Here is a 68,423-nt window from a genome sequence, read left to right as displayed (position 1 = left end):
GCATTGTACAAATCGGGCTGGACTAACCTCCTCTATCATGGCCCAATAATGGACAAGCATTGAGCAGATTGGGCTGGACTAACTCCTCTATAACGACCCAATAATGGTGCTTTTGTCCAAGGCCCACCAGTTTCCGCGAGAATCGACTCTCCTACCGTGCGGTAGTCGGGACTACTTTCTATCGCACATTCATAAAACAAAATTGCTATTTATACCTTATACAATAAACAAGAAATTAATTTTATATTTACCTAAAATTTTGAGTTGGATTTTTAAGACAATAATATTGTATTAAAAAATTATAATTATACTACAATATTGTAAATTAGAGACGTTCATTCAAGGTAAATTAAAGCATAAGTAAAATAAATATAATTGTTAGCAACCCTATGTCATTTAAATTTTAAGTTCTCTCTCTACTCAACAATGTACTTAATTATCATCATCAAGCCAAGTATTTTCTTCTCCATCTAAAAATTTATCTGAGTTGAATTACTTAGGAAGCAAGTATATTTAATTAAAAAAAAGTACAAAATAAAATATATTTAAACAAAAATAGCAAAATCAATGTACTTCCAACCTCCATCTTATACCTCTACATTATGTTAAAGCAAATTTATGTACCTCTTAGACGTGCAAGTTATTCCCAACTCAAAAACTACTTGCTCAAACCTTCTCTTTGCTCAAAATATTGAGTCCACAAGCTACCGGTTCAATAAAATTTCAGTACTATCGTTAGAACTACTCCCTATAATAAAACGAACAATTAAGAAAATTCAGCTTTGTAATAATTTGTAGGTAAAATTAATAAATACTCAATTTTTAAACGTGAAAATATAAAGAAATGAATAAAAAAAATAGCACTGGGTAAAAGTCCTCCTCCTTGACAATAAAAAAAATGTAATTTTTTTATTTAAATTACATTAATTTTGTTATTAATTTTAAATCTGCATTATTTTATAATTTGTTTTTAAAACTACGTTATTGTTATTCTTAAAATTAGAATACATCAGCAGGTATATTGGTATTTGGTTGAGGATAAATTAGACGTTTTGCTAATTGTATATGGGTTGGGCTACAAAATTTGCTACTTTACCAAAATTAGATATTGTAGTTGCGAACTTTGTTATTTTCTATTATTTTGTTTTGTTAGGACTGCAACAGCCCTAATATTTTTAACATTTCAAATTAGAAAAGTTAAAAGGGAGAAAAATATGATATTTATTGGGCTCGAACTTGAACCTGGCAGGAGTTCACAGAATACACAATTGGTAAATTACTTGTCCCAACCCATTTGATGGATTGATGAGCTTTTCGCGGGTACGTTTTTTTTTTTTAATTTAATTTTTTAGAGTTAAATATAATTTTGGCCTCTAAAATTTATCTCTATTTTAAATTTAAGGATTAAATTTAAAGGTTTTATACTGGTCCCTCAGGTTTTAGTAAATTTTAAATTCAGTTTTTCCCGTTAAGATAGGAGTTAGGCTTAAAAAAGATGGACGTGATAGAATTAATATATTTATAACATGGGATGATAGTACAAAGATTTAATAAATTACTCGTATTAGAAGTTTAGAAAATATAAAGGTTTTTTTTTAATAAAAAAAGATAGACAGTTAAAACGAGTCCAATAAGCTTAAAAAAAAGGTTGGAAGCCAATGGTAATTAACATATACCTAAAACCATGAGGTTGTAAGTTGGAGGGGTAAAAAAAAACTAGTCTGTCACCTGGGTAAAATTTTATTAAATTTAATTTTTTTTTTTTGATACTCAACATTTTTTTTTCATAATTCTCTTAAACAAATTACTTTCTGGTTCTGAAATTTTTTTCTTCCTCAATTTTTTCTTCCTCAATTTCTCTATACAAAATTTATTTTTCTCCCTCAAACTTTCACATTTTAGATATTTATTATTATTTCTCTATCTCCATAATTTTAATTTTTTTATGTATTTTAATTTTTATTCTTTTTATTCCAACAAACCACCCACATTTCTCCCTAAAAATTTAATAATTTCTCAAATTTAATATTTAATATTTTCTCAAATTTTTATTAAATTCATTTAGGAGAAATGAGAGAATGAATTAAATGATGAATTACCCTCTATATTTTCTTTTTTTCGCCCTAAAACTTGGACCATATGATTTTAAGTCAAATGTCATTTGACATAATCTAACGAAGTTGGACCAATTTATGTCACACATGGCGCAATCCTCTGGTGGACCAATTTATGTATATGACACAATTTGATTGATCCCAAAGATAGACATGTGAAATTATTTAATTAGTTTTTCCTTTTTCTTTTTTTGTGTATTTTAATCTAAATATATTTGTGAAATTCTAATTGGTTTTAATTGAATGACAATTTAAATACCTCTTTGAGATTCATGCACAATATGTGTGGGTGAATGTCGAAAAATAGTTTGAAATCAAATTGTATGATATTACTTAGGGTTTCGATTCTCTCTAGTGTGCCAAATCATCCAAACTTAAATTTTCTTTTATTTGGGATAAAGGTTGAAGTATGCCCAAATTTAAATTGTATTTTTAGTTATACTCGAATAAATACAAAAGGATGGTCCAAATAGCTATAAATTTAATACAAGAAAAAAAAAAAAAAAGGTTTCATAGCACCACAAAAAGCACGTAGCTACTGAATTAAGATTAATGTTGTATATATATGTATATGAAGAAGGAAAATAGTTGTTTGTTTAATTAGCAACGGGTAAGTATAGAATGGATAGGCATTGAGAGTTGAGAAAATAAGAATCAAGTTGTGGTGTTGTTGGTAGAAGAAGACCTTTTGTTGTGTGAGAGCAATTTGGCGAACCTGACCAAAGCTTGGCGATTGGTTTCAGAGGGGTAACCCTTGTGCACTGCATCCTTCATATAAAATATCCCCTCCTTGGAGACAGGCTTGTCCAACAACTGTTCGCCGAATTTTACGAGTCGCTTAAGATTCTTGGTAGTGGCCATGTCTACCGATGCTGATGCTAGGATTTCACTGGGCACTTCTTCGTGAATACGAAGATAGTAGGCTTCGGATTCAGTACCTCGAAAAAGGATGCCCAGATTTACATCCCCATTTTGTGAAGGATGACAAAACATATCTTCAATATCTTGAGTGGAGGAGCAGGGTATTCTCAGGCCGTGTTGCTGTTTGGGGAATCCACTTCCGAGAGATATCATCAGAAATTTTCTCCTATGCACTACTGATCGGAAACCCTTGAGCCTCTCGAATGTCCCCAGCACGGCCTGTAAGTAATTCATTCATTCATTAATTCATCATAGAAACACAGCTAAATAAATTTCCTACCAGACTATTTGCACAAGTTCCAGTATCAACGAGATCGAACTCTTCCGTCTTCCCCTGATGGTGAGTCTGGAAGCGATGGGAAGGTAATTGAGGAGGCCGAGATGCAGATGTCAGACAGAAAAGCATTAAGTAGGGAATTTTTCTGCAAAATTAAACAAACCCCCCTACATTAATTACTTGTTAAATTCAAATTATTGATCAATCACACCCGAACCGAACAAACACATCTAGAACCAACCTCAAAACTGGAAAATACAGTGCCACACTCGCGCTCAAGGTCGTATGTTGGTACTACAAGGTTAGTGATGGTCTGATTTAGTTTGGTGTTTCCGAAAGTTTTCTGAAGCAGAGATCGGAGATAATCGTTACCGTACTTTCGACCCACCAAATTCCTAAACCACGGCCATCTACCATGCCAGAAAAGAAGGTTATATTAAACCAAAAAAAAAGCGATCAACAGACCAACGGACAACGAAAAAGTGAAAGGAAAATTTATCCTTTCTGAGAGAATATTAGAGGAAAGTGTTGGAGGAAGAACCCTTTCAGCTGGTCGGCAGAGAACAAAGGGCAGTTGTTCTCGTTGGGCGCCGCTAGCATGGCCGCCAATATACCTCCGGTATTACTTCCAGCGACAACATCAAAATAGTCTGCGATTCTGGCTTCATCTCCGTCCAGTTTTTTCATCCATTCATTCAAAAATCAAAAGCAGTAGATTAAGTGGGAAGAGAAAGAAAGAAAGAAAGGAGTAGAGAGACTACCTGCAACTCAGACTCGAGGAAGGCGAGCATGATGGCTGGAATAAGGCCTCTGATCCCGCCGCCGTCGATGTTGAGAACCGTGATGAGGTTCTCGGAAGTGAGGTCGGCGCCGTCCGGTTGGTTGTTGATTTCCATCGAGAAGTACTGGAAGTGAAGGAAGGCTACGTTCTCCATCGGCTAAGGCAGGGACTGGGAGAGAAATCGGAACAAGGGGGAAACGAAATCTGCTTTTCAGTCTTCACACTCATTACCTGTCACCCTAACCTCTGCAGCCATGATCCGAGCACGTTGATATTTTAGAAAAAGGTGGGCTTTGGCACAAGCTCAACTTCTTCGATTAGGCTATCACCCGGGACTTGGTTTAGCTGAGGATGGGATTTGCTACCCGATGAGTCTCCCTACGCTATTAGGCCCGAAGTTACGTTCGAGACCGTATAGCAGTAGTCTCTATTTATTCACCCCAAGAATGAACGAGACTTTGTTTCAGATTCAACCTCTTTTTCAATTTTCAAAACCAAACTAAATGAAAAATAAATAAAAATGGATCTGCCGCGTGTGTACCAACCTCCCAATACTCCATACTCTATACTCTGTCATTATAACTTTCTTTCTATGAACGCAACACCAACCACATTAATTTACATGAAAAGAGAAAAAAAAAATCACATATTACATATTACATTTTAATTTCATAGCTCCACATTTACTAATTTAAATAAATATTAAATAGATCGGTCTCAAAGAAAATACCTTCAAATGTTAGAGTGTCTCACTATTGTCAAATTGTATCTTCTACTGTGGTTCGGTTGCTTTTTGTATAGTGTCATACGAGATTTGACATTAAATTTAAAATTTTAATTAAATGATTTTTCACCACGATTCTATTAGTTTTATTATTCCAGCGTTCAATTTTATTTATAATTACGCATGTATCCTGTTATTATTACTTTTTATTTAAGATTTACTTTTATTGCTTAGTTAGTTTATTGTTGGGTCTTATTTTGCAGCATGAAGTCTTAAATTAAATTACATATTTAGTCAAGGTTGTGTTTAGATTCAATTTATTCCTTATAATTTTAAACGTTAACTTAATGGTTATGACCTATTTACCTTCAATTTAATCCCTATAATTTATATCTCGTTTAGTCCAATCAATATAATTTTACAAGTTTCATTTCGGTCTTCGTAATTTAAAATTTTGGTCGAATATATTTGTTGTTTGTTGTCTTTGTCAGATAGAAGAGGAGGCTCAAGCTAAATGCAACAACATTATATAATTTGAATTATTTTATCCTATAAATTAAAAGTATTAAAAGTTTAGGGATGGGTGCCCCTCTGGCCCACAACTCAACTTTTCAATCCACACGATGTATCTTATTTGCAATTAAAAATCTGAGAGTAATAACGGTTCCATTATAATTCAGGATTATTTTTCTACTTTTTTGTGTTTAGAATTTAACCTTTATTATTGGTAATTGATTTTGTACCTAGGAGGCTTCCAAGAAATTATGATGAGAGGACCAATTATCTGCCCTAATTTGGCTACATTGAAAATGGGAGATATAAGAGCCAATCTTGAAGACAAATTAAACTAAATTATTCAAATTTTGAACTACCAAACTTACACAATTCAAAAATCATGTTCCTTGTTTAATTTGTATTTTTCAAAATATCTTTCAAATTTAGTTTCAAATAAAAATTTAAATTTCTTTATCTTAAAATTAACTCAAAATTTCAATTTTCATATATGACTTTTTATCAACTATTCGGCCTTGATTATTGATCATCATAGCTTCTATTTTCTATTTAACCAGCTATAATAGAATTTAATAAAAAAAATAATTTAACAAGCAGCTAAAACAGAATCTATTAGGGTACAGAAATATAAAAATTGATTAAAAAAAACATAATATATATAACAGAATCAAAATTTGTAGAGAAAAGGATGAGAATAATTATTTAGGGTCGAGCATTAGAAAAGAAAGATCGTATGTGTTAAAGAGAGTTAAAATATATGGATGTAATAATCTAGTTTTAAAATTATTCGAATAGGATTTAAACAATAAGTTTTACTTCCCTATATTCTAAAAAAAGTGGTCAAAATTAGTATGATTCAACGGTAATTGACACTAAGGGTGAACATGATACCCCGACAAACCGCCGATCAAAATAGGTATGCAAAATGAGTCCTAAAAAAATGGGAAAAATACATTTTTGTCGCGGTTTAAGGGAGGTATAACTAATATTCACTTGAATTTTTAATAATTAACGACAATGAAATCAATTTGCCGTTGCAGAGGGAAAAAGTTAGGACTAAAATTTAATGGGTAGAAATATAAAATCAGATTTGGATAAATCCATTAAATGTTGGAAAAGTAGGTTGGTTCGGAAAAAAAAAAAAAAACCTATAAGGGCAAAGTTGAAAAGTCTAACAATTTTTTAAATCTACTTAGTTTGGCTGGTCTTGCAAAATACTATACTATTAGACATTTTTTCAAACGGGTGTCCAAATTTGGCCGCCGCCCATGTAAAATACATAGGTGTAACATGGGCTTCAAAACAGGCCCAAAAAACAATAAACTGTGCCCAAATCAAATAATTTAACACATAATGTCTTGGATGAGCTATTTTGAAAACTTATTTTTACAAATGTTGCATATTTACAAATTTTACAGTTTTAGATTTCTTGATTTAAAACTTTTTTCAAATATCAAATTTGTCCTCATTTATGACATTTATATTTATTATAATTAATATTCCAAATTTGATTTTGTAACATTAAATTATTATAGGGCCTAAATCAATCATTCTCATAATCCCCTAATTCACTCGTTAATATATTATACCAAAGAATGAAATTTATTACAAAATATTCAATTATTCTGATAATCACTAAATTTACTTTTTAATATATTCTACTAAATAATGAAATTTATTACAAAATATTTTTTCATTTCATTACAATTTTGGCCAAATTTCAATAATATAGTCATTATAACATACACTTGGATGGAGATATATATTAATTTATATTGAGATATAAACTATATCCGACAACCTTTTCATTTATATGGAAATATAAACTATATCCGGCTATAAACTTAAGCAACATATACTTAACAATGGTGATATAAACTATAGCTATTATAACATACACTTAACAGTGGTGATATAAACTATAGTCATTATAACGTACACTTATATGGAGATATAATATAAATTTGGCTATAAAGTATATACGACTATATCCCTCTACAATTAACAAACAAAGCGAATAACCTACAAACCTTCCGGTCAGCGACTAAACAATGATCGGATAAACGGAGGGCTCGGATGGTCGACGGGCGGTCGGCGACAAAAAAAGAAACCTTGGAAACGGACGGAAACAATGGACGGGAGGCTAGAGACGAAAGAGAAGCTAAATGGACTGTTCCGACGATGAAAAAGAACCGAGACGGCGGCCGGAGACGAAGGAACGCAGAGGAAGAAGAGGAAAAATTCATACACCTTTGGTAAGCGAGAATATACAGACAAAGGAATGGACGGAAACATAACGACAGAGGAAGAAGAAAAGCCGGAGGAAGGAGGTTTTCGAATTTTGGGATTTGATATGTTTTACTTTTGGAAAGTCTAGTTAGGTAAAATTTAAGGGATTTAAAATTTAATTAATACTAAGGTGAGATATAAAATGATATATTAGTAAATTGGGTGATGGGTACCATCTTAAATGGTTGTTTCTTGACAAAATGTAAATTTTATACAATTCAATCATTTTGTGTAATTATATAGTCTCTAAATTTAAAATTTCAATTATTAATAATATGGAATCAGGAAGGCATGCCTTAGCTATTAATGAAATTCAAAGCTTAAATCATATAAAATTAAATGAATCATCCTGCCAGCAAAAATCTTTAGATTTAAATTTCGAATTCAATACAAAACCTAGATTCCCTCGATGACACTATATAAAGAGCATTTTAGCCACAATAGAGGACCTAATTTTGAAAGACGAAACATTTTAATATATATTCTCGCTTACCAAAGGTGTAAGAATTTTTCAATATACAATTTCAATTGTTTTTTTTTTCTTTTTTTAATTCAAATTTCAATTGTGTTGGAACTTAAGAGATTGAAAGGTAATATTTGTCTCATCACTACGTTCCATTGACTCAATTTAATGTTTTACATAAGCTCTATTTCTATTGCTATAAATATGTATTTAGATTTTAATTTTTTAACGTAAAGTAATTTTGTTGTTTCTTTAGAATAATAAAAGCATACATTTAAGAAAAATTATCTAAATTTTTTTTTTTTTGATTCCATGAATGAAAGAATACAATTTGGATTATTATTATACAATGTGCATATACTGATGGAAGGATTTCCTGAGTCTGAATAAATTATTCCACAGTCACCATGGCCATGGAGGACGAAACTTCAATTTGTGACCGAAAGCTCACCACCGTTTTGAGCATCGACGGCTGCGGCGATGGTGGCGGAATCAGAGGCCTCATTCCAGCCACCATCCTCACCTTCCTCGAGTCTGAGCTTCAAGTAATTAACGACTTAATTCATTAATTTGCCTTGTTTCATATGCATGTATAACTAATATTTACTTGAATTAATTTTTGATATGTTTGCAGAAACTCGACGACGAAGATGCAAGGATGGTAGATTACTTTGATGTGATTGTCGGAACGGGCACGGGTGGACTGGTGACCGCTATGTTGACGGTGCCAGATGAGAACAGGCGCCCATTGTTCTCCGCCAAAGACATCAGAGATTTCTACCTCGAACACGGTCTCAAAATCTTTTATGAGATAATATTAACGATGAATTAGTCATTTCTATCCACAATTCTTTTATGAGATAATAAACCTTATGTTAACGATGAATTTTTAAAAAATGAGAAATAATACTTTTGGATACAAAATAATATAAATATAATTTTATTATACAAAGTTGAAATATTATATTTAATAAAAATTGAGTTATTTGACTTCAATACGAATTGACAAAAATATTTTCAAAAAATGAAGATACTTTGAGAAAAATTAAAACTTTTAGAAAATTTCTAAATTGATCAAAATAAGTGGCTGTACTTTTTAGAGTCAAGATTATTAGGTCTAATCTTTCAAAAAAACAAAGAAAAAATTCGAACTAACCATCTAATCATGCAAAAATCATTGTATGCTAAGCTGAAAGCCGTTTCCAAAACAAATCAAAATCTCATAACAATATTTTTTGCTTTTTTTTTTGGAAAAAAAATCTTATTCTTTTAAATATACTTGACAAATGACATTTTTCCTTAAGTATTTATCTAATATCTAAGATGAAACTATGTATAGCAATTTTTTTAATTTATTTTTTTTATAGGATATAATTAAGTCTCCACGTGCTGGAATAAGTTTTGATAAAATCCGGGCATAATCGTGAATTTGAATTCAAATATTTTTATGCCAACTATTATCAAGAGGCTCTATAAATATTTGTAAGTAAAGGTGAGAAGGTGTCCGAACTTTGTGATTTTTTTAGCACATGGAACATTTCCGTACCAACAAAACTATCGGAGTGCTAACTTCCGAGAGATCCCGTCTTACTTAATATTTCCGGTAAAAACAGAATATTTAAAAATAAATATAGAAAATCATTATTGTTAATTTATTATTATTATTATTATTGTTATTATTTGATAAAATATAGAAAATTGCAGATTTTAAAATCTAAACAGAAGTGCATTACATCTGGACTGCGATTCTAATTTGAAATTCACAAAATTCGACTCCCAAATCTCATTGGTGTTGCTGTACCCGACTGTTGCGGAATGGATTGTGACCGTCCAATAACAACGCGTCATATAACCCACCGCCACGTCACCACGTGGAAGGAGGACGAGGACGGCGAGGCAAGTGACGGTGAACTCGGAGCAACAATACCCAGATCTTGTTCGTACGCGTGGACACCTGTACGGAATAAAATATTAATAGATCGCAGATTTTAATTAATTAACTATTAACTATTTAATTTAAAAAGGCAGTTACTTAGTTAGTCTAAGTGCTAAGTAGTAGTAGGTAAGTAACAAATCGACGGGGCCGTTAAGAAACGGAAAAAATGCGGGATTGAGATTAATTTCAAGGGCTTTCTAAAATAGTAAATTTTGAGTTAATTACAATCATGCCACTATCACCTCTTCAAACCTCACACTGTCTCACACTCTAATCTAATATGTTTATTTAATTGTTTACTTTGTTTCCTACCAAACTTTGACTAATGACAGATTTTGCCACTGTCATCTTTCTCCCGTTAATATTTTTATTTAGTTGTTTATTTCCAGTTAAATTTATAAAAATCATTTTTATGGCCCTTCCGCCCTATATCTCTAGATTTTAAAATCTCCTTATCGTCCATTTAATTAAACTTATTTTTTCTTCTCCATACAAAGTCCTCTACAACATTCGATACTGAAAACATATAAGAATTAATTTCTAAGACATGTGGTCATTGTGAGGTCTGAACACACACTCTCTCAATTTATCTTACACCAATGAACCGCCATGACCGTTAAATTATATATATAATTGGATACTAAACAGAAAATAGTAATTGATTATATTTTCTTGAGTCAAGTTTTCTCTATTTTGTAACCTGTTTTAAAAAACTCATGACCCTACTATCTAGTGAGTTTTCACTATTAAATCTTCGCTATTTCATCTTTTTTTTTGAAATCCAAATTATGCAATTGATAATTGAAAAAAAAATCACACTTAATAACTATTTCATTTAAAAATATATGTTCTTGATACTCTTATGTTATTTTATAATCCACTCCTTAAAGATACACTTGTTTTCAAATAATTCAAACTCATATAAAATTTTAGATAAAAATAATAAGGAAATACTTGAGTTGATAATGGTAATTGTAATTTGATTAGTACATTTATTATTCCAAAAACAAATTATCATCCCGAAATTATTCTATTTTTAAATCTCAATAGTCATTATGATAGATTAAAAATCATTAACAAGATCCCCGGAGGGAATATCTAGAATTATCCGATAGTTCTGGGATCATTTTATATATTTTCGAAAACATACGATATCGACACGTGTCCTCAAAAGAACAAGTTTTCCGTGTACAACACGATTCGCGTGCTGGGCGCAGTGTCACTGTACAAATATTCTCCAAAGGCGCAACGTATTTGACGGTAGTGGCAATTTCGTAATTAAAAGCCAGATTATGGGTTATTAAGTAAATTAAAATACAAGATTAGTATAATTTTATATTTATATATTTTTTTAAAGTTGAAGTGGATTTGGCGATTTTCGTGTCCCCAAATCCGTATGAAACAAACGTCCTCGTCCACTCGATGAACTCGTAAGACCCCTACCCACTCTCTCTCTAGTTTCTCTCTCTATCACGGACTTCACTTCTCACTCCTCTAGCCCACTCTCTCTCTCTCTAGAATCGTCTTCTTCATTCTTGAGAAACCAGGAATTGAGGGGAATTTGAGTTTTGTGTGTGCGTGGTGTGATCCGCCATGGCTGATGTGACCAAGTACCAGCCCATCAATGGCGGAAATCTGGTTTCAGACGTGAAGAGCCTCTTCTCCATTCTCAAGACCAGGAGAACCATGGCTTTTGCATATGGGTTCATGTTTGCTTTCGTTGTTTTCACTGCTTTTTTGGCGTTTAATCCTTCTACTACCACCACTTTTTCTCCTTCTTTCTCCAGTATTTTCGGCGGCGGCAACTCTGTTACCGGTAATTCTTCTGATGGGGCTTCTGGATCTCGGTACTCTTCTTTTTTTTCTTATTTTTTCCCCAATGGTTCGTTCGAGCAGAGCAATCGGGTGGTTCCTCCGCCGGCGCCGGAGGCTAATTTGTCTAGATCTAGTAATGCCACGGTTCAGCCTCCCGTCGTGGACACAGAGCCGCCGCGTGTGAAAAATCGTACGGAAGTTAATGGTGATCAAACGAAACGAACGGTGGTGCCGGAAAATCCACCGGCTGGAAATCAGACGCTAGGTTTGCCAGTTTCTCCTCCGACTGCAATTCAACCGCCGACCGACGCGGCGAAAAACGATGCTCAATCTACGCAAGTTTCCGAAGTTCCGAACTCAAATCAAACTAAATCGCTGCCGGCCAAAGCCCCTCCAGTGGCGGACGATCAGGTTAAGAGTTCGGGGCTGAAATCGATTCCGTCGCAGAATAGCAGTTCTAAGACAGAAGAGAAACAAGTTGCGGAGGGAACTTCGCCGGCGAATTACACGGCTCCATTGTCGAAGAAACAGAAAGGCGAGATGAGTCCTGATTCTGGCGAATCGGCAAAACAGAATGATTTAGAGTCTTTGAAGAATTGTGATTTTTTCGATGGAGAGTGGGTGCCGGATGATTCGTATCCACTTTACAAACCTGGTTCCTGTGGCCTTATTGATGAACAGTTCAATTGCCATCTGAATGGCCGACCTGATAAAAACCATCAGAAACTCAAATGGAAACCCAAGGGCTGTGATCTCCCAAGGTATGAACCAAAATTTTCAGTGAGTTCTGTTGATAGTTGAATTTTTTCTTTCCAGGTCTTGAGTAACTTTTACTGAATTGAATTTTGTAGTCTGGAATTTCTTGCTCCCTTTTTCTCTTTTAACTTTTCTTTCTGTATGTCGTGTATAGAAAACATGAAAAAGGAAAAAGAATATGTTTGTTCTTTTAGTCAGTTTGGAGGATTTGATGAATCCAAAGCAACCATTTGAAGCCTTCTGGGTTTTTGCTCTCTTAGCTATTCCTTCATCTTTATGTATCATTGCTAATCTAGTTTACTCTATCAAAATTGTGTCAAACATTGTTTGTAGCTCATTGTTAAGGGGCCAATAGTATTCATATGTACTCGGAACGATTGGTTTCCATAATTTAGCTCTCTAATTATGTGGCAATGTAGGTTGGATGGAGGTCGAATGTTGGATATGTTGAAGGGGAAGAGATTGGTTTTCGTGGGCGATTCACTGAATCGAAACATGTGGGAATCGCTTGTTTGTATATTAAGAAACTCGGTTAAAGATCAAAGCAAGGTGTTTGAGGCTCATGGAAGACAGGTATTCAGAGGGGAAGCAGCCTACTCTTTCATATTTAAGGTTGGTTATAGTGTCCTACTTGTTCTTGCAAAAGTATTGCTCTATATTTGTTGAATGTTTATTCATTTGATGTGTTTCCCTTTTGGTTTGGTTTGTATCGATCAATAGGATTATAACTGCACTGTAGAGTTCTTTGTGTCTCCTTTCTTAGTCCGTGAATCGGAGGTGCCGGACAAGAATGGTAAAAAGAAGGAAACATTGCGTCTTGATTTGGTCGGGAAATCCTCTGATCAATACAAAGGAGCTGATATAATCGTCTTCAACACCGGTCACTGGTGGACTCATGACAAAACTGCAAGAGGGTAAGTGTGAATTTGATTTGTTTTTCGAGTGAAATCCTGTTTTCCAAACCTTGGAGACGAAAGCAATAAGTATCATTTGGCAATGTTGAACGAACTGCAGGAAGGATTATTACCAAGAAGGAAGCCATGTTTATGAAGTATTGAACGTTCTTGAAGCGTTTCGGAAAGCTATAACAACGTGGGCGAGATGGGTCGATAGGAACATAAATCCAATGAAGTCCATTGTTTTTTTCCGGGGCTACTCTGCATCGCATTTCAGGTAAGCAAACGAACAAAAGACAGAGTAACTAAATGACAATCTATTTGCACATTGAAACAATCAAACTTCAGGTCATTGTTGAATGATGAATCAATTTTGTGTTTAACAGCGGAGGACAGTGGAACTCCGGTGGGCAATGCAGCAGCGAGACCGAGCCGATCAAGAACGAGACATTTCTGAAACGGTACCCGCCGAAGATGGTTGTACTGGAGAGGGTATTGAAAGGGATGAAAACCCATGTCACCTACCTCAACATTACGAAGATGACAGATTTTCGGAAGGACGGGCACCCTTCGATCTACCGAAAGCAAAACCTAACAGAAGAAGAGAGGAAATCGCCATTGAGATTCCAGGACTGCAGCCATTGGTGTCTTCCTGGTGTTCCTGATGCATGGAATGAGATTTTATTTGCAGAACTATTGCTGAAACAGCAACAGCAAACGAGAACATAGAGGTAAAAAGAAAGAAAAAGTGAAAGTACATAATTATTTATTGGGTTGAGCTCATATAAGTTTTAGAAGATTAGCCCTTTTTTTTCTTTCTTTTTGGGATTATAGAGAGAATCAAACAGCAAAGAAGTCAGATCCAAAGAATTTATATGTTTTTTTTTTCCTTCTATAATAATTTATGAGAGTAGGAAATAGAAAGGAAGTTTGTGTTCTTGAGGAAATCTGCTTGTGGTGAGATGAAATTAATCAGATTATGTTCATGTGAGAGAGAGGATGATTAAAGGATGCTTCCTGGTCAATTCCACAGTTGAAGTTACCATTTGTAAATTTTAAAATTATTTGTCATTTTTTATGTTATTTTTCCTTGAAATAATGCAATCCCTTATTCTGTGCTATTTTTCATCATGAAATTCCTTCTCTGTATTGAGTACGGTCCCTCTCTTTGTCTTTTTGTTAAAATATAATTTTAAAAGCTTAGAGACTAAATTTATAACTTAACCCAAAAAAAAAATTGTAGAATCTTTGGAGATCAAATTAAATATAAAGTAAATTGTGGGGACTATAATTATATTATAGCATTTTGGGTCTCAATTCTTTTACTAATTTTCAAACAGTCTTAACTCCCAAGTGTGACATTGTCAGTCATAGTCCTAATAAGTATGACAATGACTAAGAACTGCATGTGAAGATTAATTTAGAGAATTAATTATAGTGGTGGTGTTAATTACCCTTTTGACCTTTTCTCACATGGGACTTTCTTTTGAGCAACAAAGTACATATTGTTACAACACAAACTCAAGTTACACAAGCTAACTAAAAAACATCTCATACAATTAACTGAACTAACACTCATAAAAATCCCAATAGCTAATATCAAACTTTCATAAGAAAAGAAAACTCAATGGACTAATTAATGACGATATAAAAAAATAATATCGACTCCTTGCTTTGCTTGTTGGGGAATTGATCCATAAGTTGATAATTCCAAATCAAAAACCTACCAAACATCCCTCCATTTAAATTGATAGACACTAATAAGGGGGTGGGGTGGCCGTAGGCGTGGAGGGCATTAAAGAAATAGGCTTAGGATTTGGACCAATCAATTACAAGATTATTGCATTGAAAAATGTGTCCCCTAACATTTTTGTGTTTTGTAATTGACGCGGCTGTCGGCGATCGCTTTTAGGGCGGTCACCGTCACGCATCTTGTCGGCGAGTGCTCCTTTAATTATTCCATCTAATTATTATTTTATATTCCCATTCATTATTCACCCCTCCCTTTTTCGTCCAAATATATTACTTTGGAGTTAAAAGCTTCTATTTCATTTTCATGACATTCTCCATTTTTCAATTTCTTCTACTTTAATCAAATCCAATTCCAATTCAGTTGATTAAGGTACATCTCTCCATCATGGAGTGACTACAAAAAAAAAAAAAAAAAAAAAAAAAAAAATTGTTTGTGTATTGTAAACTTTTCTTTAAAGAAAAATAGTTTCCGCCATAAAATTTAGAAATATATTACATGGTGTCTTTAATTTTGTCAAATCAGATCATTAGACGACAATGAAGATTAATCTTGAGAATTATTGAAAGTATATAGTACTAAATTTGGACACTTAAAAATGCTTTTGAGTCATGGACCCAAACAATATTTTAAGCTAAAATTTTTGTTAATGGTGATAGTTTTCTTGTTTGACGTGTTTTTAGAGATAAATTGGAGTCTGAAGAGAATTAACGTGTGGTATAAAGTTAATTCAAAAGTATTTTAAGATTATTTAATCAAACAATTGGGATCAAATTGATAATATGGATGGTATTTGTATTAGATTATATGACTTAGCTTTTATGGACTTTTTCTTTTTATGACCAATCTTTAGGATTTTGATTTGAAAAATTTGTGAATGACCTTGTTGGTGTGATCCTCTGAGCATGTTGTCACATATTTATTTTTAAAAAAAATGGCTTTTCAATCAATCATTAGGTTGCTTAAGTTAAATAAAGGCAATATTTATGTAACAACCTTAGTAAATATGTGATTATGAAAATTTGAAACTATTTTTAACATATAATTACAAAGAAATATAGAAGCCTATAAATAAGATTTAGCCTCTTAGACTTAAAAATAAGGTAAGATAGTCAAATCTTATAACATGTAAATTAAAAAATCTAGTTTAAGGGAGATGAGACCACTTGCCTCAAAAGTCCACTTTAGGAAAACTAGACAGTGGCTAGTTCACAACTGGGCCTAAGGACTAAATTTCAATTGAAAATAGAAATATTTTTAATACATATAATTACAGAAATGCCCTTAGGCCATTTTGGTGAAAAGTTATGTTTAATAATATCAGGGTGCTTAGAATAAAGATGGACTTGAATTGTGCCTTTTCAAGCATGTTGGCATTTAATGAGAGTATTTACTTTATTTAAAACTCCAATCTTCCTTAATTATAGAATTTATTGAATTTTATGATGGATTAAAAGTTGAAAAACATTTGTCTTAATTTGTGGAGGTCATTAAATATTTTTTTTTTTACCTTGGATAATGATACATGATATATATATAGATTTCAAAATTAAAATGACTCGAATAACCTAAACGACTATTTCAGGGTTGGGTGCATTTAGCTAGGGTTGTTTGGATTGTCCGAATTTGCAACTCCAACAATTAGATTGGATTTAAAAAGTATTTGATCCACATATAACTCAAATATTACATAATTGAATTGGACTAGGCCCATCATGTGGTGCTAAGTCCAACACACTCTTATATTTAAGTCGAACAAATGAGTTAATTTGAATACAATAAGAGATAGAGTTGTGTAACATACCTCCTACACGAAATCTATCCTCCTATTTATAGAAAGAGAGAGTTTCGTCTTTAGGTCTTAGGCCATTTGAATTGTCAATCATTTGATTTCTAGCTATTATCTCAATCATTCTCCAAAATTCATGGATGATTGATGATGTGTAAGCTCCTTGGATAGGGTGTTAGCACGTCAAGCCTCTTAGTTGTGGGGTTGAGTTTGCCAATTTGGCATTTAGGACCTTGATGGTCAGCTCACCATCTCGGCCTCGTGGACTTGGTATCAATTAAGCTCAGCCTACTCGACTTCAGGGCCTTGATGGTTGGCAGACTCAACCACCTCGACCTCTTGACTTTGGTTGTCAGTGCAACTCAAGCACCTCGGCCTCGAGGCCTTAAGCTCAAGCTCAATTGGATTATTTTGATCCACTGTAATACTTTAATTTTGAATATAAAAACATTTTGTTCTATTTAGGATAAATAACTTGTCGAAAATTAATTTTAAAGTTAAAGATAAAATAAAGTTTTATGCAATATTTATGGGCTAAAATTAAATATTTTAAAGGTAGAATCCAAAGTAGGTATTAGAACTTAGGAACTCATTTAAATATTATATATAGATATATATATATATATATATATATTTGAAACGTTTAAATATTAAAAATTGATAACAGTAAAGGAAGAAAAAAAAAGAAAGAGAAAATAAATTAAAGATGGGCCTTTGAAAGTAAAAGTATTAAAGTTGGGCCTTGGATCATCTTTACGGGCTTACCAACATCTCTGCCCCATCAGGAGATAATATTACGATATTAAGTTTAATCTTCTAACTACACTTTTATAAACCTTGTTCAATAAATATCAAATCAATTTTTTTTTTTAGACTGAAACCGACACAATACAAATTAAAATTTACACAATTTGAATTGATAGTAAATTTTAATTGACACAATTCAAATTTACTATTAATTCAAAAAGTAGCCATTTTTTTTATCTAACATAAAATTACATACGAAGGTAACAATTTTTTTTTTAATCTTATTAGTTTTCAAGCCATTTGATTTTTCAGTTGAAGGTAATAACTCTAGTATAAAGCTAGCAAATAGAACAAGGGTTGACTTGTTTTGTTTTTCTTCTTTTTTTTTTCTTTAATGATTTGAAGCGAGCTGTGAGACTTTTTTTATAAAGTCTTGGAGAAGGACATGAGTTGACATAATTGTAAATTAAAATAGTTTGAGAACTCAAACTCAAATCAAACTTTGCAACTAAAAAGTGAATTATCCACTAATTACATCTTCCACTTAGTGCATATCATAAATGCCTAGATTCTAATCTTAGAGAAAATGTTAGGTAAAAGGGCAATTCAATTAGATCAGGGTGAAATTGTAAGTTGTATGTTGATTGATTCTCTCCTATCCGTCGATTATTGTAGATTTGTTTCATCTGCTAACGTAAGAATAATTCAATTGGTCAAAAAATTACTTACGTCTTCATCAAATCCTTCCACTATGCTCTATTTTTCATAATCGTCAAAAGCTTCCTCAAGCTCCACACGTCATCAATTTCGACCTCAAATCAATTTACCCAATTTCTCCACTTCAAAAAAGGAGGTTGACCTAATTATGTTTTGACCTCTTTAATTGATCAAATTGCCCCTATATGGAAAAACGGTTGAAAAGATAACGTTTCATGAAAAATTGTATTGAGAATCATAAAGCCATATGAATCAGAAAAGAAGCAATTGAATCTCTCTAAATCCAAATAATTAGCCCCCAATTAATGATTTAAAATGGGGTTTTGACTTTCAAGTTGGATTGAAGATATATATTTGATCGTATATGATGCGATGGGATTTGCAAAGAAACCTTCTCATAATAACATCTAATCCAATTCTGATTTCGCTTAATAATTTTCAAAGTGAAATGATTGCATTAAAAATTAAAACAAAACAAGTCAACCTTTACAAGTCAACACAATCGATCATGAATTTCACTCAAGATTTGACCAATGTCACTAAGAACCTTTTTTTCTTCCTTAAATTATATCTTTACTCTATCTTAGTTTCAACCTTAATTTAGTTTACCCATTATTTGTAATTACATTTCAAAAGAAGTTACACTTAAAATCAACCAAAATTCATATTATTTTTCAAAACTTGTCCAACCTTATATCATTTTAATTAAAACAATTATTATAGAGCTTATCCAATGCACCTACAAATAACTTGTCACGTTATATTTTAATCCGGAAAATATATAGTGAGTTGAAATCAATTGAAAGGAACCCTAATAAAATTTCTAAAAGTATAAAAGTAAACTAAAACTATAATTAAAACATAGGGATCAACATTATAATTAATTTAACATTTTTTTTAATTGCTTCTTCTTCAAGTATTAGCCCCGAAAGATGTAAATGATGAGCTTTTGATCATACTCGTTGCAGGCCATCAATGGAGAGTCTCGAGATTGGCTTTGAAATTCATGTGCATAGGGTTTATTATGTCCATTTGCAGCCATGGCTGCAGCCTCTTGCTTGCCTTGCAAGTCCTCCTTTGCTTCTCTATTGATCCATGATTATGATTATTATTATGATTGTAATCACTAAGCTGCAAATATTACTTGATCTCTCCCATATGATTATCATAATCAAAGTCCAAAAAAATTAGGGTTATCCAATTAAACTCATTGCACCATGTTCTCATAACCATTTATCTTTGCTTCAAGATCAGCTGAATCTTCGAGTTATGTTCCATTTGATGATAAAATCGATCGTGTTAGCGTAGTGTTATATTTTAAACTTTTGAACCTATAACCTTACCCTTTTAGAAAAAGCAGAGATGTCTTAATCATTAAGGTTCCAAGATGGTTCCAAAGTCCTATTTGATAAGTATTTTATTTTTGAAAATTAAACTTATAAATACTCCATTTTAAAAAGGTTTTCAAAATCTAAGTTTGAATTTTGAAAACTTATATTAAAAAAAAAAAAAGGTAATTTTGAAAAACTTGTTTATTGTTTTTCAAATTTGACCCAAAATTGAAATGGTGTTTTATGAAAAGCGAGAAACATAAACTTGTGGAATAAGTGTTGGCAGTTGCGTAGGTCCTATTAAACTCTTCCTTTCAATACGATTACGGGTTAAGATGAGCGGGAAAGCCACTATCGTGTATTGTTTTTTATTTATTCAATTGAAGATACATATGGGTAGTGCAAGACCTTACCAATTAATAAAGAATATCCAACTGATTAAAAGACGAAAATCATTATCGAAAAGTAACGACATTTAAAAGTTAAACTAAAGAGTTAACATGAATTGAAATTGCTTAATACATTCACAACAGGGAGCAAAAATTTGCCTTTAAATTAGATAAAAGGAAAAAAAAAATTCTGCCCTTGGTTCTTGTTTTCTTTTGAATAACTAAACAAAATTTAAATAACAATACATCGTCATCTCTCTCCCAAATTCTTGAACCTTTGCATATTCCCCCAAAAAAACCCTACAACCATGCATGCAACAGCAACAACCGTAAGAACCCGGAGAGAATAGCCATATATCAAAGCTGGAGACAACAAAACACATCCAAAAAAAACCTCCCCCAAAGAAGAGAAAACATATTGCTCCAACCCCATAAAAAAAAACTATTTACAAATTCTCAAGATCACATTTTTCTCTTTTGTATTCATGAATCGCCATGGAAGAGGATTACATTCCATATCAATGGCAATCATGAAGCAGCCTGGTGCAAGTGTGGAAACGGCAAGATTCTCGGCTTGTTGGCGAGGCATAGAGCGGACGGGTTTGTGGCCGTGGCGGAGGTGGTTTTCGCAACAGGAGCGGGAGCGGTGGTGGCGACACGCTCACACGAGGGGCACATGGTGAGGGTGGTGGCCGGAAGCTGCATATAAAAGGGCTGAGAAGTTTTTAAAGCTCTTAATTCTTGCAGTTCCTTCTGCAATCTTCTGTTCTCTTCTGTCAATGTCTCGCAGCATCTCCTTAAATACTCACAATCTACTTCTGTCTGCTTCAACTTTGTCCTAAAACACACACACGTCCATCTTTTCAAATTAATCCCCAATAAAGCTTTTGCATTAATTAATGATTCTTTCTGACAGCATTTCAAATACAACATTACCGTGCAACCAAAGAAAATTAGAAGATCAAAAAACAAACACAAAAAAAGGACAACTTTATGATACCTTGCTCTTCTGTTTTGGAACCAAACTTCAACTTGTCTTGGTCGGAGATTTAGCTGCTTGGCTAGAGCTAGCTTCTGCTTCTGAAAATTGGAATATCATGGATTCTTGTTAGGGTTTGTTTAGTAATTGGGTGGTCAAAAAACTTAATAAAAATCATAATTTGGGATTTTACAGAAACATTGTTCCAAAAGCTCTCGGCAACGTAACATAGTATTTTCATATATATTAAGGATAAATAAACTACGACTTGCCGATTTGGAGAGTTGACTTACAGGATTGAGGGTGCTGTGTTCTTTGAAGCTTTCTTCGAGAAAAGCCGATTGTTCTTTAGAAAGGCGGAGTTTTTTCCGGGCAGAGCCGTTTTCGTCGTCGTCGCTGATTCTCGACGAAGCTCTCTCAGTTTCCATCTCGAAATCGGACGATCTCTTGCTTCCTCCGCCGTTTCGGACCCCGAAATCCATCTGAAAAGACGACACCGCACTGTTCGGAGACGACATCCCAGCCGCCGCAGCCGCCGCCCTGTCGTCTGTCTCCTCCGCCGGCCCCACCGCCGGCAACCGGTTCACGTCCAAAACCCTCTCCGCTCCTCCGTCTGAACAACCCCGTTCAGCCATCACTAATATATATATAACAATAGCAACATCTATCAAATTAAAACCAACACCTAAAAAAAAATCACAATCCCAGCTAAAATTATTAACTAATATCACCAATAAAACACCCCTCAATCCAAAAGTGATATTTCAATACTCTCCTTCACTCCTGCGTTTGAAAAATTACAAAATTACAAAACACTGTAAATCATTATAAAGGGAGAGGATACAAATTGGATCTTACACCCTCCCACTTTAATATTAAAATGAATAAATTACCACCCAATCCAAAAGTAGGTGAATTTGGTAAATTTAATTTATATATATATATGATGAAATCGAAAAAAAAAACCCAAGTTGTAATTTTTGAATAGAACAAAAAAGCGGAGAGAAAGAGAGGAGTAATTTACAGTGATCGGAGAGCCATGGAAATGGAAGGTGAGAAGAAGAAGAGTGATGAGAACGAGGAACAGGAGCCGGCGGGAGAAGATCCAGCTGAACCGGCGGATCCGAACCCGAACCCGACCCGGGAAGAATGATTCTCTCATCATCATCATCTTCTTCATCTTCCTCCTCATCGTCGTCCTCTTCACGAACCTCTCTTCCTTGATCATCGTGGATCGACGCCGAGCCCGAACCCGAACCCGAGGCAGAGGCAGAAGCAGAATCGCGGGCCAAGCCGACGCAGAAGCCCAACGCCATAAATGGCGACGCAGAAGAAGAAGAAGAAAGCTTGGAAGGTTTAGAGAGAAAACCAAATGGCTTGTTGTTATTAGTGGGAGTATCTCCAAGGCTGAGAGCCAGCTCCATTTTTGGAACAACGAAGAAGAAAAAAAGAAGACAACTTTGGAGAGAAACAAGAGGAGAAGAGAAGGGTTTAAAAAGAAACCCAAACAGAAGTGGGTTTTTAAATACGCCAATTAACAAACAAACAACAAAACAGAAAAGCCATCAAAGGAACCACCTTTTTTCTTTTTTTTTTCTCTTTTCTTTTTTCACCTTTTTTTCCAATTTTTTTTTTCTAAGAGAGAAATGGGTGAAGAGTGAGATTGACCGACAAAACCAGATTGACAAGTGCACGTGAAAATATTTAATTATACAGCGGTTCATACACGAGACTTTAGAGTTTAGAGAGAGAGAGACCAAACAAAAAAATAAATAAGAACCAAAAAAAAAAAAACCAATATTTAGATTTAGGATATCTCTCAAGTGGGGTATTAAAACAGAGCAGACAACGTTGAATATTTATTTTCTGTCGACACATACAAAAGGGTAAAGATTATGATCCTTTTTTCTCCTTTTTCTCTTGTGTATATCCTAATCTAACAAATTATTTAAACTCCTCTAAATAATTTTAGTATTTAACATCTTTTTCTGTTTTTTGTTTGGCTAATGAACTTTTTTTTAACTAATGTGTGGTTTAATATTCTTATGATTGGAATATGGAGATTGGTTAGATAATGTTTAGAATACAGTAAATTTATAAATTTGTTAGTAAAACAATATTATTTTCGCTATTTATTCAACTTTTTTATATTTAACTTGATTATATCAAAACTTCAATAATAACATGAAAAAAAAAAATCTTTTGCTAAATTTTAGTTCTGTATGGTGGTCCAATAAAATAATTTTTTCAAAAGCAATTATTTTTGGTACGGCTCGCTTACTTCCCAAGCTAGTGTGTATATATATTTTATGAAATCTAATAAAATCATCCAAAACAGAAATAATATTTTGGAGAAATTAAAATTATGTTCGATTTGATTTACTTAGCTAAAAAGATATAGTTTTTCACATAAAAGAATAACAAAATAACTAAAACCATTTGAAATCATAAGCACGAAAAATGTGAAGGTTATATTAGTAAAATACACCATGTCCCATGATGTTGCGACAAAACAAATAAAAATATTCAATTATATTTTGTAAATAGCTATACATCTGACATTACTTAAATTATTAATCAACTCCATACGAAAATACAAAATAATTAAAAAAAAGTTTAAATAATTAATAAAAACATCATGAGAATGTATTTATTAGAGGCAGGCAAAGGCACAAGGCTTGACAGAAACGGATCAACCTTTGACTCAGAGACTTCTTCAATAGAAATGATTAAGTAATTGATATATAATTTTAAAAATTATAATTATAGTTTTTAATTAATTATTAATTATTAATATTAATTACTAAATCCTTAAGTGTGATTATCAAGACGACGTTAATATTATTGTCTTCTCACCAACCCAGCCACCCAAAATCATTGCATTAAACTTATTTTATTTTTATTTTTTTATAGTTCACATCCAACGGCTGGGATTCCATCAACTCACTGTTTCTGCATTTTTTTAAAATATAAAACTCATTATGACGTCAAGAAAATCTCATTAATTGCTCCCTTACCAAACACACCATCCATTCTAAATTTTTTTAAATGACCATATATATATATATATGCATAAGAAGTTGTTTTCATAATTCATTAAATATTAAAAACCCTTTGAATTATACTTATTTCATCAATATCTATATATAGTATATTATTGACTTATTTATTGAAGGAGATCCGAAAATTATTTGCTCGAATTATTCATTATTACATCACATCAACCTATTTGTATGATTGAGAAGTATTTATGTAATAGATAAATTTGCATATTTTCAAGGATAAATTTGTATATTTCATTTGTGAAAACACGAAATGTTATATTCGTCATTATTAGATTTTTTGAATAAGTTTTGATCATTATTGAAACATTATTTGAGAATTTATTGAATAGGATTTAATAATGTTTTTGTTTTTTATTTTTGAAAACAAATTTGATAAAATCAATTACACATATATTTATTTTGCTAAATAGGTAATTTAGTATTCAATGTTTATATATATATTTTTATTTAGTCTCTAACATTTTTCAAGTTTCAATTTTATCATTTACGAATCGAGGATTATGAATAATTTACTAATTTTGAAAATTGTCCTTTTCATTATTACAAGAGTATCAATTTAGATAATATTTTAATATTGGTTCATTTTTATAATAACAAATCCTTTTTAAGTTATATGAGTTATTACATGTCACAGTATGAAAGTAAAATATAGAGAATATTTATAGCTCAATTAACAAAATATATTTTGAATGTTATTTCGGGAATGAATTTTAATATTTTATCATATTATTGAAAGAAAATCCATACATAAAATACGAAATTAAATCATTAAAAAAAGTAAGGATGAAAAACTGGAAGAATGACCAAAAATCAAAGGTTAAATTATATATTTAAGCAATAATGTATTTGTTTAGATTATTTTTCTTTACCTAATTAGTTTTCAGTATAAATTTTTTTTTTAATCCGATGGCTTCAAAAGCAGACTTTCCCAAGACATCATCTTCCACATGTTGGGGTAGGAGTGGGCAAATAAAAATAAATTGTGGAAAATTTGTAAAAAAAAAAAAGGAAAAGATTTATTTTTTTTATTAATTTAATGTTGGGGAGAAAGAAACTTTCCCATTTTAATTTAAAAAATTAAAAAGGAAAAAAAAAAGTAGAGAGAGAGAGAGATTAGCACGAGATTTGACCAAATAATAAGATGTTTGACTTGGGGGGGCAGACAAGGTGACCATGTCTTTACAGTGTCCAAGGAAAGTGGTGTTTTTTATTTTTTTATAATATTTTCAGTGGAGGGTATAATTGTCTTTTCCAACAAGCAAATTGGCTTTTGTGTCTTTTGAGTGTAGTTCTCCCCGTCCCACTACCAAAAAACCCTACTCCCCTCCCACATTAGGGTATCCTATGGCCACACCCTCTCCCCTCTCTACTTATTTCTCAAATTATTGCCCTTCCTCCATTATTATTTATTTCTTCCCTTTTCAAATTTAATAATAATTACCGCCTTAAACCAAACCTCGAACCATCTATCAATAGATATAGTTAAACAATAATTGATATATACTCATTTTCTTTTTATACATATGTTATTAGTAGAATTCAAATATTAGAATGAGGATGTAAACATAGTACCACATGTGATTTTTTAAAAAAAAAGTATACAAGTAAAACAGTATTTCCATTATTACAAAGGTCGTTTTAGGTAGAAATCCTTCTTTTAATTCCAGATGTTTTTTTCTTTTTAAGAATTCAACTATTATAAGAATAAGTGATTAAACGATTCATTTTCAAGATACTAATAAATGTGATATAGGGTGTGTTTGGTCACTTTTTTTTTATTGTCAACATAACTTCCTCATGTTTGGTAATTAAAAAAAAAAAGTGATTTTAAGCAAGTTTAAAGTCATTCCAAATTGATTTGTAAGGTATATCATTTGAATGGTGATTTTGAAAAATCAATTATATTACATAAATCTCTTTTTTTAAATCACAAATTCTACCGTCTCTTCCAAATACACGTAGACTCGAATTGAAGGGTGAGAGAAAGGGGTAAAGTGCAGGAGAAGATAGGGAAAGAGTGAATTTAAAGAAGTGGGGGGTAGGTGAATAAATAATAAAGAAAAGAGGGGTATAAAAATAAATGGGGGGGAAGGCGCGTGGGGGAGTGCATCCAGGGGATGTGACGAGGTCAGATATGTCATGCTTTTGGGATCATTGCAATAATTGAACTCATGCAGGCTTTAATGATAAGCTTTAGAGAGAGAAAATTATAAATTAAAGAAAAAAAAAACAGAGAAGAGATGTTTGAATTATTGGGTGGGACCCACAACCCTACCCCCACCCAAGCGTAGGATATAGTGTCCCAATAGAACAACAACGAAAGGGCACCCACCCCCACAAATCTCTCTCTTTTTCTTTTTTTCTTCTTCACATTCCCTAATCAACGTTTTGACAATGAATCAATCATAGGGTTATGGCTTTGTCGCACTGATTTGGTCGCCCCCAACTACTCTCCCATGGGCCCTTCCCCTTATCTTCATTAAAATAAGTCTAAAATATTACGAGCCAATTAGAACATATCTCAATAGGATTAAGATACCTGTATTCGAATTTTAAATCGTATTATCAAAATTTAAAATATTACAAATTAATTCCTCATTATACTTAATTAAGTATAGATAAATGATACTTGCAAGAATTTCACTAGAATAATGGGTACAAATTTTCTTGTCAAAAAGTTAATACCACTACTTGCATCAAAGATAGTATTTTTCATTATAAGTATATCAAAAAGAGATAAAATATATGCAAATCAATAATTAGTGTGATTACAATCCATCAGTGGTTTAGAGTGTTTGATAGTGATGGTAGAATGAGTGATTTTGAAGAAAGAGATTTAAGTAATTTTTTCAAGATTATCGACAAGATAATACCTTTTAAAAATCAATTTAAAGTGATTTTAAACTTTCCTAAAATCAATTTTTTAATTTGCATAGATAGAAAGGGAAGAAAATGATTTTCGCGATTTCCATGATTTTATACTTAAATTTAATATTTATGCAAATCAACTATTATTATCGTACAAAGTGATGATATATTAATCACTATTGTTATTAAGGGTAATTAAATATTAACGCTTTTATTGGAATATGTTAAATTTTGTAATTATTATTTATGACGAAATATATACTTGTAATTAATTTTTCAAAAACAATAATTTCGGAAATGAAGCTACCCATTCAAATAAAAAATGTGTTGGCATTTTAGATTTTTTTTTTCTTCTTTAACACCTGTATATTGTATTTTCCAGCGTATCATTTTTAGTAATAATTATAAATTCTTCTCGTTTGTGTACCCTACGGTTTTTTCTCATTAGGATTTTCACGTGTAAAATTTGGGTTCTTATTATCTTTATTTCTTCACTTTTTTTCATTATGGATTTTCGATTAATAAAGTATCTAATAGATTAAAAATTTAGCACATCCTATTCGTCAAAAAAGATGTACGATACTTAAATTCAACTTGAACTATTAAAAAAAAATTTATTCGAATAAAAACAATACTTAAATATCATTTGAAATAAAAGAAATTTCAGGTTAAAAAACCATATTAAACAAACAAATTGCTATATATATATATATATATATATATATAGCTGGTCAATTCAACATAGAAAAAATATATTTTTTTTCAAGTTTCTAAGTCATGTTTGGTGGTTTTTGTTTCGGTTTATTTTCCAAAATATAAAGCAGCCTATCATTTTCTTACGAAAGTTGTGAAATAAAATACCTTAATATATAAAAGGTATTAGCATGCATGAAAAAGAAAATAAAAAACAACAAAGAATTTTGTCATTGCCTGAATTCAATTGGTGGCTTTCCCCTTTTCAATCCCATCTTTTCAATATCATAACCAAACCAATCTGTCAGGATAAGATTTTAAAAAATAATATCATTAGAATGGTGATTTTTTTTTTTAAAAAAAAATCTTTTAAATAGTTAGTTAGTTTGCTAGTGATAATAATTATTGTTTTATAATATATAGTTTTAACTGAATTGATTAAAACTTGAGGGGCTCTCGGAAACTTATACTTTATTATAAAAAATTTGCAAATTTTTTAAACGTGCTTTTCAAAATAGAAAATGGAACAAAAAATTTGTTGACAAACCACCTCATTAAAAAAAGTAGAAAATTTAAGGTGTTATATTAAATAAGGCTTAAATGTTTATGAATTTAGGGTTTAAGACCTTTGAATATCCTATCTAAGAGTGTGGTCGAAACTCCTTAGATATTCCATTCAAACTCAATAATTTATAGAGAGAAAATTGATGGGAAAAAATCCCCTACTCCTACCACAGGAGTAAACAGAAAATAACTTAGAAATTTAAAGAAAACAATAAAATAAAGAAACAAAAGAATTAATGTGAAAAAACTCCAAATCGGAGAAAAAACCACGGCCCACGAGAAAAAATCAATCTCAAAAAATATTACAAATCACACAGATTTCTCCCTCACCCCAATTATAAAAAACACTCTTTTAACTAGAGCTGTATTTCAATTGGGATGATTAAATCCCAACAACTCCTTTTATAGTAGTTGGAATGACAATTTCTAGCACATGGAGACCATATTATTTGATAACTTCCATTCCAATATTTTGCCAAAATCCAACAAAAATTACCAATAAAGTATAAATTAGTTTGATATTTTTTGGTCAAATTGATTATGTTTCTAAATTAAACCATCATCAAAACTAACTCTCAAATGGGCTAAAGTAACACGTGAATTTCAATTTCTAATCTTCAATTATTATTGTTGAGGATAACGGTACCCTCGTATCTACACAATAATATAATATTGTCCGTTTCGAACATAAACCTCACAACTTTGCTTCATTTCCTATACCTTGCAACCCCAACAATTATAACTTGATAAATTAATTATACAAGCGCAATTTGTGAATGAAGTAAAACCGCCACAATATACAACAAACAATTATCGTTGTAGGTGAGTAGGATTGAATGACCAAATGTTTTTTTTTTCTCTTTTGATATTCGTGTGTGTCCGAACCAACTTACGAGCATCTCAACTAATTTTATGGAACAACCGTGTTATATTGTTGAAAATTCATATAAATGAATTAAATTTATACAATCCATCTACTTAAATTTTTAGGTTAAGCCCTCGTTCAACAGTAACCAAAATTTTCATTATCATCGGGAAAAAAAAGAGTGGTTGTTTAAAACATTGAGGGTTGGTTGGGAGATGAATATCACGTGAGGAGGCAATGATGGGGGTTTGGAAGGAGGGAGTTCTGAAAAAATCAGAGAAACTGACGTTAAAAAAAAGTGAAAGAATATACAACACGACGACGTAGAAGCTGCTGCTGCACCATATTCATTATTCACTTGCCCCCACTTTCATATCACCTTTTTTTCCCATTAATACATTCAATTTTTGTTATTATTGTTTATTTTACTTTCTCTCCATGGGAGATGAAATACACTATTAGTCATTGAATTTAGAGAAATTTTTATTTGATTCTTAAATTTCTAAAGGACACTTAGACAATAGTTCTGATTAAACTCCCCTTAGTAACACTGAGATGGACTTGGTGTGTTGTATATTTATTTAATTTTATATTATTGTGAATTTTTTTTATTTTTCGTTTTCATTTTCTCCCTCTTTTCCTTTCTTTCCCTCCACTCTCTCTTTCTCTCTTCCTTTCTTCCCTCACGTGGTTTTTGTTTTTCATTATCATTTTCTTTCTCGGTCTCTCTAATTTGGATTTTGTTTTAATTTGATGATTTTACCAACATGGTAAAATAACTATACTTTTAACCACTTGGTATCTATGATTTTTCTTTTCTATTTGACTTGTTCTTACTGATTAATTTCGATAATCACAATAAATCTTCGAGACCACTCCAAGATATAAGATACCTGCAAAAGGAGAGTTAACACTCCAAAACATTTGTTGTTACGTTGAGTAACAATAAGTAGAAAATGTTGAATCTTAATAATAAAATTTGCATACCTCCACCTCACGTCTAGGAAGTCTTTATAGAGTTCCAAAAGTGAGGGAAAGGTTCAATTTCAAATTCAAATGGGCGGTTTCTCTCCCCCCAATTATAGGAATTGGTACGCACGATCAGAGAATCAGTTACTTTCTCAATGACTATGAGTAATTGTCCTTATCGAGCTGGTTGTGTGCCTAGTTCGGTATTCGTCCGAACTCGCAGCAATGCGATATATTGATGATGCGTGATTAAAGGAGTAATAACATCTAGCATGACTACTTGTATTAGTTGACTATATTAGAGTTTAAAATGATGTAAATCAAGTAGTTTTTTTTAGTAAAATCCGTAATTTAATTCTTCCCCTTCTAAAAAATTGTTAAAAATTTTGTTATGATTTTATAAATATTTTGAAGATGGATTAGAAAAAGGAAAGAAAAAATGTTGCGTACAATTTTTGTAAAAAGTAAACTAAAAGTAAAAATATTATCCAACAAAAGTGATTTTAGCGAGGGTCAAAATAGAAAATGATTAATAGTTTAGAGATTAAAATTGAAATGGTAGAAATCTAGGGACCAAAGTGATAAATAAGTAAAAAAGTATTTGGACCAAAACCATATCAAAAGATCAAATCTTTTCTTCTTCTTGGAATATCTCTATTATGGTTTATAACTTTAATTATTATACCAATTATCATGAATTCCGTACAAGTAGGGTTCCATTATATTTTCATAGATATATATACAAATTCTATATCTATAGATAAAATATTAATTGATTCAATTATAAATTTAATCTTTGTATTTTGAGAATATTGCATTTTTTCTAACACTATATCAAGCTTAAAAACCGATTCTAATTAGTAATTAAGTTAAAAAAAATCATTTAACCCATTGCTTTGCATTTGCAATGTCTCACTAGTTTTCCCTCTCTCTATATATAAATCAAAATGGTTATCATCTAATGCTCCAAAATTATAAGAAATATTTTAATTTACTCAAAGAATTAATTGAAACTTTTAACCACTCCAAAATTATATATATCATGAAAGAACTAATAATATGAAAACATTTATTTATCAGTACAACATAAGCCAAAATAGAGTGGGAAATTTTCATTTATTGCAAAAAATCATAATGATGACCATCATTTTATGAAGCATTATAAAAAAGTTGTGAAATTAATTGTATGGTAAAAATGGGATCCTATTTATTGTTATCAATAATGGGCATAATGAATAAAACAGATCCATCATGGTGGCTATAATGCTAAAAATTACTCAATAATGAATCATATATATATATATATATATAGCTGCCCATAGTGCTGCACTTATAATATATGCTTTTTTTTTTCTCTCTAATTACAAACTCTTAGTCATGTCACCCACTTTGGTTCTCATCCTATGAGAGTTTTTTCTTTTCGCATCATTACTTTTTTTATGATATAATAACTTTGTAATATATGATGTCAACACGCCATGATCTCGCAAAGGAATATAATCTTTATGGTTTCCTAGTTAAAAAAAAGGGGTAAGTCGTAAATTTAAATGTGAATCATGGATTCAAGTTCTAATGGCCACTTATCCATAATTTTTTTTCGTTTATATCAAATATTATAGAATCAAAGGGTTATCCTAGTAAAAACATACTTTAGTGAACTTAAACTTACATATTTTAAGAAAAAAAAGTTAAAATTTTAAATATTTGATACAAAAACATACATGTAAAATAAATCTAGAACTATCATAAGTAAAAAGTTTAACTGTTTTCGAAATATATCTCTTTTAACTTTTTTTTTTCAACAAAACATATAAAAAATGTTTATGTGAAAGTGCGGATTCAAGCTTCTCACTTTTAAGAGATTGTTTAACTACATTAAAATTTAGTTATATATAATATGTTTGGATACGACTGAGATGGTAGATTTTGTTGATAAATGAGATAATTAAGTTATGGATGAGGATATGATATTAGAAGAGAATATGATGATTATTATTATGATCAATGATAAATAAAGTTGGGTTGGGTTGACCTAAAAGGGCATCGGAGAGCACAGAGAGGAAGAGAAGAGATGGCAGTGAGTGAGCAGAGGGTGAAGAGTAAAAATGTAAATATGATAGAAGATGATGATGATGATGATGAGTGGTAATTTTCCCTTCCAAAAATGCCCTCTTTTGTCAGCCCCTCAGTCTCACTACTGCTCACTGCACTTCAAACTGTGTAATAATTTTGCTGCATTTTTTCATCCTTTTTATGCTATGTTATGCCCATTTCCTCTCCTACCGACCTCATCATCTTTAATTACATCTCTGTTCTCTCCCCTTTTTGAATAGTTATGCAGAATATTTGACTCAAAACCTGAAAAAAAAAGTTTGAATCTTTATATGATTTGTGTTTGGATGAATGAAGTTTTATAGGTGCTTGAGTTCGGGTAATCTATGTGTAGTTTTGTGGATTTAGTATCTGTAAAGATGGGTTTTGTAAACCCGAGCTGAGTTTATTTAATTTTGAGATAAATAAATTCATGTATCGTACCGAATTGGTAAGGGGCATTTTGCAAATTATAACGAAAAAATTTAAGACTGTATGTAAAATTTTGTTAAGAACAATAGTACTCCTTCCTTGTTCGTCCAAGTATTTCTACAATGGTACGATATTGTCTGCTTTAGACATAGTCCTCATTTTTTGGTTTCACCCAAAATGTGTCATACTAATGAAGATAATTGTACTCATCTATATCATGTATCTTTATCTTATTTGGTCAATGTGGAACTTTTTGCATTCCTCTTACCAACCCAACAAATTTTTGGGAGATAAAGATATTCGGTATATAATTAGAATAAACCTACCTAAAAAGAGTCGTAAGACACATAGCATTTTCTAGGTTAAGAATAACGAAAGATCAAACATGTTATACAAGAGCGAGATTATCAAATCCAACTTTCGTAAATATACCTAATACAATCTCGAGAGATTCTGACAAGGGCATCAATAGACTTGCACAAATAACAAGAAAAATGGTCAAAAGACTTTAAAATCTCAATAAGGTGTCTCATTCGAATACTTTTCTTAAGTTCAACGATGGAGTATAATAGAATAATGTCTAATCAACTATGTTCAGAGTGACACCTTCCCTTCGAGTTGTTATTTAATACGAGGGATACAATATAATTGCATTGAATAATGTGATAAATTTGGGGGGCGTGGAGCAATTATGAGAAAAGGGGGTCTAAGAAAAATTAATTAAGCTAATTGCAAAAACAGTGCCCTAAACATAGGCCGAAAAGCAAAGACCACTTTTATGGAGAAAGTGAATGATTGTCTTTGATTACAAAATTTTATTTATTTAGGGGAAAAAAAGGATCTAAAGAGGAGAAAAAAAGGAAAAATGTAGGAATGGTAAAAGACAAGAAAGCATGCAACTGAGGAATTCGAAGGATCTTTGTCCCCTTTTAGCCCATCACTATCATTTCTCTTCACTTCTCCATGTTTTCTTATAAAATTATAATATTATTTATCATTATCATAGCAATAATAATGATAATAATTACCATACATTATTGTTATTCTATTTAATTTCCTCATCATAATTAAAAAGAATTTTTCTCCATTTTTTCTTACTCTCTCATGTTTCCACACTTTGGGACACTAGTCTCTTATTTTATTCTATAGCATATATTATATATCCTTTGATTATTCTTTCTTCCCCACCTTTTTTGCTTTTTTTCTACCAAAATATTTTATTTTTATTCTTGTAATGTTCTTGTATACATTGATGGATCCATCTCATGCTGTTAATTATTACTTGTGTGATTGATTGTTATACCTCTTACAAGGATAATCCCACCATTCTCAATTAGAAATAGCATTGTAGGATGAAATTGAGTAATTTTCTATAAAACAAATATTACAAATTTGGCCGTTTGGCTTAGTTTCATATTCATTGGTTACATACTAAAACTTTAGTTTAAATATTATTTTTATCGTTGTAGTTTTCAATTTGGTTCATTTTGGTCCACATGTACTCTCAAACGTTCATTTTTATCTCTATATACTTTCTTTTTGTTCATTTTAGTCCTTTTATACTTTCAAAATATTCATTTTGACTATTGTACTTTTAAAAATTGATCAATTTGGTCCTTATTTGTAAATTTTTAACACAAGTAAAGGAAATCATTTTAATACAAATTTATGACTACATTTCAAGAGATTTGGTGATTAAATGAAATAAAATAAAAATAAAAATGATTGAAGGGACCAAAATGATCACTTTTTAAAAATATCTTTTGTTATAGATAGTATTTAAACCTAAAAATTTTAATTTAGTTCCTATAGGTTGGTTAAAATTTCACAAACGGGTCCCTAATACAAAGGTAACACACTAACTATTGTTACAAAATAAAAAGAATGACACATATTCAACATGTTATAACGTCCTTGTAATGGTATTAAACGATTTGGAAAATTTAACCGGATCATGAAGATCAAATTGAAACTTTTAAAATCATAAGGACAAATTTGAAACTAAACTCAAACCACAGAAACCAAATCCAAACTTTTAAAACCGTAAATATAAGGGTGAAATTTGATAATATATAACCAAAACAGTTAATTAGTCTTGCAACTATGTTATAAAGTTTTACTGTTAATTAATGTGTGTTAAATAAGGGTTGAACATATAAGAGTTTCTATTGTGATACCATGTTAAATAAACAGTAAACCCAAAATCTTAAGTTGATGGGTCAGAATAAATTTAATTATTTATAGATATCTCAACAACGTGAATACGATAGTCTCACACAATATTTTAAAATGAGGAAGATTTCGAATATACAAGTAAAAGACAACGTCTCTATCAATATTCCATACATTTTGATCGATGAAACTAAAAAACCAAAACCATTTTCAAAGTCCTTCAAACTACACTTTCAAACTACAAAATGGGGAATTTTCAAAACCCCAAAAAAAATAAAGGTAGAAGAGAAAAGAGTAATTTGGTAGGCCCAAGAAGAAGAATAAGAAGAAGAAGAAGAAGAAGAAGAGATGATGGTGTGTAAGGGATAATAGTTTAGTGGTAGGGGCTTGGCTTATAATGGAGATGGGAATAACGTCTTAAAAGACAGAATCCAATCCCAATCCCAACTTCACCAATTATGGGCGTGCATGCCTTGGCCCTACCCTTCATTATTATCCTCTCCCAATAATAATATTCATAATTATGGCTCCTCTTCAATGTTTTTTACTTAATTCTGTTGTCGAGTTTGAGTATTCTTTTAACCTATTTTATCCCGATGCTTACGAAGATGTTTTATTGGTCGAAGGTTTGTCGAGTAATTGTATTTCACTGCCTCGATCTAACTACACTACTCGCTTGACTTGTGCTGCATTTTACAAGAGTGAATATCATCTCCCTATAGATCAATTAATACGAGTCCTCTCGAGATATACTTTACTTTTACTCACATGGTTTTTAGAAAAATTACTTGAGGGGTCGCCTAACAATTACTCTAGGTTAAGCATGCTTATCTTTACCCATTTGCTTAAATAGTTTGTCTGTCTCATTTGGATATTGTTGGTTCGTGTGTCATACAAATACAAACAAATATCAAAATTGATTTTTATGACAATTTAAGTATAAAAGAAGATTATTTATAATTTGTAACATGTTTTAATTATAATTTGAAACTAAATAATGAAAAAAAAATTATTTTTGACAGTATGAGTATGGGGGAAGATGGCTTAATGCACACTCTCCATGTCATGTCTTCCATTCATCATATGAATAATTGATTTTTGTTCAATATCTTTCTCTCTCTAATTCTCTACCTGTTTTTATATCCAAAAAAAAAAAAAAGAAGTTATCTACCTGTTTTTATATCATTGATTTCCTCACAAATAATATTAACATAAACAGCTATCATGATCTTATTGACTATGACGATTGTCATCCTTCCCATGTTTATTTGTCTTCCAATAATTTAGATTTAATTTTTTTTTCCTTTTTTTTTTGGCCATTTGGAATTTATTTGATATAATTTTTAATTATGACAAACCTAATTAATATAAAAAGTCATATGGAAATGTTTAGTGGAAAATAGATGATTTTAAAGATATTGGTGGGTATACTGAGAAAATAGAATTAAATTAATATGAAAAATACCCATTTATATTAAAATTTAATTTAACAATGATAGATGAATTATTTGAAATAAAAGCAAAAGCTTTCATCGTATCTTAGGAAGTACAAATATCTAAATCATGTGATTTCAATATGTTGCTTTAAAAGTAAGATTTTTCTTTTTTTTTTTTTTATTTTTTTTCCTTTTGTTTTTGTTTCTATTCTCTTTTCGTTCGAGAATTTTGAAGGATTTTTTATCCCATTTTCTTTTATCAATTAGATTATATTCGTAATCCATAATTATGTTTGTAATCCAAAATTAGCTTCTAGTATGAAAGCTTAATTGAGAAAATTTAATAGTTTTGAGAAGTCTATTTTAAAACTAAATGTTTCTAAATATCTAAAATGTAACTTTTCTATGCCATTTTTATTGATATACAGCATCACTCTTTTATAACAGTTTTTAAATACATTTTCAGCCATTTGATTTAACTTATGATACCTGGGAATTGATTGTATAATCTCTTTTACGTTTTAATTTTAATTAACAATTAAGAAATACCCTTTTATTTTATTTTTTTCAGTGTTAGAAATAAGTTACCTTGTAAACAAATTCTTAGCTTTGTAGTTTACTTTTGAAAACCACTTCTGAAATTTTAATCAAATATTTAAAATTATAAATAGATTTCAGAAAAAAACTGAGGTTATATTTTAAATTTTGTTTAAGCTTCTATAAGTTATTATTATTATTATTATTATTATTTTGGAAGTGGAAAACAAGATAATGAATCACTTTTTTTATTATTAAATACATATCAGAAATCTTTATATATATAATAGAAGATAAATTTAAAAAAATTGCAACATACAACCATTTATTTAGAAAAGAGAAAAAAAAAAAAAGATTAACAAGCAAATCCTAGCAACTTCAGTTTTGATAACATCTAGAGTTTGGTTTAGAATTGATTTGGTTTAAGTGGGAAAAAACCCAAAACTTCAAGCAGAAGAGGATTTAGCTTCAGAAATACTAACTAAAATAAAACAGAGTTCAAAAAATGGGAAGAAAAAAAGATTCACAAATTTAAGATCTGAACAGAAACATGACCCATCCAATAAATGCATTCCAAAACCAGGTTTCTTTCTGCAGACACAGACACAGTTTCAAGTTTTCACTAAAAAGACAAGGAATAACTTTACATCAACAGATGCAAATTATTAGAAAACATTGCAGAAAAAATATACATCCTTTTTCCCAAGTATTCAAGGAATATATAAGAGCAGAGCATCTGAAAGAGGAACACACATCATTTTATGCAATGAATGAGCTCCACTTGATTTCTCATCATGATTCATCATGTTTACAGTATTTAAAAAAAAAAAAAAAAAACTTAAGCTACATATTTCAATACCAATGGTAATCATGACTTTTGTAGCTTTGAAACAATGGAGATGCTTAAATCTTACTCAATGGGTTGACAAATGGGAATGGGGTAGAAATTACAGCAGTCATTGATTATAATGAAAAGCAGGTATTATAGTGGAGACAGAAATGGCAATTTGAGGATGAAAATGATGAGTCTGTGTCGAGATTAGTTAAGGTGTGCGTAGGTTGACTCGAACATTAAAGATGTCATAAAGGAAGAAGAAAAAAGCATGGAGGCCAACAGAATAAGTGGAGGGTAGAATCCATGAGAATCAAGTAAGTGATCATGATGAGCTCTCCTAAAAGTCAACCAGCACCATAGCAGAATAGAACTACTAAATGTGTTTCTTGATGTGAAAAGAGTGAAGAAAACTGTTCTAATCATGAGAATTCAATCATAGCATAAATTTGTGAATGTGTGTGAATCTAATAATCAACAAACTATTTTTGAACTTCAGGCTTTTATTCCACAATATGTTGTGATTCTCATACAAGTATGAAGTATGTAGTAGAAGATGATCTTCAATGGCGTGGGAGGTATCCAAAACCCTCAAGATTTCAAACTGTTCTTTTGAATGATATAATAGTTGACGGAGATGAAAGAGAAAGCTGATGTCAAGTAGATACGAAAAGCTCGAAGGAATCGGAATAAAGTTCGTTGATGGTTTGTGATTCTCATCTTGAAGTGATGGGTTAGATGATGCTAACAGGACCAGCGGATGAGCTAATGGAATCAGCTAAGGTAAATGGAGAATAAAGCAAGGCCAAAAGGTCCAAAGATCTGCCGGCTGATATGTTTGCTTTATCATTATTGCAATGTTCTGTATAAATAACCAAGTCAAAATAAAGAAAATTAAACTCAAACAAGGATTTCAAATTTAACTGAATCAAGGTGAATAGTCAAATCCCATTTTGGATTAATGGGGTAATAATAAAAGAGAAGTGGAAAAGGCTAAACTATGGAGGAATTTATGATTGCACTCTAGAACCACCAGAACTAAGCTAACAAGGAAAATTAAACAGGTATACAAAATCCTAATCCAAAAATGATAATCAGAAAGATTATAATTCCTGAATATGGTCAGTATACACGAATTTTAATGCATCAGATGACAACTCTGGATTAGTAAAAGAGTTGAGCTTGGGTTTTGATACGTGAAAGGTTACATATGGAAAAGATAAAGGAGGACAGTACTCTACTTAATTTACTAGTTATTTGCATCTAAATATGCTAAAAAAGTGTGCCTACATTTCAATTCGAGTACGATAAGCAGTAAAATGAAGAAAGTTGAATATCGACCATGTGATAGTCCATTGTCGAAGCAAGAGTCAGTATTTTTGCTGAGTGAAAAAGTAAATAAATGCACTTACATAGGTGTTGAAATATTATAGTCTCGATTCATTTCTCAACCTTAGGACCCAAGATAGAGGTGTTCTCAAGCCAATCTTCTCCGTCTGGGTGCCCGAGAGTTTCCACTGTCTACATCAGAAACCTGTAGAGCATCATTTCTCCTTCTGGATGATGATGTTGAAAGGGAGACCATGGAATCAATTTCTACAGCAGTGTCCATTTGACTCTCTGAATTTATAACAGCAGCAATGCTAGAGAAAGAATCTCTGTCCTCGACTGGTGGAGGCTGCTCTTGATTTCTAGGAACGAGTGGATCGGTATATATAAAACCATCTGGAAGCCTATCAGCAGAATTAAATGCAGAAGTAAGAGAAGAAACTCTTGTCCGGTGTAGTAAGGATCGAAGTACTGGGAGTGACTGAAGACGGGTTTCCCCTGCCTCAATGCCAGACACATCAGCGTGTGCTAGATCTCCCACATCATCATGGGGCGGCAATGAAATTTGTTCTCTACGCATTCCCCTGGATGTCAAAATCCTATTCAACAAGGTTGGAGATCTACCAAATGTTTCGTGTGAACTATCTGGCTCTGGTGGTTGGTCTAAGTCACGATTGAAATCAAATCTGTTCCCCAAACGGCGGATCATCTCCTCCACTGGGAAAGAAAATGCAGTCCTCTGGATGGTTTGCCTCAAACTTTCGACCTTCCGGGCATGAGGCCTTAGAGGAATCTTAAGTGTAGCATCCTCCTCTGTCACAGGGGTATTGCTCCCACGCCCATAAATTGGAGTCACGTTCTTCGTAGTAACCTCACCTTTACATACAGGACATTCCTTGGCCTCTGAATGTAGATGTAACCATCGATAAAGACACGGCCAGCAGTATAGATGACCACAACAAGTTACAACAGGGTCCCTAGCCAAGTCCAGACATATATTGCAATCAAAAAAGCTCCCATCAGAATCACTGCTCTTCTCAACATCACTCTTATTCTCTGCCTTTTCATCTTCCAAAGCTTCATTGTTGATTTCACATGTTTTCCCTGCCTCATTTTTCCTTTCCTCAGCAGTAGTACTACCCTCACCAGCCTGTAACGGCTGTAATGAATTCCCATTGCCTGAATTGACCATAATTTCACTCAATTGCATAGAAATGTTCTGAGTCTCAGGAGGAATTTGGACTTGACGCCTCCTCCACCGCTGTCTCGTCCTAAACCTGATAGCTTCCCCAAATCTACGAACAGGGTCTTCAGTCAAATAAGCTAAATTTTCCTCTTCATTCGGAATCGAGTTTGAAAGTGGCTCTGGAATAGGACCCAGATTCAAGTCAAGATTCATTGCTTCAGCGCTTTCATCCATTAGAAATCGATCAGAAAATAATCCCCAATTTAACCCGAAACTTACTGGCCTCGGGTTAGAAGAGCAAACCACAATGGCACCATAAAATTCAAATTATCTCCAAACACTAGATCAACTCTGTCCCAGACAAACAACACCAGAAAGGTCAATCCACCCTAAACACATCCTCAAATTTGAAAGCACCGACGAATTCATACACAAAACCCCAATTCTCCCAAATCCAAACTAACCCAGTCGAAACACAATACTTACAACAATAAACCCTATATCAATTTCGTTACAAATCACGAAATACGCCGAGCTTAGTTTTAAGCCCGTTAATCCCACTTCATCAATCGACAGAAATGATGAATTAAAAAATTCCCCAAGTCTAGGCTCGCAAGGAAAACTAGGTTTTATCGTGTCCAGCAGCCGAACAACGAAATTCTCACGTTGATGCAGAAGAAAAAGAAGAAGAAAAAAAACCGAACACCTGCGTCAGAAAACTGCTCCCGAGTCCTCAGAATTCAACGAAGCCGAGATCATCCTCCCCTCAGACCCATCTGGGTCCGAGCCGATTCGCCATAGAAGGTCCGCCTTCGATCAGCGATCTGGTCCACACAAGCAACAAAGAGAAAGAAAGAAAAAAAAAGTCACAGAGAGAAACGGAGACGGAGCATAATCGAACAGACAAAATCGCTTTAGAATGCAACAGAATCATACGATGATCGACCGATTGACAAGATCGTGCGGCTGATGAGTCGAAATTGGGAATCATTCGATCGAGCGGCTGAGATCTGAGCAGAGAGCCATGTGTGTGGCGCTGTGGGATTGGCGGCACTAAGTTCTTCAGTGAACAGTGTTGAATTGATGATGATGCACAGAGAGAGAAATAGAGAAACTTTCAATTTTGGCAAAAATTTACAGAATCGAATTCAACGTGTTCGTTTCTAAATTCCCAAGAACTCTCCACTGTTATATTTATTATATCTCTGCAGATCTTCTTTCCGAGATGGAACAGGCATGGAATTTTTGGCAAAGTAACTCATGTTTCCAAATTTAATGCTAAATCAAACACTTGAAATTCATTTAACAAGATTTGGAATCATATGAAAATGTTTATTTGATGATTAACATCTTCTTGATTCTTTTAATTAATCCTTTTTAAGTACTATTTTACCATAAATAGTATGTTTGGTTAAATTAAAATTTCGGTTAACCTAATTTTGGTTTAGTTTCCATTTAACCTATGCTTTTAAAATTTTCAATTATTTTTTTTAGAATATTATAGGATAAATAAAAAGTAAACATTTAAATCTACGACTTAAAAGTAGAATTGTCATAGTTTAACTAAGTTCGGGATGACTTTACGAGTTTCAATTTGGTATCTATAGTGACGGTTTGATTCAAACGTTTAAAAGTTTGAATTTGAGATCTATGATTTGGGGAAACTTTGCAAATGGTCTCAAAACAAATTTTATCCCCAAAAATTCATTCACTTTTAGCTCAAATCCTATTATAAAATAACACAATCACTCAAATAAAAACACCAACTCATTATTTTGTAAATTGAAAACATTTCAAACTAATTTGTTGTGACAATTTGTAAAATTTCACCATGAGAACTCAGTTCAAACATTTAAAATTATATTGACCAAAATAAAACTATTGAAATGGTATGAATCAAATTAAATCTAAACTCAAATAATACGAATAAATTTGTAGGAATCATTTTTCAAAATTTAAAAGATATGATAATTATATTTATTTGATAATTATTTTATTTTTACTAATTACTTCCACGTAAGTTTTCTTTATCTAAACTTTTTTCACTTAAAAAAACTTCTAAATTGGTCAAATTTAAAAAATAAAACATGTTTTTAGAAAGTACTGTTCTATTTTGATATCTTATTATTTTTTTCAAAGAACTTTTTCTATTTTCAAAATTTTCATCACATTTCAAAAATATTTTTGAAAGTAGATTAGAAATAATGAAAAATGCTAATAAATATACATGATTTCGAAAACAAAAAAATAAAAACGTTAAGATTTAAATTTAATTGATTTAATATACTTTCTCAAATCTATTTACCTAGATACACCAACAATCTCTAAAATCAATAACAAGAAATTAATAAATCAATCTGAATATAACTTAATCACTTAAAATACGAATAATCTTGAAACTTTGAATTTTTACACCATTCTTTATTAATTATTGTACTTAAAAGAAAAGTCACTGTGATGAAGGAAGTATCATAATAAATTAAATTCAGTCAAATTTTTTATTTTTGGTAAAATGTTAAAATAGAAAAAATATTTATTGACAAATAAAACTGAAAAAAATTCGAATTCAATATGGGCTTCGACTGATCCATATGTTCTTGCACTTTCTTATGGGCCTGGATTGGGCCGATCCCAGTGGTTACGAACATCTTTATTTTTAAAAATAACTTTTTATTTCAACGGAATAAAATCTCCTCCCGCCGATTTTTACGGGATTTTTAAAGTAACTAGTAAGAAACACGTGCGATGCACGTGGAACTCGAAAGTTTTATTTTTAAGTACAAAAAAATGAATTAAAAAAAGTGATAAATTACAACGTAACCTAATTTTATAAAATTGAAGATGTTGGTTTCAGCATTTTATTATTATTATATGAATATTTTAGATATTCGTATTATATTATATTAATTTTAATTAATACAAAATATTGATTTAAACATATTTTCTGTTCATTTATTTATGGTACCTTTTACGATTCCTAATTATTTAATTATGTGAATATTTTAGATAATTCTTTTTTTTTCATATGAATATTTTTTTATTGGAATTTAAATCAACACATACGATGTTGCATGAATGCTGAACTACGTATTATATTTTATCATGATCTTTTATAAAAATATTTTATCGGGATTAATTATAATTCTTCATTTATCGTCAAAAAATATCACAATATATTATTTACTTACAATTTTTTTGTAATTATAATTTAAAAATAAATGATAATTAATTATTCAACAAAATTGAAACTGAATTTAAACATGTTAATGAAATTAATAATTGTTTTATATAATACAATACATTATTTATTGGACTTTATTTCTAAATTAGAAGTGGGAAAGTTACTTAATAATTACCTACTATAGTTCTCATCTATTTTTACCTATACCGACCCAATATTATCATATGTAGCTCAACCATAAACTTCAGCTAATAACAAAGCCCGACTACAAGGATTTTGTATTTCTAAACATAAATGCACAAATTATAGAAACCTATTTTTCTCTCCTATCCCTTCACGCGTGTATTGCCTTTCATTATATGTCGTCTTCTTCTATCCAGTGCCGCTACTGTCTCAACAGCTTTCTCCTTCTGGCTCGCCACTACCGTTCCCTATCTCTTTCGCGCCCCTAGCATACAAGTTTAAAGCAACAACATTTTGCGACCTCGACTACAACTGTTATGCCATCTGTCTTCCCTGTAACGACTTCTACTATGCTCTTTGGTTAAGTATGGTGAGAACGAAAATCTCACTTTCTCGCAAGTTTTTTAGTGCTCTCCCCTTTACATTTTGTATTTATCTCACCCACTATGTATATATATATCTCTCAAAAAGATGAAGAAGATGAAAGAGTTTTTAGAAGTTAGGAATAAAGATAATGGAGTATTAATGATCTTCTAATTATAGTCTTGATTCATAGTATATGGCAAAATTGAAATAGGAAGATGAAACACTGAAAGGTATTATGGCATAAATGAAGGGAGATGGGAATTTAAGGGGGTGAGATCATGAGGGAGAGAAGAGAGAAATGGAGAGAGAGAAAATTTGTATTTAAATTACCCAATTACAATCAAAAGAATAGTGAAAATAGTTAAAATGAGAGGGTAAAAATGGAACACAAAGTTTCTTCTAATAGTGGCTTTTATATGTCCTATAGATAGGCATATTTATTAACCTTTTTCTATATTTGTTTCTTCAAATAACATGGATGGAAATTCTAATTAAGGTTAAAAATCGCTTTTTGTTTGAGATATAATAGGTTGATCTATAATTTAGTTGACTATTAATTTTTTATATTAAATGTTTAATAAAACAAATTAAAAAACTTTAAAATCAATTAATTAACAAATAGATAATATAGAGACGACAATCAGACTCCACCATTAATTTTTTAATCTCTAGGGCTTGCGGTTCCTTTGGAATTGAGATTAGGCTTAATTGATTAGGTAAATTAAAATAAACACTACTTTGTCATTAAATTTTCATTATATATGTTATGAGAGTGAAATGAACATTCTTTTCTCGTTAGACCAGTTCGTCTTTTTATTCTAATTGGACCTAAAAAAGCCTGATTGATTTTCTGAAGTTTAGCTAATTGAAGAAGACTTGCATTTTTAAATACACATAGATATGTAGATCCAGTATTTGAAGTTATTCTAATGTGTGTTGATTCTACTGTTCAGACAGTGAGGTTGCTGAGTATATTGCATGACTTAAGTAACTTAAGTCTGGATTAAGTAGTCATTTTCTGTCGTTGTAGGTTTTGTTTTACCACGTTTAATTATGGTCATTTTATTTCGGTGTATGGTCAAATTTCATGGTTGAAGAGATCGATGTTAATTAGGCCCAATACCTACAAGTCTAATACAATATTTGGCCTCAAAGTTTAGTAAGCTACACGTATATAAAATTTATAGTGGAGCAACTTTTTTCTTATTTAATTAAAAAAGTATGACCAGTTTTACTTTTAATTTAAAGTTATAGTCAATCTCTTTTTACTCTTTTGCCGTTAATTTGATGCTTCTATATTAATAAAGAGACATGTCGAACCAATAGAAACATTCTTGCCACATTGGTATGTGATCACTGATCCCATATTTTATTCGATGTTTGATGGTGATTCCAATTTGAAAAAAGTCTATATAATAATGCCAACCAAGTCTCAACTATAAGGAAAAAACTTGGGGTATATAAGTAAGAATGATTACTTCTATTGCTACGAGATATTTTAGATAAAACTAAAAACAAAATCAGGAGAGATTTATGTTAAAGTGGATGGTATTATATCACTGTGAGAGTCTTCAAAATTAATAAGAATTCAATATGTTTAATAGTAAAATCGATCAAGTTCGGATGAAGTGGATCGAAACTCTTATTAGTACACAATTTGATTTATTGCTTTAGAGAGAATAGTTTCGTGTACCTTGCGTGAGAGGTGGGAGTCTCTATTTTTATAGGGGCGAGCTCCCTAACAAGACTTTTGATAGTGCTCTAACAGCTCTCCGACCGCCACCTCGGAAACGGGACGTGGCTTTGGAGAACATCCTCGGTGTCTTCGTACTTGCTGGTGCTCTTTAATGTCGACTCGTACCTGACGAAGGTCGACCGAAAGGTGAAATATTGCTCGGCTCGTCTTTCACTTGTCGAGTTGCCAGGACTTGAACCAATTTGAAAGGCACAATCGATTCTTCTACTCATCTTGCTTAAGATAGCATATGAAGTCGACACATGACAGATGATAATTTGCCATCTGAAGTCGACACGCGACAGGTGATAATTTACGTCCAACACAATATATTAGTTGGTCCTTTAAGTATACAATCTACTATTCTTTAATTTCGTCTCTAGTATTTTGAAAATTTCAATCTATCCATCAAAGTATTATTTTTTTTAGATATATCAACATTTATGTATTGTTAACTTGAACATAATTCAACATCTAAGACATGAGCATAGTTTAACATGTATCTCCGACCAAAATGATCGTTAGTTGGATATTCAGCTCACATATTGTTGTACTAAAAGAAAGACAAAAGATAGGTGTCTTTCCTTATTTATGGTCGAGTTTGAAATCTTCATTTATTCCTTTGTGATGCAATATATATTTATATATATATATATATATATATAAATATTCTTTTTTAAAAAGATAAATATTGATTGATGTTAAAAAAATATTATTTGTTATGAGCTAACATTTTTCTATTGTTAATTATTCATCAAACACCTAGTTTAGTTGAGTATTTAACCTGAAGAAAAAATTAGTTTGTACCAACTTAGTTTAAATAGTTAAAGATATATAAGATTAGAGGTCCAAATTTCCATCATTTTATATTGAATAAAAGAAATTAAAAAAAATAGTTTGTGAAAGATTATATATATATATATATATATATATATATATATATATATATATATAAAATATCAATCAATAGGTTAACTAGAAATGGCTTCTTGCTAAAGAATGCAATTACACAATAACAACAAATCCCACTTCATTAGAAATAATTACACGAAGATGTGAAGCTTACGCTAATGACAATAAGAACATGATTGAAAAACCAAAAACCAAAATTAAAAATTTTGAAAAATTTGAAAAATTTGAAACAAAATTGAAAAATGAGACATGAGACTCAAACATAATATATAGAAACATAAACACGTCGATAGAAATATCAATTTTTATTCATTTAATTTTTTCTTCTTCTTTTAAATAACAACTCGTCATTAAAGAAATTGAGATGTCAAGTGGACTATCTTTAGACCTAGATCCTTCATTGTCTCGTGCACGAGCCAAGAAGGGAAAGAATATAATCAGTTTTCTAACGTGTTCGACTAAATAGCTTCCGCCATCTTTTATTCATTTTAATCAAGATACTCTCGAACCATCTATTTTAGCTATACAAAACAGTTAAAGAAGAAAAAAAGAAAAAAAGAAATCCAATAGCCATTGGTAGAGAATGTGAATGTGGAGTATGGCATAGGAGTAGTTGTAGTTGTAGGTGTGTGGAGTGGAGAGGACTAGGAGGAGAAGAGTGGGACCCACAGCACTTCCCAATCTGTAAAAGTATAAACGATAAAACTACCCACTCCCATCATTTTGTATTCCATCACCCGCTCTTCCACCCTGTCATCCTCCCGTACTCTTACTCTTGTCCCCACCCCCCCGATTCCTTCCTCACCGGCTACCTCCTCTCCCGGTCACCCTCCCCCTCTCCATTGGTGCAACTCATTAAATTTAAAGCAACCCACATAGAGAGAGAAAATAATATCCTTTCTTCTTTCTTCCTTCCCCTACTCATTTTCTGTTTGTTTCTCGGGAAAATTAATCCCCTAAACCTGCACCTGCACCTCCCTCTCCCTCGTATGAGGATCAGGAAACGCCAGCTCTCATTACCCTTCTCCTCTCTCCCTCTTTCCTCAGATTCAGATCCCCTCCCCCCGGTGCAACTCCCATGCGCCGCCCCCCACGGCGACGATCCATCTCCCCCGCCGCCCCACCACAACACTGCTCCCGTAAGTCCAATCAAATACTCCTCCTCTTGCTTTGCTTTTTGTTTCCCCCATCATCTTGATTTCCGATTTTGCTTAATTTATTTCACTGCCTTCTTCAAAACTGCACTCGCCAAACAAACACAAAAAACAACTTTCATTTTCTTTTTTCCTTCTCTTTTTTCTATGTGTGTTTCGCTGCAAATTCGGAGGATAATCGGGAGAACAAATCCCGAAATACAAATGTCTCTCATGGGGGTTGTGGGATTTTGATTTTGAAATTCTTGTTTTCGTTTGTTTTTTTGAAGAAGTTGCCGATGACATTGGAAGAAGTCGATGGTGATGAGGAAGAAACCAGGTAAGAACTAACTACAACAACAAAACGAAAACCCCCCCAAATTAATTTCTGTTCGTTCTCGATTTCTTTCTCATTAATCTCCATGAAAAAAAAAATAGTCAAAAAGTGAAAACCCCCCACCAAAAAAAAAAAACTCTTATGTATTATATTCCTTTATTTTTTATAATGAGTAGCCAATAAGAATAGCGGAAAAAAACCGCAAGTGGAAACACTGTTTTGATGATTTTATATATCTTTCTTTCATCGGCTTTTGGTTTTGGCCTCTTTGTATTGGGGTGCATGTTCGCTGGTCCACCGCTCTACCTCCTCCATTCTCTCTCTCTCCCCCTCACTTCAGCTAAATTATTATGCATTATTCATTTTCAAGAATAATTCCATAATATTTTCCAATCTTATATTATCTGTGGATATGTATATTTGTGGACTCTGCAATGTTTTTGGATTTCGTTTTTAGGGAGATCGCAAGAGTGTTTGGTGCAGAAACTAGCTATGGCGTTGTCCCTCAACAATCCACCTCTTCCCCTCCAGGTCAGATTATTAAAATCCTTCATCCATTTGCCTGTTTTGGCATTTCATTTGATGCACACCCAAATCGAATCATCATTGTTTTCTAGCTGTTTAATGAGTATAATGAGTGGTGCAAATTTGCTGACTAAAAATTAGCCCGTTGTTGACCATGGGAGAGTGGAATGAAATGATTATCATTATAAGATATAGTTTATAATCTTCGTGTGTATTATTTTCATGCTGTTCGAGTAGAAACCAGTTTGTTAATATTATCGTTTTGAGACATATTTGCTTATGTTATATCTCTCACTACTTTCCTACAGTGGTGTAACTTGACCCAAAAGTATTAAAGGGTTTGAATATAAGATCTAATTCTTTGATAGTGTTTTAAACCTGTTAAATTTTTGAAAAGCTTAAACTATGAATAGGGTTTGCATATAAGAACTTATTCTTTGATAGTGTTTTAAACTTGTTAAATTTTCGAAAAGTTTAGACTATGAATTTATTCATATTTAGATATTTAATACATGAATGGGTTCGAATCTTATAATAGCCACCTACTCAAGAATTAATTCTTATATATTTCTCGACATTAAATGCTGTAGAGTCAAATCGATGTCCCGTGAGATTAGTTGAATGTGTGGTGAACTGACCCAAATATGTGAGAAAAAAAGATCTAATTCATTGGAGATAAATTTTGTTAGTATGTTAGAGACCAATCAGTTAATCAAAACGAAGCAAAACCATTATCATTTTGAGACATATTTGCTTGTCTTATATCTCTCCATTTTCATACAGTGGTGTAACTTGACTTAAAAATTTAAATCGATAGATTCGACGTCTTACTTTGATATAATTTTAAACATCATATTAAATCATCTATAAATTTAATATAATCTAAATATTAAAGAAGAATTAAAATAAATTTAATCATATATAAATATCGGAGATAAATTTATCAGGATATATGTTTACTTTTGTAGGAGTGGTGGGGAAGTGGTGCGAGAGGGAGAAGGCATTTCCATTAAAGAAGAGACGAGGGAGCTTCGAGAGGCCAACGGAATTAGATGACAACAAAGAAGAAATCACGACGGCCAACTCGCCGGAGATGATAATCAACAAGAACAACATGAAGGCGACGAAGATGAACAAGAAATACGCCACCACGTCATCGCCGCCGCAGCAGAAGCAAGAACCCGAGGAATCCAAGGTGGGTCCGGAGCTCGCCGTCGCCGGGAAGAAGCGGTCGAGAGGCGGCGCGTTAATGGAGGGATCTCGGTGCAGCCGCGTCAACGGCAGAGGATGGCGCTGCTGCCAGCAGACGCTCGTCGGCTACTCCCTCTGCGAACATCACTTGGGAAAAGGACGCCTCCGCAGCATCAATACCGTCCGCCGCCGCTCCGCCGCCGCGCCCAAGAAGGAGCAGCCCCTCCCGCCGCCGCCGTTGACGCCGGCCAGTAAGAAGAGATCAGTGAAGCTGGGTGTGGTCAAAGCCAGGTCCATAAGTAGCTTGCTCGGTCAAACTGACAACGTCATGGCGGCGCCGCTGTATCCGCTGCCTCATGACGACGACGTATAATGAGTAGCCTCAATTAAACCATTACATATATATATAATATAGTGATTTTTATGTGATAAATTCAGGAAATTCATTGAAGCAATCTTTATTAGAAACAAAACATCCCATTTTTCTTTTCTTTTCGGATTTTCGAATGATTGGACATGATTATACACATACATGTGGTTGATATGATATGATATAAGGTGTGCATTATTTATAAATTTTGGGTTATTCTTTTTTATTTTATTCGAAATCTTATTTCATGCAACATTTTATTGAGGCGGTTGATGTATGCTTTAAAATGACAATTTAGTCTTGTTTAAAATTGGTCAGGACTTCTATTTTAATATATAATTGATTAATGTCCATAATTTAAAAATATGTTACTTCTTGAATTTTATTACAATATTTTTTATATGAATCCAACAGGTAAGGTTGAGAATTTGAATTTTTTGGTCTGAGATAGGTGTCTCATTTAGGAAATTAAGCTGATGATTTTAAATATTCGTTGATATGTCAACATTTTTATCGACATATCCAGGTTTCCATGGATTCGACATCAAGAAAAACAACAAAATATGAAAAATATCAATAAAATATCACTAATATATATATATAATATTAATATTAATCATTTTTAACTAATTTAGAAATGGGAAAATGTTTATTTGTTAATTTAAATATTTTTTTTCGATTTTTTACTTTTTCTAACTTTTACAGAAATATCTATCAAGGTCGACATTTTATCGATATTTCCACCGATATTTACATGAAATTGAGACCTCAGCATAAATTCCATCGACATCTACATTTAAAACATTGATTAAGTCCTTATAGATTTCAAATAATAGGTTTGATACATGTGAAAGTTAATCAACTCAATTACTATAATTTTAGATTTATAATAGAGATTTACGTTTAACGTACTTTTATCAAAAATAAAATGATTAACGTTTAACATACAAAAGTTTAGGATATTAAAAAAAAAAAAACATACAAACGTTTAGGGACGGAATTATTATTTTAATAAAAGGGAGTGGGGACCGATATGATTCTTGACCTTCAATTTATTTTATTAGATTATGACGTGGAAAAACATTTAGGAAACGTTGTCGTTAATGGTAAGTTTTGTTTGTTTGTTGAGAAAATTGGGATACCTTTATTCTTGGAGGAAATTTAAAATCCCCAAAATACCTAAAATTCAGATGGGTTAGTTTTAATTAAATTCACGTCTTTTGTTTAAATGCAAATCTTATCCATGGGTGCGCCACATGAAATTGAGGAAGAGGTCCAATTAAAGGAAAATATTTGTGAAAAAAGTTTAAAATAATATTGTTTTATATCTTTGCTCCCAAACTTTTCTTTTAAATTATAAAATAATTTCATTAGATAAAGTAACTTTGGTCGATTAAATTCATACTTATTGGTAGAAGTCTTACTATTATGAAATTCACCGTCACCATTACTTGCTACAAAAGTCAATTTTGTTAGAAGGCATATTTCAAGACGAAATTAATTTCGTGAGCAAAAACTTTTGAAAAAGACGAGATTTCAACACACATTTTTTTCGTGAAAATTAACAGCGACAAAATTAGGGACACCTGCCTACGGAATTTTTTTCGTGGAGAAAGATGTTTAATAAAACGCTGCATCTAATAGAAAAGACGACGGTCTTGAGGTTTTTCCCATCACATTCACTCGCGACTCTTCCTTTAATGTTCCCTCTCCAAACAAACCATAACAAATACAAATAGTTAATGTTTTTAAGACATTAGGTCGAAATTGTCCTTTTTGTACATGTTTATGAAATTTTATTTGAAAATGACCTAAGTGGGTCATTTTGAAATTTAAATTGACATTGATGGAAGTGGGTAGTATTTATAATTTTGTTAATGGGGCTGGTTTTGGAGTAGTTTAAATATGAATAAATTAAAATTTGAAACTTGAATGCAAAAACATGTCGTTACACAATTTAGTAACATCGTCATGGAACATCCTATGATTAATTAGAGTTATAAAGTGTCAAAGCGAACATAATTCAGTGATAATTGGCATATATCTCCAACCAAAAGGTTGTAAGTTCGATCTATCACATGGATGTCAAAGAGTCGGAAGTGCAACAAAGTTTCACATTGACTAGGAAGAAAATTATATATTATTGGTATATATGTGAAAGACAGCATCTTTATTGATATGTGACCTTTTGGGTAAAACTAAAAAGTTTATGCCCAAAATTGACAATATATATCATTGTAGGAGTACTTCTATACCCCACACGATAACAAAGGCGAACATTTTATATATGTGAGATTTCGTTTTAAAAGTTAATCCAATAGAAACTTTTATAATTAAGTATTGCTTAGCTTGAAAATAATTATTGGTTGATTGACTTCTTGAGAAAATTTCTTAAGAAGCATACAAATGAGGACTTAGGTAAAGAGATATTGAGGTACCAAATCTGAATTCTAAATACTGAATTTGGGTTGCTATCTTTTTTTTATAAGTAATTCATTTAGTAATATCTCCAAGTTCTTTTCTCATTTCTTGGAATGTTCCAAAAGTTGAATACCAATTTAAATTTCTTTCTCGTTTCTTCCTCCTAATTTACTAGAAAGTTAAAAGAAATTGTTTTCGAAATTATTTTTCTCATGAAATGTATGGACAATATAGAAATAATAATAACAACAACAACAACAACAGATGATTTTAGAGCGGAAAAAAACTCTTTTACACGAGAGAAAAAAGAAAGAAGTTGTCGTGTACACATTTCTATTTTTTTATATTCTCAAGTAAATTAAAGAATTAAGAAACAGAGTATTTTTTTTAAAAAAAAAAATTAACACATCAACTCATTTTGAAACCTAATCAATGAGGAAGAGAATAAACAAATGAAAATCTAGAGACTAATATGAATTGAGGATAAATCTAAAGATCAAAATCAATATTTTTAACTTGGAATCAAGAGAATTAACAAGGTATAAGTAATGAGCTAATACCGCTCCAAATCTTATTGGTTCCCTTTTCTTATGTATACTCATTAAAATTTTTCTATACTTTTGACTAAAAAAATGTTTAAATAATATTTTAATTTATATACTTTTGATCATGGTATTAAATATCCGTTGACAATATTTCCATCGATATATACACGTATCCATGGGTTTGACATAGTGGAAAGAAATCGGCAAAATATGAAAAATATCAATAAAATGTCACTAATATATACATAATATTAATATTAACTACTTTTTTGAAGTTATTTAGAAATAGAAAATGTTTATTTGTTAATTTAAATATTTTTTTTATAATTATTTAATTTCTCTAACTTTTATATAAATATCTATCGATATCGAAAATTTCATCGATATTTCCATGAAATTGAGACCTCGACATTTTCATCGACGTTGACATTTAAACATTTGCTTTTACTTTGATTTACTTTGATTTTTGTACTTTCAAAATGTTTATTTTGATTCATGTACATTCACCTTTTGTGTTCATTTTAGTCATATAATTTAAAAACATCCATTTTGGTTTCTATACATTTAAAAATGACCGTTTTGTCCTTTTATTTTTATTTTTATCTCATTACTTTTCCTTCCATCATAATTTAAGCTTACACTTCACTCATAAATCTTGAAATGTAGTTATTAAATAGTTTCATTGTGTATCAAAATGATCATTTTTTAACCGGATAGAAACGAAGATATGTAAACTAAAATAAATAAAAGTTAAAAATAAAAGACTAAAATAGATTTAAACTAAAAAAATAATAATAATATTTAAACTAAAAAATCTCTCTATCAATTTGGAAGAGAATAAGGAAGAAAACAAAGGGTGAGTATGAGTGTCGTGGTGGGACCCACACATTAAAATCTTGGATTTTTTTTAAATAATTATTTTTAAAAAATAAATGACAAAAATAGCGTAGATTTCAAAGAAATTACAATAATAGGGTAGATAAATTGCAAGGATAGATTGCGATTTGACCAAAGTTGCAAGCGGGGCTACGATTTCATCGTAAATCGTTGACCGCGACTAATGCAAAGTTGTAGTCATTGATCGCAACTTCTCCCTGACGTGGCTCCTATCTCTGCTGACGGGCCATTTGTTGTTGTTTTTTTTTAATTTGAAAGTGCTGTGACTTTCCACCCGCATCCCTCTTGGTTTTTTTCAAATTTTATTTTAAAAATCAGTATCTAAGAAAACTGACTAAATTGTATAATCTTAATTTTTGTAATGCAATAATTTAAAATAAAATAATTATAAAGCAAACAAAATCCTAATTATCCATACCGCAGATTCAAAAACGGCCTCTTTATACATTGACTTTTATGTTGTTATTAATTTAATAATTTTTTATCGATTTAGTTTATATTAAAATTAATATTATTTTATAGAACATATGAAGAATAAATGACATTTTAATCATGGTCTTGATCTAATTTTAAACTTTCAGACTTTAAATGACATTTTAATCAAAATTTAAAATATAATAACAAAAAATAAAAAAATTAATCACATCTTAATTAAATTTCATAATGTTAATAAAATAACAAATATAAAAAATTAAAATAGAAATAAAATAAAATAAATAAATAAAAAGGTTGAAGTCAGTACATACGATGTACACGACTTCAAAAAAAAAAGTGATAGTTGCCTATATTATAGACGACTTCCACCTAGTCACCTACCAGATTTACACGGAAATCAATGAATTGTACGCGAGTTTTGATTTTTATTTTGACCTAACCTATTTTTGTCAATAGTTTTAAAAACCTAACTTACGTTCAAATTTATTTATTTAAATTACATTTATTTTACAGTTATTTTTAAACTAATATTATTTTTATAGTTTATTTTTAAAACTTTGTCCTTGAAACCTCGGTTTAAGAAGCTTATCATATTTATATTAACCGACATTAATTAATACTTTAATTTCGTTAATTTGTTAATTTTTTTTGGTTCATTACCTCTACCTCAGCTTGCATGTTATAAAAGCAAACAAAAAAAAGGTAATTAATTAATTAAATTAAATTAAATTATTTGTTTTTTCCACCACAGTAATTAATTGATAATCCCAAGCTAAATGTGAGTGGAGTGGAGTAAAAGCCAAGAATTAATTGTACCATATTTAACTGTTCTTCTAAGAATGATTTTCTTTTTTTTTTCCCACCAAATTGAAGCCTTAATTCCTACTCAAAATATTTATTCATTAAAATTTAATTTGTGTTGAATATTTTTGATTGGGTCTACTAGATTTTATCATTTGGTTATTTAAAAAGAAAAATCTAGTAATGAAATAAATTAAGAGATGATGATATGATATTCTAATCAATTTTTTTTTTAAAATAAGTTTAATTTGTTTTAATCATATATCATTATTTTTAATCTATTTCCATAATAGAAAATAAATTCTTGATCGAAGCAAGAAACCTTGTATAATTTATGACAATATACAAAATCATAAAGAAACAAAATAATGATTATATACCTTGTATAAAATTGGTTGAAAATAATTTGAACCATGATTAAACTTATGATCCATTTAATAACATTTTTGTTTTCCAGTTTCTCGTTTTTATTTCTTATTTATTGTTTTCTAATTTTTAATAAATAAAAACAAAATAGCGTTTAGTAATTGTTTCTCATTCTTTTTTTTTTGAGAAAAAAAATGAAAAAATATTTTTGTTACTTGTTTTTTAAAATTTTAAAGTAAAAAAAGTAAATTTTTATATGAAGAGTACTTTTTAAAATCAAAGATTTAGATTTTTTATGTTATATTTATTTTTAATATGTATAATGAATTTTATAAAACAAGAATAATAATAATATTTCTATTTATGTTTTAAAAAAATTGAAACAAGAGATTTGATTAGCAAAACATATTTAAGATAAATAATGTAGAACAATTAATAAAAGAAAAAGTCAATATAATTTCAACACATGAAACTTGAGTTTTTTTTTTTTTTAAGTTAAAAAACAGGTGGATAGAGATTCAAAACTATAATTTCTTAGTTGGAATATATATTTTAACTGGTTAAATAGGTTGACATGTTAAATTTTAGACTTTAAATAGTGTTGTATTGCAATTTTATCTTTTGTTCGACTAATGAATCATTAGATTTCTCAATAAGATATAATTGGATGAAATTGAAATTTTATGGTAAGTGTTATAGGTTAATTAAGTCAAGCCCAAAAAGCTACAAATATTCTCAAATTGGGCTCGAGATGGAAAAGCCTAGATGAAGGAAATCAACAAGAGATCAAGGCCTGACACACAGAAGACAACGGCCGATCCGATCGAAGCTGACCAGTTCTGGGCCAACAACAATACTCATTCAATGGCTCGAATCTATTCCAACCTAAGTAAAATCCTATTATGGGCCAACGTCCTCTGAATTCGACATTTGACCCACCACAAAGTGCCCAAGTGTAGAAGGGTACGTTTTTTAAGAACATTTGAACTTCTATAAATAGAAGAGCAAGTTAAAACTCTAGAGGTACGTTGAAAACTTATTCTTCGTACTCGACAAACTTTCGATTCTAACTTAAGATATCGGAGCTGGTGTGGCTGTTATCACACCGATATTTGGTATGGTTTGTTTCGCAGGTAAGTGAAAAAAACTCGATTCTAATTTCATTAATAATAATTGGCATGAATTCGCCATAATCCCGAGCCATTTGAGTTTTTTTTTCCTTTAAAAAATCTAAAATGTTTTTTTTTTGGAATATTTATAATGAGTCCGTCAAGGTGGCTGTGATGGATCTCCTCCTTCAACGCTATTGGGGCGTCTCTATGGCTAACGCCGACCCAATTTTCCCCCTTTAACATTTTCTTTTTTTCTTTATATATAATAAAATGATTTTGAGATCATATCAAAATTTTGAAAAATAATAATAATTTCAAAAAGTATGTGAGTCTGTTGCGATTGGAAGTTGTTTTTTAGGTAAAATTATATTTATTTCAATTTTATCTTCTTTTTAAAAAATTGGTCCGAGACAAATCTACAGGTTATGTTATAGCTTAGATATCTAATATATGAATTTTATTTATCCAACTTATCAGTAATTTTTGCCATTTTCTTTCTTTCTTTTTTTTAATAAAAAATTACAAGTTATGATATATAATTTTAGTGCTTAAAATTATCAATGGTCCCTAAAATTTGAAAAGTTATAATAAAGTTTCGTTAAGATTTAAAAGTTATATTAAAATTTCTAAAGTTGAATAAGCTTAAACTTTAATTTGGCCTACACTATTAAACAAAAGAAAGAAGAAGTACATGTTCTATTTATTGTCCATAAATAACCTACGCAAATAATTAATAGTTGATGATAGTATCAGTATATCATAACTCAAGATGTTTGATGAAAATGTTGCTAATATATGTTTAGTGTTGAGGATAAGTCTGAGTAGGACACGCATTTGGTTCTGAGAGAGACAGCGAGGTACGGGACCACAAGCGGTTATCCGTACACTGCATCAGATGCATCGCCACCACTATTGTGTGAAAAGGATGCTGAGGACTGCAACCTGATACCTGTATGTTGCAGGTTACAGACCTACAAATGGAGGCGCCACCCATTGTTTATCGGGGGCATACACTCCATTGCCAGGACCTCGTACAACTTGTCACCCCTGCCAATGCAACCGTCGTTCTTTCTGGTTGACCATCCGTTCCTATAAAAGGGGAAGGACTCCCACATTTATCAGGTAAGTGAAAAATCTATCACCGAAACCCTAAGATGTTTACCATATTTTCTCTTTCCGATTACTAACTTGGCGTTGGAGTGCATTAGGCGGGACATTGTACCGACATGCTCCTTGACGCAAACACTCGTCTAAAGAACATGTGGAGCTCTCCCAAATTTGTCGTTAACAAATAGAAAAAAAAGAAATGAAGTTAGAAAATTAAAGGTAAATTTGCTAGAAAATTTTCAACAATATTTAGGATTGCAGAGGTTAAACAACAAGAAAACGAGAATGTTACTTTTTTTTTCCTAATTATTTTGAAAGTTTGAAATATAATTGAATTCGGAACTTGTTCGAGGGAATAAAATAAAATTCTTAAAATTCTTAAGAGATGAAAACTATATTTTCCACCCTAATTGATATCATGTTTTGTCAAAATTTCAAAAACAATATCATAAGCCATTTAGAGAAACTGATGATTCAATTAAAGTTAATTATTAAAACTAGAGAGTAAATAGAATTTGCATAATTTTGTAAAAAAACAAATGGTCATATATATAGACCAAATACTGCTACAGGAGAAATAACCAACACAGTAACAAGATGTTAACTATCTAACAGAAGCTTTAAGTTCTAATATTAACCAACAATTAAATTGTTAATATAATTAATTGAATATATGTTAATGCTAAAACGATCCTAGTTTAATGGTAATTGACATATATCTCTAACAAAGATGTTGTGAGTTCAAATGAGGTCGCTCGTATTGTGCCCAGAGATGCAATTTTCCACTTTATTTACATAAAAGTCAAAGAAAAAACTTCAATACGAATAGGCATTGAGCTCGTCGTCGATATCGATAACCACCTTATAATCGGTGACCTTCATCTTGTGGAATACGTTAGATAGATCAACAAGTTTGTTGTCTTAATAAATAAGATGAGTCTTTGTCAGATTTTATCTTTTAGCATAGTCTACTTCATTTTAGACAATAAATTTTATTTTAATTTTATAAATGATAAATATTATTCTTAAAATGAATTTAAAATTTTAATTTATATAAAAAAAATTCCAATTATTATTGAAATATACAAAATTAAAAAATTAATGAATGTAAGGCAAAAATCATCCATTTTATATAGGTGAGAGACAACATGTTTGTAAATACGAGGCATTTTACTGTAAACCAAAACGAAAAGCAAAACCTTAATATATTATGTATTTACAATATCTTTATTTTTAAAGTTTAATGTGATTTATCACTTCTATTATCATTTATCGTATTCTTTAGAATTGCAGGAAATAACCATTCTAAGGAGATAAAATTGAAGTTTTATTTTTATCTCGCCATATTTAGCGTTGAAATTGCATAATGTCACAATAAATAAAAAGAAGGGAAAAAACGTACAGGTAAAAATAAAATAAAATAACCGACCAAGAAAACAAATCATCACAAAAATAAATTTGCGACGGAAATTGGTCAGTGGGATAAGTGACAAATCGATTTTGTCGCAATCGCTAAAGTAGCAACGAAAATTTAGCGACGAAATATATTTTCGTCGCTGAGTTGGCTAGCAACGAAAAATGCACGAGCGACGCTAGCGTTTTCATCACGGGTGTCCTTTAGCGACCTTGATCCTGCGACGCGTCTAGACATGAATGTGTTTTTGTTGCTGGACGTCATCAGCGACAAATATTTCGTTGCTGAAGCTGATTTTCCTTGTAGTGATTTGATTGATTGAAAATGAACTAAAAAAATTAGGAATATGAATATAGTAACGGTTGTGTTTGTAAGGAGAGTGCAAACAAAGTCCATATTTATTAGGGAAATGAATAATCGTGGATATATAAGAAATGACGATTATCTTCATTTGTATAAGATCTTTTGGGTGGAAACAAAGGTAAAATTGTATTGAAGGCTATGTCCTAAGCAGATAATATAGAGACATAGTCTATACCTAGCTGTATCGATAAAATTGTTAGATGCCGAATAAAGGAGTGGTGAGCCGGAAAGGCACCATCATCAAGTAGCAAAAACTATATCAACATAATTAAGATTACTTGTCAAAAAAGAAAATAATAAATAACATATTGAAAATTGGAGCATGAAATAGAAAATTAATGCCTTACAATGAAAGGTAATGTATCTTTCAATTTTAAAAATATGAAAGAAATTGAAAAGTTCCAAATGCTTACTTTATTCTGCCCTTAATTGAAGTTTCTTTTAACATAAAAGTAAGAAGAATAAAAAATAAACCCGTTTTAGTAATTAAACAATTGTAGAAGCTAATCACGAATCAAGACCAAGGCCATTTATTCTATTACATCATCAATAATTTTGATATATTTTATGAATAGCTAGTGTAATTATATACTTTTAAGTTTACGATCTTCTTTCATCTCTCTTGAACTAATATTCTAGATCTCTCTTGAACTAATATTCTTATTTAGCGGTTTGATAACCATTTTAGTTTTTAGTTTTTGATTTTTGGTTTTATGTTTTTAAAAAACAAAAACCATATATGTTTGATAACCATTTTTTGTTTATTGTTTTTAAAAAACAAAAAACCAAAACATGTTTGGTAACCATTTTTAGTATTAGAAAAAATTGAAAATACATATTAGAGAGAGAAAATTTTATAGAGAGTAGAGATGGTGTGGGTGCGAGTGAGGATGCTCTACCCCATTATCGGGCTCGTGAAAATTTTTAGTCTCCGTCTCCACCTCGTTCTTTGGTCCAAGAGATGTTCTCAAGAAAAATTATCGGTTTTATAATTGTTTTTAATTATTTTTAGAATTTAAATATAAAAAAGTGTAATAAATATATATTAATTATTTAAAAAATGGAATCAGGGATGAGGCTGAGGTCGGAACATGCATTTTCTATTTTTGGGACCCAACCTTGAAATTTTGTATGTAGAAACATGAAAATAGAGATGTAAATAAACTTTTGGAAAATATATTTTAGTGAGATAAATAAAAATATTTAGAAAAAAATAGGTTGAGAAAAGTTAAAGACAAAAAGAGAAAAATGTTGGAGAAAAAATAAAGTCGAGAGGAAAAGATATGTTAAAGAAAAAAAAAGAAATTATAAAGAAAGAGAAAAATTACAGTGGAAACAAATTTAGAGATAAAAACAAGATTCAAAATATAATTTTTATATAAAATAAATAAAAACAAAGATAAATAAAAATTACAGTGAAAGAAAATTGAACGAGAAAATAAAATATAATTTTTAGAAAAAAATAGATTATGGAGAGACAGAAAAGTTATAAAATATGAAATTTTCGAGAGAAAAAGTTAGGAAAAATATTAACTTTTTAGCGAGAGAAATGAAACTGATCTGTTAGAAAAAAAATACAAAAAATATTGGGGAGAGACAAATTACAATAAATATTCAAAATATGAAAATTTTAAAGAGAAAAAATATCGTTTGTAAAGAGAAATTTAGAAATAAAAAAAATTTAGAGTGAAAAATAAATATTTTAAGGATAAATACGAGAAAGAAAAAAGAAGTTGAGTATTAGAAAGATTTTGAAAAACAAAAACCTGCTTTTGAAAACTAAATTTTTTTTTTGTTTTCGAAATTTACATAGAATTTCAAAGTGGGTTTTAAAAAACAAAAAACAGATCACGTTTTTGAAAAACTAAAAACCAAAAATCAAAAATAAAAAACGAAATGGTTATCAACGGGCCAAATGTTTGTAACGCTATATTTTAATTCTAAAACTTGGTATTTGAAAACTATTTCAACACTTTCAATCTTTCACTAATCTGAGAATAAAAACATAAATCGATCTGAAAACCTAATCTATAACCTATTTCCATGCGTCTTCAAAACACTTGTTCATATAGACATCTATTAATCAACCAGCAAATGAATACGGGTTAGGCACGTCAAGCTCAATAGTTAAACCTCGGGTTTAAGAAGTTCTAGGAAATCTTAAGAATGAACAAACCACCACTCAACTCAAAAACTTAAGCTGATGGGTTCGATAAAATTATAATAAATGGGGAGGAACAACAACAACACAGGGATTCGAACACAGGACCTCCCGCTCTAATACCATCTTAAAAATGAACAAACCACCACTCAACCCAAAAAACTTAAGTTGATGGGTTTGGTAAATTTAATTAATTTATATGAATTCTAACAAAGCTTAAGCTGATGAGTTGGATAAATTTAATTCATTTATATAGATTCTAACAGCAAAATAGTGTTAGGAAAGAATGTGTATATTCAGAGAGAGAGAATTTTATCTAACCCAACTCAAAACTTGATAAATCTACTAGATAAACATAAATTCAGTATTAAATTTAAGCCAAATTCACCCAAACCTTCATGGGATATAATAACCAATTAAATGAGGTCTCCCTACTTAATGATCTCTCTTGACAAAATCTAGCACGAACCTCATAGGAACCAACGACTTACTTCAACTTTAAAAAAAATCATAATAATAATTATATTTTTACCACGCCAACTCTAAAATTAATCAATCAAAATTATAACTATCATCTTTACTTATGATAGCTAATAAAAAGTTTGAACTATTGAAAGGACGTAAGAATACCTCTTTTTCAAGTAAGAGTTTAAATTTTAGTTGAGTTTAATGTACTTAAAATTTCGAATTCATGTTTCTCAAGTCTACGTTTTGTTAGTGAACAAATTCATAAATTTAAGATACCTTACTCTCTGCTGGTCACACACAGTTTTCAAAATCCCAAACATGAGTTTGTTTAACCCATCGTACTTGACTTAATTAAATCCCATATTATTCTAAATGGTAACTTTTTATAACTTGGAAGAATCAATCAAAATTCAGCAGTCAACTTCAAAAACCCTGCCAGGCACTTTCCAAGAACCTTCCTCTCCCAAGTAGAAAAATATTTATATATATATATCTTCTTACACCTCCATCATATATCTGACTTTTTTATCATAATAACACATAATCCTCATAGACCAGATCCACTCTAATTCAACAAAATATATATATATATATATATATATATTTACCCTTAACCATTTACACAAAAAAAAAGAGAGAGAGAAAGAAAAAGATTGATAATCAGAGACCAAAGAAGAACTAATGGATGAATACAGGCATTTCAGCCACCCCCACGGCTTAAGACTCTACCAAATCCAACAACAAGACACAAACCAATTCCACTGCTCCGGCTGCCAATCCCTCTGCCACGGCGCCGTCTACGGCTGCTGGGCCTGCAAATTCTTCCTTCACAAGACCTGCGCTGCCGCCGCCCGCTCCCTCCGCCACCCTTCCCACCCGCTCCACCCCCTCACCCTCCTCCCTTCCCCAACCTACCCTGACGCTTCTTTCCTTTGCAACGCTTGCGGCACCGATGGCGCCGCCTTCTGCTTCTCCTGCACCGCTTGCGACCTCGACCTCCATGTCAACTGCGCCCTTTTACCTCCGGAACTCGACCTCAAATCCCACCACCACCATAAGCTCTCCCTGGTTTTTTCTTCCCCGCACGGTGGCTCCAACATCTGTAACGTCTGCCGCCGCGCCGTGGAGTCGACGTATTGGAGCTATAGCTGTTTGAGGTGCAATTTTCATGTTCATACATACTGTGCCACGCCGACGCCGCCCAAGTTGCAGGCGGCAGCGGCGTCGGTGGCCCTAGTGCCGCCACGCGAAAGAGAGGAGGCGCGTTACGGCGGCGGCGTTTCTTATGGAGGGGTTAGAGTTGGCAACTTTACGAGGGCTGTAAATGAATATGGTGCTGATCAGTATGGTAATGTCCGCGGGGCGGCAGTTGCGGCAGCAAATCCGGCGGCGGCGGTAGTTGAGGATCCGACTTTGAAGGCTCAGGCGGAGCTGCATGAACTTCAGATGCAGTTGCAAATTGCTAACGAGATGGCTAAGATGATGGCATCCTTTAATTTGAGCTCTTTAGCACCGTAATCATTACTGAAATGATTATGGTGATTTGATTCAGAATTGAAAATATTTAGCTCTTTAACTGTAATCATCAAACTATCAATAAAAAATTGATAACTCATCTATCTTTAAGATGGTGTGGACAAAATTTATACTGATAATATTTTTCATTCAGAATTTACGGATTAGGAGAATTCCTGCTTTTTCCTATAATTTTTGCCACGTCATTCTTCTTTATTAATAAATTAGAAAGGAAAGGAAATTGAGACCTTTTTAATCCACATTTATTAAAGAAATAACACGTGGCAAAATATTATTGAAATACGTGATTGAGCGACAGAAATTCCTATAGTGGTAGTGGCCCAATAAAACACTTACTTCTCAGTATTTGTACCGATCACCTGTAAAAATTTGATAATATTTCAATGTTTTTAAAAATTAAAAATAAATATCTCTTTATCTACATTAAATGGTCATCAGGGAAAAAAAAAGTATCGATGAATATAAGTATTTTTATTGGTAAATTAGAAAAACATCTATTTATGTAATTTTCCTTTTTTGTAAAAAATTTATGGGTGCTGACCACATTATTATTGCTCTTTTATATATTTTTCTATCTAACTCTTTTATGTGAATGTTATTATTAATGGATATAAATATACTATCGCTCTAAAGTTTCAATTTTAACATTTTAAAAATTCTTTAAAAACCCCCCAATAATTGTTTGCGACAATTACCAAAAACATTGAATATATGTTTTAATTTATGATTCTCTGAGTATTTTTTCAACTTAGCTCCTATTGTTTGATTCATTCTTTATGTTTATATATATTTTTTAATGAAATATATTTACCTATCTTGCTAGGCTAAACCACCTTGAATAATTGACATTTTATTATATTTTAAACAATTCTATGCTTTTACATTTCTCTCTTTTATTGGTAAAAAGTTTAATAGTGGTGAGCATTAGGTGCTCGACTAGTTAACACCAAGAATTTTCCTTATTTAGTTGTACCCTTTAACGTTAGTGAATATTAAAATGAATAACGATAAATTTACCTGACATAATATTTAAGGAGTGGAGGTTATTTAAGAAGAAAAATGTCAAAAATTCTGTCAATTTCGTAAAAATTTAAAGAAATAACTAAAAATTATCATCTCAAGTTGTCTAATTCATTCCAATTTCTATCCACTTAATTAGTATCGATCATGTGGTTAGGTAAGTTTATCATTAACTAATTTAAATATTGACCAATAAAAATGGTCTAATTAAAAAATGTTAAAACATAAAGAATTAAACTAATACATGTTTTAAACAATAGAGAACAAATTGAAAAAACACACAAAATATTAAGGACTATATATAACATATATTTAGCCTTATTAACTCTGACATATTATGAGTTAAAAGTATAAACATGTATTTGTTTTCTTTAATTAAGACCTGTGACAATGTTTTTTTTTTTTTGAATGTGGCAAAGAGAGGATGAACGAAATTAAAAGGTCCAATGAAAAAATTTGTCAAACAAAGAATGTTTGTGATTAAACGTACTAATTTGGACTATAATTTTAAATGTTTTAATTTGCTGATTCATATGATTTATTTAAATGCCAAACAATTACAAGTAAGTTGAATATATGACACGCTTTCTATTAACTTGAAATGAATAAATATATTTTATTTGATTATCTGTGTGAGCTTCTTTTAAGATTTAGAGTTGTATAAGATGTTGATAGGAAAAATATGTGAATTTTCAAAATGCTATTTTAAGTATTGTCTGAAAAAGTAATTTATATGATTTATTGGTTAATTGGCTTTTTTTTTTCTTATCTAATTATAAGGAGGTAATAATTTGTCACTTGTTTAAGTTTCAAATAATGACTGATTGAGAGATTAAAAAAACCAATAAAAAACAAGCATTGCAATAAATAAATTAGCAATTACACAGTCAAATTGTTGAAATGTTCAATAATTACCATAAGACTGATTAATTAATTAATTAATCATCAAATTGGTGTTTAAATAATTATGCTCAATTATGATGGTTGGGAGGCAAAACTACGAATGGTTGACCTGTTCAACAGAATCGAGTAGCCTGACCTAACAGGTCCGGGTTGAATACTTTAATAAAAACTAAGATGGCCAAAACTTCCACCACGAGGTGAGGGAGAATCCAGTGATATGCATAGACCGATGGTTCCTGAGATGAGCCTAGCACAAGCAAGAAAATAGTCCAGTGGGATAGATAGTTACTCTTTTGACTACTTAAATACACCCCTCATCCACCACTCTAGGTACGAGAATTTGTCTGAAGCTGATATGTCTAAATTTGGATTCCTAACTAACTTGGGCATCAGAGTAGCCTACCTGTTTTTGCAGGTATCTCTGAAAGAATTCGTCCCAAGTTGCTCACAACGACCTCACAAATCACTCCCCGTACCTTAGACATATTTTTGCATCAACAATGATGGTCCACTAAAACCTTAAATGAATCTAAAGGCCAAAGAGTGATCTTTGAATGCTACTACGCATCCTTCAAAATAGTCTCATGTAAGGTAGGCAATAAATTCAAAATACACTATAAGGCCTTATTCATTGCTTCATATGGAGATAAGCCCTAACTAATACGTACTTGACAAGTTTTCTGGAAATTGACAGTAAAAATTATGTTTGTTTGATTTTGTCAATATGGAATAAAAAAAGAAAGTTATAGGAAATTGGTTGAAAAGTTATACATTCATATTTTTAAAAAACAACCATTAAAAAAAAAGTTGGGAAAAAAAAAACTTTGCTCAGAGTTATATATATATATAGTGTCTAAGCCAGCTCAAGGTAGGTGGTCAATATAGAATTTGAACTCATTCCCTCTTAAACCCTAGCCTCTTTGGACCAATGATCCACCCAGGTTTCATTAATAAATTACTTGATGCTCCATTATCTTTAATCAATTTAAATTCTAAAAACTCTTTCATCTTCCCTCATCTTTTTGAGATATATATATTATACATAGTGGGCAAGATAAATACAAAATGCAGAGGAAAGAGCACTAAAAAACTTGAGAGAAAGTGAGATATTTTTCGTTCTCACCAAACTTAACTAAGGGACACAATAGAAGTCGTTATGGGGAAGATAGAGGGCGTAAGCTATATACTCGGAGTCACAGAGTATAGTTGCTTTAGATTTCTATGCTAAGGGCGCGATCGAGAGAGGGAACGGTAGTAGTGGCGAGCAAGAAGGAAAAAACTATTAAGACAGTAGCGACACTGGATACAAAAAGACGATAGTAGTGAAAGGCAATACACGTGTAAAGGGAGAGGAGAGGAGAGAAAAATAGGTTTCTAGAATTTGTACCCTTTAGGTTTAAAAATACAAAATGCTTGTAACTGGACTTTGTTATAAACAGAAGTTTATTTTATTGAGCTGGTAGAGGTAGAAATAGGCAAAAACTATAGTAGGTAACTTAAATAACTTTCCCACTTAGAATTTTATATATAAATCCCAATAAATTATGTATTGTATTATATAAATCAATTATTAATTTGAATAAAATTTTTAAATTCAATGTCATTGAATAATTAATTACCATTTATTTTTAAGTTATAATTACAATAAAAAAATTCTAAGTAAATAATATATTGTGATATTTTTGGACGATAAACGAAGAATTGTAATTAATCTCAATAAAATTTTATTGTTATAAAAATTGTGTAGTTTAACATTCCTATAAGATCAATTTAAATTCCAATAAAAAAATATATGTTTATATGAAAAGAAAAATAATATCTAAAATATTCACATAAATAAGTAATAAGGAATCTTAGGTGGTACAGTAAGTAACTGAATAAAAAAGATGTTTAAACCAATATTTTATATTATATAAAATTAACATAATATAAAATGAACTTCTGATATTCATATAAATATAATAATAATAATAATAATAAAGGTGTTGAAACAAATATCTTCCATTTTATACCATTAGTATTATTATAATTTTCAACTTTTTTTAATTAACTTTTATGTTTGTGTATTTTAAAATAAAATTTTAAAGTTTCACGTGGATCGTAATACCAAATGATAGAATGGATTGATAGATATTTTAAAGCTATTAGTCTTTTTTAAGTGGATTTGAGATTCCTAATATTATGGGATTTACAATTCTATCCTTCATTATTAAACAAGAAGAAGAAGAGAAAAACTTTCAATAACCATTGTTGTATTCAGAATTTCCTTCCTTATTTTTTCGTCACTGTGTTCCACATTATGCTGCTCTCCATGTTGTCTTTTTGGAATATTTCTGCCGTTTTTCATTAATGTTTCCAATCCACTGAGTTAAAGAGATTTAGTTATTATAGTTTTTTTGAGTTTCTACTTTTAATAGAGAGTATATATCATATAATCTACTTTATCAATTATATAATTCTTTATAGTAATGAATTATATATATAATTAGTATATATCTTATAATTATCATATTTATAAACTTGATATATATATTTCACCATTGTATATGTTGGTGTATAAATTACATGCATATACAGTTATTATATATCTTAGAATCAAATTTATAAATTTGATACAGATATTATATTTCTCTAATCATATGAAGTTTGATTATTCATACATTAGTAGCATTTCAAATAGTTACCATTAGAATATAATCACAATATATAAACATG

General features: G+C 31.1%; 6 protein-coding genes across 10 annotated transcripts; 3 read left to right on the top strand and 3 right to left on the bottom strand.

The window, feature by feature from the left end:
* Positions 1-2,653: 2,653 nt before the first annotated feature.
* LOC111025803 (patatin-like protein 2) lies at positions 2,654-4,131 on the bottom strand. Of its 2 annotated transcripts, XM_088124227.1 has the most exons (4): positions 3,854-4,131; positions 3,554-3,722; positions 3,356-3,457; positions 2,654-3,254 (listed from the first exon to the last, which is right to left on the bottom strand). In XM_088124227.1, the coding sequence occupies exons 1-4, from the start codon at positions 3,997-3,999 to the stop codon at positions 2,769-2,771; spliced, it is 903 nt and encodes a 300-aa protein (XP_087980353.1). In that variant the 5' UTR covers positions 4,000-4,131; the 3' UTR covers positions 2,654-2,768. The 2 variants fall into 2 exon arrangements, 1 of the variants encoding a protein (XP_087980353.1); XR_015790904.1 differs by lacking the exon at positions 3,854-4,131 and having other exon boundaries at positions 3,321-3,457; positions 3,554-3,799.
* A 7,265-nt stretch (positions 4,132-11,396) lies between these two features.
* Positions 11,397-14,606, top strand: TBL1 (trichome birefringence-like protein (DUF828)). Its single transcript, XM_022295761.2, has 5 exons — positions 11,397-12,594; positions 13,009-13,201; positions 13,310-13,503; positions 13,604-13,762; positions 13,872-14,606. The coding sequence occupies exons 1-5, from the start codon at positions 11,612-11,614 to the stop codon at positions 14,212-14,214; spliced, it is 1,872 nt and encodes a 623-aa protein (XP_022151453.1). The 5' UTR covers positions 11,397-11,611; the 3' UTR covers positions 14,215-14,606.
* A 5,779-nt stretch (positions 14,607-20,385) lies between these two features.
* Positions 20,386-22,747, bottom strand: HAT14 (homeobox leucine zipper protein). Of its 2 annotated transcripts, none has more exons than XM_022295675.2 (4): positions 22,212-22,747; positions 21,481-21,800; positions 21,209-21,288; positions 20,386-21,046 (listed from the first exon to the last, which is right to left on the bottom strand). In XM_022295675.2, exons 1-4 carry the CDS (start codon positions 22,609-22,611, stop codon positions 20,737-20,739), a joined length of 1,110 nt encoding a protein of 369 aa, XP_022151367.1. In that variant the 5' UTR covers positions 22,612-22,747; the 3' UTR covers positions 20,386-20,736. The 2 variants fall into 2 exon arrangements, with proteins under 2 accessions (XP_022151367.1, XP_022151365.1); XM_022295673.2 differs by having other exon boundaries at positions 21,481-21,824; positions 22,212-22,744.
* A 15,449-nt stretch (positions 22,748-38,196) lies between these two features.
* LOC111019352 (RING/U-box superfamily protein) lies at positions 38,197-41,383 on the bottom strand. Of its 2 annotated transcripts, none has more exons than XR_002602533.2 (2): positions 39,124-41,138; positions 38,197-38,573 (listed from the first exon to the last, which is right to left on the bottom strand). XR_002602533.2 is itself a non-coding variant. In XM_022295723.2 (2 exons), exon 2 carries the CDS (start codon positions 40,458-40,460, stop codon positions 39,189-39,191), a length of 1,272 nt encoding a protein of 423 aa, XP_022151415.1. In that variant the 5' UTR covers positions 40,461-41,050; positions 41,163-41,383; the 3' UTR covers positions 38,923-39,188. The 2 variants fall into 2 exon arrangements, 1 of the variants encoding a protein (XP_022151415.1); XM_022295723.2 differs by lacking the exon at positions 38,197-38,573 and adding an exon at positions 41,163-41,383 and having other exon boundaries at positions 38,923-41,050.
* Positions 41,384-47,485: 6,102 nt separating this feature from the next.
* On the top strand, positions 47,486-50,390 carry LOC111019324 (WRC protein). Of its 2 annotated transcripts, none has more exons than XM_022295672.2 (4): positions 47,486-47,742; positions 48,030-48,076; positions 48,531-48,604; positions 49,567-50,390. In XM_022295672.2, the coding sequence occupies exons 1-4, from the start codon at positions 47,593-47,595 to the stop codon at positions 50,160-50,162; spliced, it is 867 nt and encodes a 288-aa protein (XP_022151364.1). In that variant the 5' UTR covers positions 47,486-47,592; the 3' UTR covers positions 50,163-50,390. The 2 variants fall into 2 exon arrangements, with proteins under 2 accessions (XP_022151364.1, XP_022151363.1); XM_022295671.2 differs by having other exon boundaries at positions 47,487-47,742; positions 48,027-48,076.
* Positions 50,391-62,863: 12,473 nt separating this feature from the next.
* On the top strand, positions 62,864-63,875 carry LOC148211527 (Cysteine/Histidine-rich C1 domain family protein). The gene has a single exon (XM_088124507.1). The coding sequence runs from the start codon at positions 62,931-62,933 to the stop codon at positions 63,765-63,767; it is 837 nt and encodes a 278-aa protein (XP_087980633.1). The 5' UTR covers positions 62,864-62,930; the 3' UTR covers positions 63,768-63,875.
* The last annotated feature ends 4,548 nt before the right edge of the window (positions 63,876-68,423 follow it).

This window comes from Momordica charantia (genome assembly GCF_013281855.1).
Source record: "Momordica charantia cultivar OHB3-1 chromosome 5 unlocalized genomic scaffold, Mcharantia_2.0 BLBB01000005.1, whole genome shotgun sequence".
Classification (NCBI taxonomy): domain Eukaryota; kingdom Viridiplantae; phylum Streptophyta; class Magnoliopsida; order Cucurbitales; family Cucurbitaceae; genus Momordica; species Momordica charantia.
The sequence above is the reverse complement of the archived record's forward strand: the minus strand, read 5'-3'. Positions and strand labels throughout refer to the sequence as shown.

What these genes read in the sequence shown, in the direction of transcription:
- LOC148211527 (XM_088124507.1), top strand. Translation starts at nt 62,931, where the DNA reads ATGGATGAATACAGGCATTTCAGCCACCCCCACGGCTTAAGACTCTAC.
- LOC111019352 (XM_022295723.2), bottom strand. Translation starts at nt 40,460, where the DNA reads ATGGATGAAAGCGCTGAAGCAATGAATCTTGACTTGAATCTGGGTCCT.
- HAT14 (XM_022295673.2), bottom strand. Translation starts at nt 22,611, where the DNA reads ATGGAGCTGGCTCTCAGCCTTGGAGATACTCCCACTAATAACAACAAG. An exon ending in AACACAGCACCCTCAATCCT is followed by an intron (nt 21,289 to 21,480) that starts GTAAGTCAACTC and finishes TCCAATTTTCAG; the next exon opens with AAGCAGAAGCTAGCTCTAGC. An exon ending in TTCCAAAACAGAAGAGCAAG is followed by an intron (nt 21,047 to 21,208) that starts GTATCATAAAGT and finishes TGTGTGTTTTAG; the next exon opens with GACAAAGTTGAAGCAGACAG.
- LOC111025803 (XM_088124227.1), bottom strand. Translation starts at nt 3,999, where the DNA reads ATGAAAAAACTGGACGGAGATGAAGCCAGAATCGCAGACTATTTTGAT. An exon ending in TCTGCCGACCAGCTGAAAGG is followed by an intron (nt 3,723 to 3,853) that starts GTTCTTCCTCCA and finishes CTGGCATGGTAG; the next exon opens with ATGGCCGTGGTTTAGGAATT. An exon ending in CATCAGGGGAAGACGGAAGA is followed by an intron (nt 3,255 to 3,355) that starts GTTCGATCTCGT and finishes AATTACTTACAG; the next exon opens with GCCGTGCTGGGGACATTCGA.
- LOC111019324 (XM_022295671.2), top strand. Translation starts at nt 47,593, where the DNA reads ATGAGGATCAGGAAACGCCAGCTCTCATTACCCTTCTCCTCTCTCCCT. An exon ending in CCCACCACAACACTGCTCCC is followed by an intron (nt 47,743 to 48,026) that starts GTAAGTCCAATC and finishes GTTTTTTTGAAG; the next exon opens with AAGTTGCCGATGACATTGGA. An exon ending in ATCCACCTCTTCCCCTCCAG is followed by an intron (nt 48,605 to 49,566) that starts GTCAGATTATTA and finishes TTACTTTTGTAG; the next exon opens with GAGTGGTGGGGAAGTGGTGC.
- TBL1 (XM_022295761.2), top strand. Translation starts at nt 11,612, where the DNA reads ATGGCTGATGTGACCAAGTACCAGCCCATCAATGGCGGAAATCTGGTT. An exon ending in AAGGGCTGTGATCTCCCAAG is followed by an intron (nt 12,595 to 13,008) that starts GTATGAACCAAA and finishes GTGGCAATGTAG; the next exon opens with GTTGGATGGAGGTCGAATGT. An exon ending in TACTCTGCATCGCATTTCAG is followed by an intron (nt 13,763 to 13,871) that starts GTAAGCAAACGA and finishes TGTGTTTAACAG; the next exon opens with CGGAGGACAGTGGAACTCCG.